The sequence below is a fragment of the Peromyscus californicus genome, unplaced genomic scaffold (genome assembly GCF_007827085.1).
Source record: "Peromyscus californicus insignis strain IS unplaced genomic scaffold, ASM782708v3 Scaffold_13__1_contigs__length_99412109, whole genome shotgun sequence".
NCBI lineage: Eukaryota > Metazoa > Chordata > Mammalia > Rodentia > Cricetidae > Peromyscus > Peromyscus californicus.
In genome coordinates this window covers 27,416,432-27,488,520 of record NW_026294424.1, presented here as the reverse complement: position 1 = coordinate 27,488,520, position 72,089 = coordinate 27,416,432, and positions in this window count along the sequence as shown.

Sequence of the window (72,089 nt, the reverse complement as noted above, 5' to 3'; positions counted from 1 at the left end):
TAGAAAGGAAGTAACAGATTAAATATTGAACTAAACAATTTGATCCTCTCTAGGAAGAATTCTCGGATATTCATAAAGGTAAGTCCTAGTGGAGGAAGCGGGTTTCATATGCTAGATTACAGAGGCTCATGGGGGAACATTCATAAAACAGGTATACAAACCACAATGGCAAAACTTCTCCACCCAGCACAGCAGATGGAGCACCCCCACCCCCCTAAAAAGTACCCTCAAAAAGAAAGCTGTAGAGATGTATATTTTTATCATTCTGTACTTAATTTAGGAAGTGGATTACAGAATACTGCAGGGTTTCTGTTATGGGGTAAATGCTTAGAGCAGAACTCACTCTCTGGGCATAGCCCAGGAGGTAGCCGCGATGGTGGTGGCAAATTCCTCCATCATGATTCTAAGTAGAATCTTACTGAGCATCCTTTGAACTTTAGGCAGTGACTATCATTAGTACACTCATTTCACAGACAAAAAGTTAGAAATCAAGGATCAAGGCCTCTCATGACACCCACGGGAAGTATCAAGTGGCCAGGCTTGAATTCACAGGGGTCCTCAGTTTAGACACTTATATATACCTCCAAATGAGAGAACATTATAGATAGAAATGAATTTTCTAGAAGTATACAACTTAGCCCTGTCCTCTGGGTCCAGCCCAGCCGTACACATCTTTTAGTGTGCAGTGAATTTTCTAAGGTTTTAAATCATCTTGTAACTAGCAGGATCCTATGACATTTTAAAATGTCCATTTACTCCATTTAAGTGTCTAAAACGCAACATACTAGAGGGTTGACCAGATCTTGCCTTTCGTCTTTTTGTGATTATATCACAATCCTCCAAAAGATGTCCCAGCTTTTCTATTTATGTAACGTCATTCCCCAGTGCTGGCACTGGATGTGGAGTCCGAAGGTGTGCAAGCGGTCATCACAGGTGCTTCTACAGGGAGAAGCCACCAAGGAACCACAAGAGTATTGGCCATGGGAAAATAGTTAATTAGGAGGAGGTAAGCTTGAAATAGCCATTGCCTCTGTTTTATATGTTATTTAGTTATAAATTTATAGAATTTAATTTTTAGTGTTTGTGGTTAGCAATTATCTTACACATAAAACATACATACATACATACATACATACATATATACATACATACATACACACATACATACGCACATACGTACATACCTCTCAGTGGGCCCCTATGGGTGAACAGGCAGTCCTAGAGCATCACAGATCCCACGGTAGATTCTCCATATGTGCAAATGTAAGCTTTTCAGCAAGCATGTGTATGTGTTGATATGACAACAATGGCTAAGTGCTTCGTAGAGGCACGTACTCAGAGACCTACGTCCAGGAGAGTTCACTGGGGTATCTAAGAACAGGTGTCTCGGACCCTACCCAAGTGGAAAATTCTCTTTTAACCTCCTCAAAATGCCAGTCATGTATACAAATGCTTGTTCTGTCCAATAAAAACCACTGTTGGGAATGGCTGGTAATAAAAAATGTCCACATCTATACGTAACTGACGGAATAGCTGGGCTTCCTTTGTTAGCTCTTGACAAACACAGTTCAATGTCAGAAGTGAGCTGGCGAGCTGTAGGTGGGCTGTCTCCTTCACATTCAGAAGCCTCCCCTAACCTTACTTAACAAAGCATGCCCCAGCATGCAAAGGCTGAGTGACCAATGTCCTCTCAGGTCAGGGCGCTCTCTCTCTCTCTCTCTCTCTCTCTCTCTCTCTCTCTCTCTCTCTCTCTCTCTCTCTCTCTCTCTCCCATGTTTGAAAGCTAAGATGATTCTACTCTTTTGACATGTGTAATACCTGCAGGATGATATGGTACCATCACTTCCTAATATAAAAGGAGAAAATGCAATCTCTTAAGAACTAAGCTGCATGGCAGGCTGCATTTCTACTACGACACTTTAGTGCACCCATGTTACTATTAAAATTTTTTAAACTACCACTTCAGACATCCTTCCAGCCAAACTACCACTCTTGAAAGGAATTTGCCCAATTATTATTGCTTTTCCTTCCCTTGGAGATGAGAAAACAACCAGTCCAAAAACAATTGCTCAGCTCCCCACTGTGGTGAGGAGAAGTGGGTTCAAAACCTTTTCATTAATATTCCAAATTTGAGAAATGTCCACAATGGACAGAAATGGGATGGGATGGGGGTGGGGCGGTGGAGGCAATAGTTTCAGGCTCTCTGTGTTCCCTGAGTAATTCAAAATGATTTTATAATGAATTTTTCCAGGCCATTAGTCCAAAATGTTGTCTGATACCTATGACTATTTTGAAAAGGAAAAAGAAATTAAGCAGGAAACAGCCGCTGAATGTAGAAAGATAGTTGTGCCTTTGTGTGGCGGCCTTTTCATTGCCGCCCGCATTGTACATAGATTCCTTTTAACATCAGAAGAACCACTGGTTCCTAGTTGAAGGTGCAATCTTCGGAGAAAGGATTTCCATACAAAAAAAGAAAATCAATCTCTCAACTCAAATAGGATCAACTGGCCACCAAAGTTCTTTAAGAATCGTCTCTACCTACTATTCAAAGAAATGTTGAATAAAACGTGCAAAAGAAAAAGAGTGTCTTCCCCCACAAAGGAAAGCATTTCACAGTGGCCAGAGGTGCACCCTCCTCTCCAGCCCAGCAGGACTGTTTGCTTATATTTCCCAAAGGGTTCTTTAGAAACCGGGCAGAACTGTCACAAGAGGCTAAGGTAAGGCTCCATGAAGACGGGAATGTTCCAACAATTCTTGAGAGAGAAACAAATATTTCCTTACTTATCCCCTTCCTGCAGCAAACACACAGAACCACCCAGCTCTCGGCTGCCATGCTTTCAAAAATTGGGTTTCCCCTCTTCCCACCTCACACACATCACCTTAGAGATAGACGGCGCCAATGTTATGTATGTGGGCCAACCAGTCCCTGCTCAGGCAAACCACTACTTACTTCTCTGTTAGCTGACTATCAATTCTCTCAAACCACCCAGTTTTTCTAAAAAGAGCTGTCCACTTTTCAGCATTTAGAAAACAGAGTATTTAGAAGTATTTGTAAGTTTTACAAAATAGTAATTCACTCGGGAGAACACCACCTGGATATTGTCGAAAACATGATTTGGTGTAAAATCTGCTTTAATTGACTCCAAAGATAAACCCATGCCAGTTTCTAAGACAAAAAGAAGGAGCGAGGGAGGGAGAAGAGGAATGTTCTGAACGTTACCAGTTCTGGTTTGGGAAAGTGAGTGAAAACTGGGTGTCAGCGTAGTCAGTGTCCACATTCTGTCCGTATTTGGTAGGCTCATCCTTTCTGCATATTTTCTAAGCATAGTTAAGAACCAGCAATGAAGGCAATGTTCAGTGATGGGTGTGCTATTTGACCCCCATTCTGTCTCCCACATCAAATTTCCCCTGGGTCAGTCTCCCAATGTGGCTGAAGTGTGTTTACATTGGGAGAAATGGAGACTAGGCCCAGGCTCAAAGACGGTCAAGCACCAGGTCACCTTTCAGTTCTCACCTAGATTACGATCAGGAGTAACCCCAAAACTGTGTTTATAAGAGCTACTTCTATCAAGAATTGACTTTTCTCCCCAGTAATCTTCCTGTTTGGGTTAGTGTAAGCATCTCTCACGTTCACGGGCTAAAAAAGTTGAATTTTCTCAGGAAACTCTCTCTGCTACCCTCTGCCCTGTGTCTTAAATCACCTGTTTGAGTCGCCTCTCTCAGCCCTCTCTCAGCATCCCCACGTCATCCATGGAGTCAGGATGAGTCAACTAAGACAACCTCCTGGATGGTACCACCATGTTTAAACTGAACCCTGAAGCCCTGCTGTCCTCAAATATTTCTTCTGGTAGAACCTATAAAGGTCCTGTCTCTAGATTAGGTCCCCCTCTTGATTTCCTGTCACCAACTTCTAGAGACCTGACTAGATTTTCCCTCAACAAGGCTGAACACACTTTTGCTTATGTAAGAACTGATCTTCCCAACCTCCTTTACAACTAAGTGTGCTCCTGAGATGAAGTTCTGGCCAGTGCGTGATGAACAAAAGGCGTATGTGTGGCCTCTGGGCTGCACTCTCAGAGGGAAGAATGAATTGGCATTCCTCTTTTGTCCTGCACGTTGTCTGGAATGAAACGTGATACTTCAACTGGGGCAGCCACATTAGACGCAGACGTGGAAGCACAGATGGAGGGCAGCGGAGGCCCTCTACCAGCCCCGCTAGCCGACACTTCCAGATGATTAAACAGGAAGAAGCGTGCATCCTATCTAACCCATATAGAGCTGTGCCTTTGTACCGGCAGGCAGTCCGACCCATATGCCAGCTACTCACCAGCATCTACGATCTCCTTAGTTGTGGGATATGACTCACTGGAACTCAACTTCTGAGTCTATTTTTCCATATAAAATATGGTAGAAAGTAGGAAAATTGTGGGTTTTTTTTTTATACTCAAATTCACATTCAAGTTTGACACACAATTTAATATGTAAAACTAATGTGGCAATAGCTTCATCAGTCCAAACCATTTCAGTAAGTCTTTAAAATAAAAACATTTCATTTTAAATACTTCCTCTTTCACAGAGTCCCTTAACCACTACACTCTGTCTTGGTCGGAGGCTGAAAGGACTGCAGCTAACTCCGGGGTACAAGCAAGGTCCTCAGCAGAGGGTTCTACAAACACAGGTTGGTTCAGAACACGTGCCCAGAGAACCCCAAATCCATTGAGGAAACAGCCATGAGGAGACACGAAGAAAGGCCATGAGATGTTCTTGATGTCACAACCTCGTATTTGCTAATGTGGATACGCTCTGTTCTATCCTCTCTGTTTGGGAAGCAGAGGCAAGAGGATCACCCCAAATTCAGACAGCCTTCTCTTCATAGGAAGGTTCGACCAACCAGGTTTACAAAGTGAGACCCCATTTCAACAATCAAGGGGAAAAAATTCAAACACATTAACTACATGGATAAAGAAACAGCCGGGCGGTGGTGGCGCACGCCTTTAATCCCAGCACTCGGGAGGCAGAGCCAGGCGGATCTCTGTGAGTTCGAGGCCAGCCTGGACTACCAAGTGAGTTCCAGGAAAGGCGCAAAGCTACACAGAGAAACCCTGTCTCGAAAAACCAAAAAAAAAAAAAAAAAAAAAAAAGAAACAATGGGTACCACTGGGGGATGAAGGGGAATAAATGGGAAGACAGAGTCAAAAGAAGAGAAGCAGAAGGTGTGCAATCGAACAAGTTTAGGGGGCTGCTGTACAGTCTCAAGACCAGAGCCAGAAAGTCATATTGGGGATTTTTATTAAATCGTCAGACTTTAGTCATTCTTGTCACACACACACAAAAAGTAACAACGAAACAAGCGTATTAATCTACCTCGCTCTAGCCGCCATTTCACTCTGTATGTGGATCCTATAACTATGTTGTAAGCCTTGAATACACACAATGAAAATTATATCCTGGTGTGAAAAGTGTGTGTGTGTGTGTGTGTGTGTGTGTGTGTGTGTGTGTGTGTGTGTGTCCATGTGTGTGGGTTGATGTCTGGAATCATCCTTGGTTGCTCTTTCCCGACTCACTGAGGCAGTTTTACAATCAAATACAGCGACCCTGATCTGTCCAGCCTTGCTAGCCTGATTGCGCTGGGATCCTGTCTCCACCTTCCAGGGCTAGACCCACAGGTGGGCTGCCATACTCACCCAATGTTTATGTGGGTTTCTGGGGTTTGAACTCTGGTCTTCACAGGTGTGTCACAAACATTTCAGCCATGAAACTGTCTCCTTAGCCCTCAGAGTCTCCTTTTGCCTTGAAAGAACATATGCATGGATGGCTATTGTGCCCATTCTATGGTCTGTGTTGCATGATAGGCTTACATCTTCTTCTTTGGGAAGTTAGAAACTGAAAAGTATTTGATTTTCATGATCTGAGACATTCTTTGTTTCTTCTTCTTCTTCTTCTTCTTCTTCTTCTTCTTCTTCTTCTTCTTCTTCTTCATTACCTTTTTATATTGTAACTTCATGTTTACAGCAAAGCCACTGAGAGTGAGGAGGGTCACTGCATGTCTGTCACCCAGCTTCTTCCAGCACTAGAATTTTATAGAACCATTGCAATTTGTCAAAATTAAGAACATAATAGTGAGGTATTACAGCCGGGCGGAAGTGGTGGGGAGGCAGAGCCAGGCGGATCTCTGTGAGTTTGAGGCCAGCCTGGTCTACAGAGTGAGATCCAGGACAGACACCAAAACTACATGGAGAAACCCTGTCTCAAAAAAACAAAAACATAATAGTGATGTATTACTCTTAAGGCTAGACTTGGTGATACTTTTTAATATCTAATGTGGTGCAGGCTGCAGTTGCTGTCAGCCTCAGTGGCTAACAGACTGTCAGTGCCTTGGTAAGTGCTTGAGTGGGAAAATGAATACAGCATAAAGCTGACAATGTGCTGTCGCCAAGTAGCCAGAATATTCAAAATTAAAGCTGCTTACTTAACCCGTAAGTCCCCAAAGACTCGAAGCCACGCCAGTGCATGGGTTAAAGTCCCCCAGAAGAGTGTTGGTGTCTTGACTTCCAGCACCTTAGCTTTGGTGCCCCGGGGAACTAATCAGCCCAGTACACAGTGGCTTCAGCCTTTCTTTCCCGTTTCTTGTTATACGGGTGAGAAAGCTGAGCCCACGTGATTGAGAATCCATTCAGACAGCGTTATAAAAATAATTGGACAACAGAGCCTGGTTTTAGCACGTTCTGTATTGGTGATACACAAGATGCAGCCAAAGGCCACAACAATTTCAAAAGCATAGTTCCGGGGAATAGGACTATTCCATCATAAAATTTCACTGGAGATAAGATTTAATTATCGTTTTCACCTCTCCAACACCTTCCACAGAGTAACACTTACAGGCTCTACAAGAAAGAATTTTAACTTTAGAGCAGTGGCGTGCATCAGTGTAAGCACCAGAGAGTCCAGCCAGCGGCCTGAGCTTCTGTGGCTTCCACATGAACTTGAGCAACGAGTGGCAGCTGCCAATCACAGACGAATATCCGGGGCCTTTTTCCTCTGGCCTCTGTGAAGTGCGGGTTTTCACCACTGATGGCATTTATTATAGCTCCCTTTGCAGACCTAGGCTGTCAGTGGCTTCCTGCTGTGATAATGCTGGGCTTTCTCAGTGGCACTGATTGTTTGCCTCACCCCTGTGATCAACCTGTGGTAACTGTCTCCTGTCTGTAGGCAAGATAACAGTGATCATGGTATCCGTTGTGCTGGCCAGATCCTGCCTGACTTGTGACAGGCAAGTTTTTTTTTTTATTTATTATTTTGTGGCACAGGAGATTGAACCTAGAGCCTCGCACGTGCTTGGCAGGTCCTCCACCTGAAACCCCCTTGCCTTGTTGTGCTTCAGCTGGCTCCCAGAGGAATTAGCCAGGCCTGAAGAGCTGCTGGTGGACCTCTCATCTTTGTCAGTCAACGCAAACAACAGTCATCCGGGCTTCTTCTCAGAATGAGACCAAATCTTCTCGAACGCATTTTTCCCTGTGTATTTTCGCTTTGTTCGATGTGTGTAACTTACCCAGCAGACTTGCATGTTTGCCTTCCTCTCCTGGAATGCCAGGAAACTGCGTAGCCCCAAATATCTATCAGGACGCAGGCATTCAGCTTTTGTACTCAGAGGGAGAGACTGGCATTTACTCGCAGGGCTTTCTGTTTCCGAAAGGAAGCAGGTATTACCTATTTGAGAAAGACGTAATAAAGAGACTTCTTCCCAAAGTGTGACTAAGATTCAAAGACACCAGGAAAGAATAGTGCCATCTGCCAGAGCCAGCAGAAATGAAGAGATTCCAAGCCCACACCTGAGAGACAATGGCAGGGAGCTGTTACTAGAGACCAGATGGTTGAGGGTACTTAAGGACCCCAAGGAGAGCATCCACCAAAACCAGCCAGCAGAGAACACCCTGACTCACTTTGACCCACCTTTGCTGACGCCTTCTGGAGTGATTCATCCTTACTGTCCAGTCAACTGGATTTAGAATCACCTTGAAAATATGCTTCTGGGGTGTGTCTAGGGAGGGTTTTCTAAACAGGTTGAGTGAGGTGGGAAGATCTACTCTGTAGGAAGCAGAGGATCACCGAGCGAGTGATGTCCTGAGTGAGTGTGTACTGTTGATAGGGGCATGGCCACGTTGAGGACCCAATGCTGTGGACCCATGGGAAACTGGTAAAGCTCTCTTCAAGAGTCTTAAGAGTCACTGGGTGGTGGTAGTGGTGCACACCTTTAGTCCCAGCACTTGAGAGGCAGAGGCAGGTGGATCTCTGTAAGTTTGAGGCCAGCCTGGGCTACAGAGCCAGTTCCAGGATAGCCAGGGCTACACAGAGAAACCTTATTTCAAAAACAACAAAAAAGTCTCAGTATTTATGGAGGATTGATCACTGTGTGCACAGACTAGCAACTGCAGCTTTCTCCCCAGACATACACAGCCTGAGACCACTGACCTGCAGAGGTGGCCTCCCCCTATGCTGTACCTAATAAACATGCTGACGTTCCCAGCTGGGGTTCCAGATTACACAGGGTCAGGAAACTCCCGCCTGATCCCAGATGTACTGTACTGCCCATGTGTCAGTATGTCCATCCTTTCTTTGCTTCCTTGCCCGAAGTCAGAGTCCAAGTCACAAGCAAGCGTCAAGGGCCACAGCACCATGCTAAATGTGGGCAGCACCATGCCATGGGCCGTGTCCTGGACTGTGTGCTACCGTTTCCAGCTCCCCCCACCATCCTCATCACCACCATGATGATGTAGTATCCCATCTAATTGTAAGCCAGAAAGACACCTTCTCCCTCGAGTTGCCTTTGTTGGTATTTTGTCACAGCGAAAAGAAAGGTATCCGACCAGCTCCCAGTGGCCAAGTCCACCTAGGAACAGCACAGGAGTTTACTGTTGCCCCAACATGGCAGCCTTCTGAAGGGTCAGAACAGGGTGGAGAAAGATTGGGGTTTGCAGGAGAATGGATGGTAGGCACCCTACTCACACCACTGCCGGCCCCATGGTGCAAAAGACCATTGGTACGGACCTGTGTAATACTAATGTTTACTTCTCCACTGCTGAATAGCACATACTGTTTAGGAATGCACGTTCCTAAAATTTTGCATTTTTAAGCTCTCCAATAGGAGTCAAGCTACCCTCTAACCCCATGCTGTCACTTCTGGGAGAAAGGACATTGTCTGCCTAGCACCTCAGACTCCAACAGGCAGAGGCTACTCTATGCTTCAGCAATAGGGTAGACTTAGAAAGGACTGAACCCAGGGTTCAGAAGTGGCTTCTCCTGGTTCAAATAATAGCTTTTTCTTCTCCCTGGAGGCTGTTCTTTATATTCCTCTCATCTATGATACCAGGGGAGAAAAAAAAAAACCCACCAACAACAACAACAAAAAAAAAAAAAAAAAAAAAAACCACCACCAACGAAAAAATACCCTCACAAAGACCACTCATCGGAGACAAAGAGGAGGAACTGGGCAGACCACGATGGCCACATCATTCAAGCACAAGACTCACAGTTGCCAATTACCAAGAATTTATGTCACTTGGAGACTCACGGGAATTTAAATTGTCTTTCCCTTATCACCTTGGGGTCTTCAGTTATGTATTTTTTAGAAATATTTAAGAGGGACAAAAGTGAGTCCTTGAACTGAATTTTTCATCTGGGGCTAAGGGCAAGATGGTCAAGGGAGAGAAGCCAGAGGGGGAGGCTCAGCCACATGTTGCTGAGGAGACAATCAAGAGTCTCACCTCTGGGGAAAATGAGACCTGGGAGGAGCGGTCTGATGTTGCTCTGAGCAGGCAAGTGTAGACTGAGATCTTAGATGATAAAAAGGAATCAGCCAAACAACAATGGGGGGGGGGGTGTGAATATTTAAAGATTAGTCCTGGAGAAAGAAGTGCCCAGTCCCCCGAAGGGACAGACTTGGCTGACCTCACAGCATGCCAGGGTCAGAAAGGCTTTGGCACTGGCCACAGACTACATCCTGCAGCAGTCTCCGCAAGGACTCAAGGAGTCCAGATTTTCCAACACCTCACCCCCAAAAGTTAATGACCACAGGTCTATGACCACTTCCCATTCCAATACAAATTTTAATTGACTCATGAGTTGACAAAAGCTATTTGATCAGAAAATATGAGAATCTTAAAAAAGGGAAATATTCCATCCTCTTCCAGAACTGTAGCCAAGATGGGAAAAGGCTACTTTGGAGTGAATTGTTTTGAAGTCTTTTTTTTTTTACAAGACGTTGGAAGCAATCACACAATTAGGTGACACAGCCCAACACACCACACACACACACACACACACACACACACACACACACACACACACACACCCCTAAACTAACTTTAGCCAAAGTGGATTTTCTGTCAGGTAAGCGTGGTGCCTTCAGGCAAGAGGATGAAAGCATGTTAAAGCAGCCATGGCTCTCGGCTGGAGGCATCATGTCCTGCAGATGTGATAAACAAGACTTTACAGGGCAAACAAGAAACAGTTTCAAGTAGAGATGGCCACAAGCAGCAGCGGAGGATTTAGAAGTGTGTCCACAAATCCTCTGACAGCGACAGCTTCAATGAGCGAGTCTAATCCCTGCCCCCTGAGTGTAAATGTGGAGTAACCTGTCAAAGAGAATATGGAAGAGGCAAAGTATCGGGCTCTTGGGATGAGGATGTAAAAGTGTTCCCCTTGCACTCCCTCCAGCTCACTCACTGTGGGGGCTGCAGCTGCCCTATCATGAGGACACTCAAATAATCATGTTGAGTGAATAGCCATGTGAGAGAGCCATTTCAAAAGCTGACCTTCTACCCCAAGTTCTCATATGACTGTGCCCCAGCTTAAGGATTATAATCCCAGGAGACACTTAGAGCCAGCCAGCTAACCCACCCCCAAATCCCTAAGTTATAGAAACATCGCTTTCCAAACTAATAATGTTGTTGTTAGCCATTAAGCCTGTAGATGATTTGTTATGTAGCAGTTCAAGCAGTGAGACCCAGCAGCATCTCCTTGGGACTCTAAATGAAGGCACCAAGCCTCAGACTCAGTCCTATCAGTGTATGATACCCAGAGTCCAACTCTAGGCCAGCACAACCCAGTGCACATCTATCACACATAAAAGCAATGGCAAAGGTATGTGGAGCTATCCATTGTGTCTTAAATAGAGAAATGTCATTTGTTTCTACTTGGAAGTATTAATAATCAGATTGTCTTATGTCTGTATGTTTTATATTTTTTACACAATGCTAAAACAATGACTATTAATAGATTTTGGACAGATGTATAACAAAACACTTTGATATCAGATCTGCCTCAAGACCAGAAGAGATAGATGTAAGAAATTCAACCCAGAGTGGAAAGACATCAATCATTGTGGCAGGTTGCAGTATCTTTACTTTAAGCTAATTAGTATGGTCGTTAGTAGAGTCTGCCATCTTGAATCACCTGCCTTACCAAGCCCTTGACAATACCCTCCCCAGGCTGATGCATCTCTGCAAATTAAGAAGGCAAGAGGGCGCAAACAGGCACCCTCTTATTTTGGAACCAAGGGATGTTATTCTCAAGCTGAAACTTCTTTACCCTCATCACATCTGCTTCCCAAAATATCAAAAATATCGAAAATCAGGAACTGTCAAAGGCAAATCAACTCAGATGGTGCCTATTCCGAGACTAGCATGTCAATAGTGTTTATATCCCTTGCTACACCACGTACACTAATTACCTCTGATTATATATTTAAGGAAACTTTCATGCACTGTAAACACTGCAAAAATATATGCCTTCAGGTTCCTATTTCCTCCATCTGGCAGAGACTGAGTCTCCAGTCAGCCAAAGTCCTTGACTAGGACACTTTACCTATGGCTTAGGAATAGGGAATAAACACCAACCATCACTCATGATCAGTGTCATATTTCTCTCTTATTGCCCACTTCACTGTCCTCTATAAAATCAAGGCCTAGAAGGTGTGCTCTCATAACAAATTGAAAGTCCAGATGGTACCTCACTACTAAACATGACCACCACACAAACCTCACTACCAAACATGGCCACCACACAAACCTCACTACCAAACATGGCCATCATACAAACTGACTATCCGCCACTGGTTCAAGGCAACTTCTAAAGGTAAAGGTTTTATATATGCACATATCCAAAAAATAAACAAATGAACAGTTTCTGACACTAGTGTGGACCTTTGGAGAGAACTGAATGGTCTGTTTCCCACTTCCTCTGGTAGCTTTCCAGAGAGACCTGGGGAATTCTCACAATTCAGGTCCTCATCTTTTTTCTCTGTGTCTCCGTCACCATCGTCTTAGAGTCAAGTGGTTAACTCCCCAGCGGTAAACTCAAACACTTTCAGTTTGGACTTCCCTGAACACATGAGTCTTCAAAACAGCCCAGCAAGCCCACGGCAGCATCCTCAGAGGGCCTCTCCCCAGGGAGGGCTCAGGACCAAGGCTGAGGCCTTTAGGGAGAGTCTGGAATCTCAGGATTGTCAGAAAAAAAGGCAAAATAACTTTGGAGACATGTTACAGTGTTTCAATTTTATGCAGATAGACATAGCTCTTAAACAGAACAGTTAGAGAAACTGATTGTCATTTTTCTAATAACTCAAGGATGCCTGGGATAGCCCAGCAGTGAATTCAGCACTTCAAGAGCACGATAAAAACAGACAACTGGCAAGATGTTTTAAACTTGCACTCAGAGAGAAGGAACTATCTAATCACATAACCATGTGCTCTTACATTTATTCATTTATTAAGAATCTTTTATGTACAAGGTACTGTGCTGGGTATTGAGTGAGTGTAGTTCAGCAATAATAATAATAACAATAATAATAATATAATCCTTGAGTTCATGAAATTTAAAGTGCATAGATAAAAGAGAGAGTAAAGACACAGAGAAAAATTAAAGCTAATAGGTAGAAATATTTGTACTAAAATCGTGTGATTAACCTAGTCAGAAAGGAAAAGAAAGCTTTAATGAGAGAAGGGTGTGACTGGGTTGGATTCCAAGTAAAGGATTCGTGCGTTCTCGGTAAGAGGACTGAGAAAGAAGCATGAGAAGACAGAGAAGGGGAAGGGAGGGGATGGGAGGGGACAGGAGGGGGAGGGGAGAGAGGGGGAGGGGAGGGGAGGGGGAGGGGAGGGCAGAGGAAGAGGGGAGGGGAGGGGGAGGGGAGGGGGAGGGGAGGGGAGAGTACGAGGGGAGGGGAGGGGAGAGGGAGGGGAGGGGAGGGGGAGGGGAGGGGAGGGGGAGAGGGAGGGGAGGGGAGGGGGAGGGGAGGGGAGGGGGAGGGGAGGGGAGGGGAGGGGAGGAGACGGGACGGGAGTGGAGGGGAGGGGAGGGGGGAGGGGAGGGGAGTGGAGGGGAGGGGAGGGGGAGGGGAGGGGAGTGGAGGGGAGGGGAGGGGAGGGGAGGGGAGGGGAGGGGAGGGGAGGGGAGGGGAGGGGAGGGGAGGGAAGGGAGGAACAACATGCTCACAAAACTGAAAGACTATTACAGTTGCATTGTAGAAATTAAGAGGAAGCCTTGTATCAAAGGAAGCATCCAAGGGGAATGTGGGCAGAACCTTCTAGATTTTGTATGTGAAATAATGGCTTCTTACCCTTAGGGAAACTGGGGATGTTTTTGGAAAGATGTGACATCATTCAATTTTTGCTCTAAGCTGTCCTTCTAGATATATCATTGAGTAAGGCCAAGGGTAAGGTAGGTGGAGCTTCCATAGTTGTTCATGTGTGAAAGAGATATTTGTCTTCAGTGATTCTATGTGTGTGTGTTGTGTGTGTGTGTGTATGTGCGCATGCGCATATACATGTTGTGATGGCTACTTTTATTTTTTAAGATTTTTTTATTTATAATGTATATGTATGTGTACCTGTATGAGTTTATGTGCATCACATACATGTAAGAGCTCACAGAGGTCAGAAGAGGGAATTGGATTACCTGGAACTAGAGTTACAAGGAGTTGTGAGCATCTGTGTGGGTAATAGAGACCAAATCCAGGTCCTGTACAAGAGTGATAACTAGTTCTCTTAACCACTGAGCTATCCCTCCAGCCTTGACAGTTTAATTGTCAGCTTGACACAATCTGAAGATCCTAGGAAGGGAGGGTCTCAGTGAGGGACTGTCTAGATTGGGTTGCTCTGTGGACATGTCTGTGAGCAAAAATCTCAGTGAGTAGGAGGACACTTCCATTGTTGGTGGCACCTTTCCCTGGGCAGGAGATTCTAGATCTTATAGGACTGGAGAACGTGAGCTGAGTGCTAATATGCATACATTAACAATTCATTGTTCTCTGGCCTTGGTTATGATGCAATGTGATCAAGATCAATAGGAAGTGAAACTACGTGTGTGTGTGTGTGTGTGTGTGTGTGTGTGTGTGTGTGTCTGCCTGTCTGTTAGTCTATATGTCTGTGTGCATCTGTGTGTGTCTGTGTGCATCTGTGTATACCTCTCTGTGTGTGTCTATGTGCATGCATCTGTGTGTATCTGTGTCTGTCTGTCTGTTAGTCTATAGGTCTGTGTGCATCTGTGTCTGTGTGTCTGTGTGTCTGTCTGTCTGTTAGTCTATAGGTCTGTGTGCCTCTGTGTGTGTCTGTGTGCATCTGTGTATACCTCTGTGTGCGCGTCTCTGTCTGTGTCTGTCTGTCGTCTGTCTGTTAGTCTGTATGTCTGTGTGCATCTCTGTGTATCTGTGTGTCTGTATGTGTCAGTATGTGTCTGTGTGTTGGGCTGGAAGTTAGAACTAACTTTCCCAGGTTCTATTTCCCACCTGTTTCCTGTATGGTTCTGCCAACAGAGGGCACTGAAAGACGGAGGCCTGAAAGAAAGAGAAAACAGTCCTACCATGACTCTGAAGATGTCCTCAGCTGCAGGTGACTGCTCCCATGGTGGCAAGGCCAGGATGGTCATGAACCACAGCAGCCTTGGCAGTTGCTTACTCCATTACTCCATTTAGATTGCTCATCAGTTCACTTCAGGTCACTAGGTGCCATTTAGCATGACTCCTTCAAGTACCTAATATATATCCTACTTTCATTACACACACACACACACACACACACACACACACACACACACACACACACCCTACTTCAAATAAATGAACATGGGTATCTTGTCTTCTCAGATATCCCTCAACATCCCCCAGAAACTTCTAAGTTCCCCCATGATGTCTGAATTTCTCATTTTTTTTTTTTGGCCTTGTGCCTACTAACTTTGTGTTGGGCAAATGAAATTGTCCATAGTTACCCTCTGATATGGAGAGCTGCTCCTGAAGAACGAGCCTCTCCCTCACCAGCTCACTTCTCCTGTCCTACAGAAGTCTAGAGAGACCTCCTCTAAATGTAATATGGATCTTCTCAACAGCATACCACCCTCCTGTCCTAGGTCATGATACTCACAGTGTGGCCCGGAGGATGCACAGGGCTCAGAGGAGTCTCCATTACATCCTAAAGGAAGTTCGGGAATGAAAGGGAAGAAGTGGAAGAATGGGATATGCTGTTGTCTCAAAAAAAAAAAACCTCTAAAACCTAGTTGGATAAATTATATAAAGAGATAGTTCATTGGGATTCGAAGTAGGAGAGAATTGTTTAATTTGAGGTAAGTAAAAAACGTACAGGAATACAAGTGTGGTTTTTGTTAGGGCACCAAAAGTGACTATAGCTGGAGTTTCAACAGTGAGTTCACAGGGAATAGCTAGAGAATAGAAGAAAAGCCTGTAAAAGAGTCGGTGGGACCCTCTCCCTCATACTGGTCGCCTTGCCCAGCCTTAATATGTGGGGAGGTGCTTAGTCTTACTGCAACTTGATATGCCATGTTTTGTTGATACTCATGGGAGACCTGCCCTTTCCTAAACAGGAGGAGGAGGAGTGGATTGGGGGTGGGAACAGAGGGGGGGATGGGAGAGGGGCTGGGAGGAGAGGAGGGAGGGGAAACTACAGCTAGAATGTAAAATAAATAAGTAAATAAATAAATGTATGAAGAAGAAGGAAGAGGATGAGGAGGAGGAGGAGGAGGAGAGGGAGGAGGAGGAAGAGAAGCCTGTCACCACAGTGCAGAGTGTTAGCATTTAGGCATCTGTACTGGCCTGCCCTTAGGGTCCTGACAGGATATATCCTCAGCTGCAGCCACTAAGAGCACCCTCTGTGTGCATTCACTATGTTTCCTTATAAAAGGTGGGCCTTGATTTGTCCTGACTGTGGGCCAGGCAGGAAAACTTTAGCAACAAACGTGTTGCCCAACGTATTGGCAAGAGTTTCCACCTAAAACCTGAGAAAAGATTCTAAAATGGAGCTAAAAACAGCTTCCTAATTATCTCTCTCAAATGAGCGGCAGCTGCCAGTTTGAGCTACTGGTGGGTTCCTAGCCTGCGTGCTCGACCTGCAGTATGGCAGGAATGAGGCCTCTGCAAGTAGCACATTAAGCTGCATGGTGGATTTAGCCTTTGCTAATACAAAACAAAGAAAGAGGTTTCTGGGCTACACGCTGCTTGGATAAAAGCATAGAGTCACGATAGCTCCCAGAGCTGGCGGAAAACTTAACACTGCCATGTTGGGAAGCTGAGGTGGGCGGAGCCAGCAGCCACAGCTGCTGCAGTTTAAAACAATAGATTCACAATAAGACAGATTCAGATGTAATAGTTTACAATGTGTGTAAAATATACACAGGCTTGAAAGAGACAAAAAAGGTGATATATAGAGTTATAGAAACAAATACATAGTTTTAAAAAATAAAGTCTTTAAAGAGACAGTAAAATTAATATAAAAAATAAGCCATGTAAAGATAAATATTACACAGAGAATCTGAATTATGTTGTCTTTGGGATTTTTAACTGCAGAAAAACATTTGATCATAAAAGACGTTGAGTTAAACCAAGATGTATATTTTAAAGATACCTTGACTTCAAAATTTAGATGTAAGGATGTGTTGCTTTGGAAAGGAGACTCTGCTTTTGTTTCCACAGAAAGCAAGAAGCTATGGATTTGTTCCAGATTAAGATACATCAGGTTTGACCAGCCAAGACCACCTGAAAGGTCTCTGATGACACCATGGCCCAGATGATCCAACATCCAGAATCGTTTCAAGACAACTGGCTCAGACGGTACAGCCTCATGGACTACTCCATGATCCTAAAGTTTTCTTTGTGTCCCCATGAGATACAGCACCCCCCTCCAGCAGGAAGTAGTAAGAGAAGCTACGCCCAAATTCCCAAATATACCAAGCTGTCTTTGGAGATGTGTAAAAGTTAAAACCTTCCTTTTTAAAAAAAGAAAAGGGGAAGTGCTGTGGGATGGTCTGTATGTCAAATGCTCTGACTGGTCAATAAATAAAACACTGATTGGCCAGTGGCCAGGCAGGAAGTATAGGCGGGACTAACAGAGAGGAGAATTGAGAGAACAGGAAGGTGGAAGGAGACACTGCCAGCTGCCACAATGACAAACAGCATGTGAAGATGCCGGTAAGCCACGAGCCATGTGGCAAGGTATAGATTAATGGAAATGGATTAATTTAAGCTGTAAGAACAGTTAGCAAGAAGTCTGCCACGGCCATACAGTTTGTAACCAATATAAGTCTGTGTGTTTACTTGGTCGGGTCTGAGTGGCTGTGGGACTGGCAGGTGAGAGAGATTTGTCCCGACTGTGGGCCAGGCAGGAGAACTCTAGCAACACTTGCTCACCTCCTATCTCTTTCTCTTTCTCTTCTTTCACTCTCATCCCCAGAGACCAGTCTGTGCCCCCTTCTCTGCCCTTTCTCTCTCCCCTTCCCCTCAATAAACCCTCCATGTGGGCCCTGTTGTATGATGTGACTTCTTCCCACCATTTTTAAAACATAACGCAGAGGGCCCATGATGTTTGGTATTATCAACTGGAAAGCCTTGAGGCACACCTGTGAGGGATTGTCTAGACTAACGTTGACTTCTTAGAATGCCTGTGAGGAACTGACTAACTAACCTAATGGATATGGGAAGAAGACCCCTTTTAAATGTAGTGGGGCCACTCCCTGGTCAGAGGATGCTGACTGGTATAAAATGGACAGGGCAAACCAAGAACTGGCTTGTAAGTGTTCATTCATTGCTTTCTGCTCTTAACTCTGATTGGAATGTGAGTAGCAGCTTCGAGTTCCGCAGCCTTGACTTTCCCATGATGATGGGCTGTGAACTGGAGCTGTGAGCCAAACAAACCCTTACTCCCTTAAGTTACTTTGATGAGGATATTTTATCACAGCGACAGGAAAAGAAACTAAGACAAAGCTCCCCAATGTTAAATCAACGGTCTGGGGTTTATCCTCCTGCTTAAATTACTGTGGCCATGTTATAGACTGTCTCAAAATGTACTACCATAAAACAAACTCTGCCTGTGTCCATGGATTCAGTGGGCGACATGTGAGACAGAGCCCAGCAGAAACAGTTTGTCTCTGCTCTGAAGTGTCTGGGGCTCACCTGGAAGACTTGGAAGCTCACAGATGATAGGAAGTCTCATTCATTCATGGTCTGGAGGCTGGCGCTCCTATTGGCTGGTGGCCTCTTCAAAGGGGCAAGCTCAGATTCCCTTCAGCAGAGTTCCTGCATTTCAGAAAATAAAGGAAAGGAAGGAAGGAAGGAAGGAAGGAAGGAAGGAAGGAAGGAAGGAAGGAAGGAAGGAAGGAAGGAAGGAGAAAAGAAAAAATGTAAATGTAAATGAAAGAGGGTAGGAAGGAAAGGGAGGAGGAGAAAACAGAGAGACAAAGAAGAGAGACAGGGACATAGGCAACGACATCTTTATTGGGTGCACTGAGTGAAACAGATGGAGAGATGGATCCAAATCTAGAAGTGCTATCAACCACACTTTTTTATAACTCAAAACCACTCAAATAGAAGAAATATGTGAGAAGTTACAGCTTAATAGTCACAGATATATAGATGGATCTCAAAACGCACAAACTACTTGAGTAAATAGAACCAGAGGAGAACTTGGCATCTTGGCTTCCAGTGTATGAGGTCTGTTACTGTGTATTGAACTGCAATGTCTTTCTGTACACAGAATCCTCTCCTGTAAACCCCAACACTGTAAGTCCTAAGTGTGTTCTGTGGAATATCCTTCTCTTAAGATTCTCTAACATAGAGGAACCTGTATCCTAAAGGATGTAGACTTACTTCATCCTTAATCTAAAACTTAGAAATTCTCGATACTCCTAGCTTTCTTTGGCTCCTAGCATAGCCAAACCTTTCAGAAATTCGGCATTTAGAAAACCCTGTTTGATATTGTTTATTCAGTCTTCAACTGTTCAGTCACTAGTTTTTATTTAATACTCTTACTCTTTTTACTAAATAACATCCTGTGAACTAGCCTTAAAGATCAATGCCTCAGCTTCCCTTGAACACAATGATAAAGGACCAATCAACCATTACTCATCAACACCTAATTCTGAAAACAAATTAAATATATGCTGCATTGATAATGTTTTTGGTCCAATAAAGGCAAATATAAAAAATAAAAAACAATGGAAAGGTTGCACTCTTTCAAAAGTATCTAAGAAAGATTCCAGTGAAAGACACGATCTCCTTCAGAACTTTGATTTGGCCAAGTGAGGCTGTTTATTGCATGTTGTCACACCTAGCAAGCCCTGGGCAAAGGCTGAAACTAGGAACCTTTTTTATTTTTACAATGAAAGATGAAGAGAAGCTTATCTTCCGAAGGATGCTGTTCACTGTGAGATGATCACGGCCTGTACACAAAGGGAATTGGGAAGAAGAAGTGGTTCACACTCAGGCGGCTCACACTCAGGCGGCTCACCCTCAGGCGGCTCACACTCAGGCAGCTCACACTCAGGTGGCTCACACTCACACTCAGGTGGCTCACACTCACACTCAGGTGGCTCACCCTCAGGTGGCTCACCCTCACACTCAGGCAGCTCACACTCAGATGGCTCACACTCAGGCGGCTCACCCTCAGGCAGCTCACACTCAGGTGGCTCACCCTCACACTCAGGCGGCTCACCCTCAGGTGGCTCACACTCACACTGAGGTGGCTCATACTCACACTCAGGTGGCTCACACTCAGGCGGCTCACACTCAGGTAGCTCACACTCACACTGAGGTGGCTCATACTCACACTCAGGTGGCTCACACTCAGATGGAATGATGCTATGCTATAGCGAATAGAGCTTCCCATAAACCAGTGTCTCCTGTTGACAGCAGCCTTCTCCTGGCTTCAGCTGACAGAATGACAGTATTCTGGGAAGAGAAGACAAGCCGTGTCCCTGGCCACTTAGCGTGATGGATCACAGACACAACGATGATTCCCACTGCAGCGGCTCACTCTCTTCTGCCCCGTCTCTTCTCCCTCTTTCTTGCTTCTCTCTCTTCTGCAAGATCATTGTTTCTGGAATGCCTTGCTAGAAAATGCCTCTACTTAAACAAGGAGCCCTTACCAGAACTCCTTAATATCACCCAGCCTGCCATGTATCAAGCTGGCATCTCCATTTGCTAGCAGAAACAGGCTCCGGGCTTATGCTCGGGCTCTGTTATTGGGTTAAAAAATAAATGAAATTTCTATTGAACATTACTTCTATGGCTGCTTTTCAGTCTCATGGATGATTCTGCCTTGTCTCAGGCTCTCACATACTTAGCTTTGTTCCTCTCACAGCCTGGGCTCTAGGCTTGATCTTCAGACTCCTTACTCACTGGCAGGCTCCTTTCTTTTGCCTCATCCTTTTTTCCCCCCGAATCCAATCTAAAATCAGTATCCCAAAATTAATACAAAAAGCTACTTCCTCTGTGCCTATCATAGCACAGCTATAGACTCTGGTCCCCATCACAGAACTAAAGAGTGACTTCCAATCCTTACTGCTATCCTTGGTCAGCCCCTTCCCCATGCAGTGACGAATCAGTTTCCCATCAAACGTTTATCAATCACCTACAGAACACCTCCCATGTACCTGCCATTCCAATAAAAATGGGGCTTCTCTTGAACATGGAATTCATCACCATCAAAAACGACATCCTGGATCTCTAATCCCCAATATCTGCAATTCTATGGCATTCTCTTCTTTGCCCTCTGAGTCACATTCATGAACAAGATAACCCCAATCCCATCTCTGAGAGTTCTACCCTCTACTTGGAATGTTCCTCTGATCTTTACTTGCTGGGTCTTTCTTGGCATTCAGATATATTTACTTAATGTCTCTTCAGTGAGGTTTCCCCAAAGCATTCCACACAAGCAATCAGCCAGACCTTCTGTCCATTCATCTCAAGTCTCTTATTTTACTTTTTGTACTAGGTGATCATTACTTCTGCCTGGTGCTCTGTCCCCAGAGTCCATCACTGTACAATACACACAGCAATGTTTACTAAATGTACCTCAGTTGAATTAATGAAAGATTTGGTGGGAGAGGGTGATCGGAAATGACTCCTGTAGGGGTAGAACAGACTGCTACGAAGTATTGGTCCCCCATTCAAGATTGTGTCCTTGAACTCTGAGATATATCTGTTCTCCCCTTTGCTCATTTGCTGAGTGCAGGTATAGAGTAGATTAACATTGATAACCATGGGTTGGGGGTTGCCAAAACTATATGAGAGAATGAACAGACCAAAGTGTGAAGGTGTTGACAAGAGATTGTGTTTAACATCGAGTCACAGAGTCCATGCTGGAAAAGAAAGTAGTCAGGACAATAGCATGGTAGAAATTGAAAAAATGATGGAAACGAGTGAATTTGGAGGAAGAGCTAAAAAGTAAGACCGTGGGGCACCAACAGAGAGGAGAAACGGGTTGACACATCGCTTTTAGATGAGATGTCCTCGGTGGGGAAAGGAAAAGAAAGAGGAAAGCAGCAGGCTGTACTCTAGACTCACTGCAGAGCAATGACTGGCCCCAGCTGTGTCCCAGCACATTGCCTGTGCATTCTTACGTCCAAGGAAACATCACCCTGGCTCTGATGTGTGTTACATAACCAAAGTCTCCCTTGTCTCACATGGGGGCACATCAGGAGATAGGAAGAGAAGGGGGTCCCATTCTAATAGCTAGCCATCACCGTGCAGGTTGAAAGCCTCTCAGAGCGCTTCCTCCTACATCCCTCTACCTTAACTACCGGAGTCAGAAAGCATTTGTTGAATCTCAGATGGCTCAGGGCATTTCTCCATCACTGCTGTTCTCATTCAAAGCAATGGCATCTGGGTCTGTTTTTCCACTAAACGTGAGCATTGAGAAGTTTGAAGGCAGTATCATGTTCACATCCTTTTCAGCATGGAGGAGACAGCCAACAGTTGAATGATTAAAGGAATAAATAAATTCATAAATTTTAGTACAGAACCAGAGACTAACACAAATGCTGTAATACAGTTTTCAGGTCATTAGATCACCTATAGGGACCAGGTGTAACACTGTCCGTTCCCATCCTGCCCACCCCTCGGAGTGTTAGACAGAAGGATTCTGGGCAAGTCCTTCTACCTCAGTTCCTACAACCAAACGTGGACACATGTACTTCAAGTCTAAGTACTTCAAGTCCCTTCGTGTCAACCATCTATAAAGACAAATGTTGATGGACTGCTATTTGCCTGGTTCTCAAGGTTTTAGGTGAGCAGACTCTAGGAACATGGCCAGCCCAGCTCTTGGTGACTGGAAGAGAACTAGGGAAAAGGTAACTGCTTTCCTCCAAGGGACGCCATCTTCCTTCCAAGTCTGAAGGGTGTCGTGGGAAGGACAGGGTCAGCAGGAAGCCCCTCACCTTCAAGAGTGCCAGGCTTGCCTCTCTGTCATCAGGAAATTCGGCCATTTTTCTGCTCCCAAAGGATGAGGATCCAAGGTCAGCTACCTTTTGCCAACTGCTGGTTCTTTCTAGCCCACAGGCTGGCCCCATAGTTCCTCCCATCATGAAGGCAAGTAAAAGCCTCAACAGAAAACAGAAAAATGTGCCCTACGCCTTCCCAACCTGGAAACAGGAGTGTTAGCAAAGTCCACTTTGAAATCCACTTTGAAACCCTCCCATATACTGCACTCTCACCCCGAAACAACTGGGTGCTCTGTTATATTCTATTATATGGAAGCGCATTTTCTAAGAGGTAAATAAGAATATCTTAAAATATGCTAAAGTTGACATTAGATACAAAAGTGGAGTCACCAAGAAACTGTTCTGGTAAGTTAGAGGTGATAGGGCTCATGGTCACAGGTCAGATGTAGCAGTCAGCAGTGGCTGCTGTGAACTTAGGAATGTTACAGAGGCTAGATCTGAATGCCACAATTGATTGTTGATGCCTAGAACAGGCGAGGGAATGGTCAGTGATGGCACACATGCCACACAAAGTCTTTGCCTCAGCATCCAAGATCTTCTGCAAAGCTCAGGTCTCTCGCCTCTTTGCATGGCAAGTAAAATCATTTCCACAAAGCCAGGATCAGCATCTGGCTCTACAGCAACTGAACAGTGTGTGCTTAGGGATACAATGGTAGAGCTGGGATACAATTAAAGAGGAAATCAGACCACATGCTTTCTAGAAACAGACCCCCAGATGCAAAGCAGAAAACATCCTTCCAGAGGCAAAAAAGGAGGGTTTCCTAGGAGGAGCATAGCTAGGATGTCGGAGAAAATGTTAGCAAACTTGTGTCTGCCAGTCCACAGTATTTTCTTTGCATTGCTCAAGGGTAAAGTGAAAGATAACAACTCTGTTTTGAATGTGTTTAGATGTGTTGTTACCCCAGGGAGCTACAGAAAGCCTGCATCCCCTGACTGAGAAGAAAAAGGAAGACCAAAAGGCACATTGTGCATTTGCTTACTGTCAGTTACTGTGAAGCATTTCTTAAACATCTGAGGCATGACTTGCTTGGGGAGTGGTGGGTGGATAGCGTTCTAAATAAGAGCAAGTTTCAGATTTTTTTTTTTCAGATAAAGGTTGTCTCGAACACCTCAAGGTCAGTGATGGACATGGGCTCTCAGAGGTTTGCCTCATTCTCTGAGTTGGCTAGAGAAGAAGGAATAGTGAGTACCCAATTGCACTCCCCTGTCCTGAGGTAGGCACCTCTGAGGGCACCCCCAACTAGCACTTTTGTGTGCGTCTGCACCCCTCTAGCATCTCTCTTGGGTGCAACAGTGCATCTCACTGGTAGATGTGATCCATTAGGGGAACATCTGAACGGTAGCGTCTGCTACGTCTGCTACGCTTCTGTGCTCACACCTCTCTCCCAATGTCACACTTGACAATGCAATTTCCCTTCACTCCATAGTTAACATTTATACAGATGTATTAACACCACTGTCTACTGACCCTAGGGAGACCCTGCTCTGATAATATCAGCAGTTTGCCTGTGGTTCTTTTCATAGAGAAGCACAGGCTGGGGGTGAGTCTCTCATTCATAGTCTATCTCCAACAGTTTGATCCAGGAGAACTTAAGCTATCTTGCAAGAGTTCTTTTTCATCTGTAAAGAAAATGCACTATTACCTCTCAATGCAGGGTTCTTTTGAGGCTTAAATGTTACACAAAATGAGAAAATTCTGTCACACTACCTGGTACATAGTAGGTGGTTGTTTAGACATTCTTCTGAACTGAAACATCCCCTCCCAGAGAGAGGAGGGAGGCTTACAACTCAAGAAGCTAAGGAAACTAACAAGGCTTAGGAGGCTCACTAAAGTTACAAGACTCACAAAGCCCCTCCCCAAGTTTATGTGAGTGGTAAACAGGACCATGCTTTTGGTGGAAATGGCTGGAAGGTAGGCAGAGACCTCCAGGGATGTAGCATTTCTGAGTTGCCACCCACGCTGCTGTGGGGATTTCACTGATGCAGCTATATGGGACATTCCAGCTCCTGAATTCGGCTAGACTTGGGCTCAAACATCTCTTTGTTTTACTTTTGCTGCATCTGAAGTAATTAGCTTTTTCTCGTCTCTCCAAAAAGAGCCACGTGACACAGACCTTCAGAAATGAGTAGTTTCTTCTTTTTCTGTCCTCTGCCTTTAACCCTGAATCCACACTGGGAATCACTTTAGTGCTGCCCACAGAACCCGAAGACCTCAGCTCCACTCTAGCATCTCCTCGGTCATCTCTCATCCATCAGGGATGTTGAAGTACTGGAAATACCCATACAAAAGGTAAAAGCCCTCAAAGTTCCTCCCCTGAATCCCAGCTTCCCCGCACGCTGCCCGGCTAAGCAGATTCTGCGTCCTCACTGTGTCCTCACTGTGACAGCCAACCATCTGCCCTTCTGCTTGGGTTGATTTCTCCTGAGTCACCTTGCCATCTCCATTCAGTCTCCCACCCAGGCAAATCCCAGGCTGGCCATTTCAGCCTTGTCCCTTAAGAGCACCCTTGACGTCCCCAACTCCTCATCAACTGACATGCCCTTCTCATTCTCCAGGCTCTGGAAACACCATCTACTTTAAGCTAACAAAAACTTTCGTGGCAGTTTCTTAGACCATGCTGATTGAGTTGGTTGCCTCTGTGTTGTCTGTCCTTGGCTGGCTCCTCACCATTGACCCTTCCCAGCTTGGATTTCCACCCCTACTGGCTAATTCCCAGTATTGCCTCCCCTGCTGCAGATGCCTGAGTTAATATGACGGTGGCATCCCAGCAACTCTGTAAGTGGGTCTGCTCATTTGAGAGTCTCTGGGGACTTCTAATAGCCACATCCTCCACTGCTTCCCAGCATGTGACCCAACTGCTCACCACGTCCTTCCCGAAGCCAGCTCCTTCCTTGATATCTCTACAGAACACTTCATTTTCTTGTCTCTCTTCCCGCTGGATCATCTTCCTCCTCCTCCAAACCCTAAAAGTATAAATTACCAGAATTCGGAACCACAGCCTTTGACCTTTTCCCTCTGTCCTCTCGTAAATACTGTATGCCTCTATTCTTCTTCTCCAAAGGAGTTCTTCTAAATCACAGAGACTCCAGTGGATTCCATGAGGGCATTCTGTGGCCACCTCAAACTCCAGACCTGCAAACGTTGTCTTTCTCCTTCCTCTCACTCCTCCCCTCTTTATGCTTATGTTACTATCATTCTTCCATCACTCTTGGCCTTTCCTCTACTCTTATCCTTGACAACTCAGTCATATTAAGTCAGAAGTACATCGACTCTTGAGTCAATCACCACCTCTCTTTCTTATTTGTGCCACCCTCATCCATGCCCTCAAAACCCTCACACAAAATATAACAGCCTCATAACATCGTTTTGGGTCTTTCTAAGTCCCAAGGTCCCCGTTGCCAAATTGCACGGCTAATCGTTTCCATCTAAATCACAGCTTAACTTGGAATTCCAAATCCTTCACCTGCCTACACCTAGCTTTCCGGTTCTACTCTCCTCAATGGAACCGCAAGCCAACCTACAGAGTCCGGCAGATCACTATCCCCAAAGCCGTACCTACATTTCCTGCCTTCCAGTGACAGTGTCTAGTGGGTCACTGTCTCCAAAGACAGGTTTGCATGTCCTGCCTTCATGCTTCTGTTTTCATGAACCAGATCACTTCATTTGTTCTTGTTAGATCATTTCCCCAACGTCTGACTGGAAAGGAAAATCACACGCACCGTTCAAGTCTCATTCCAATTTGTACACATCTGAAGCCTTCTTCGGCTCATCAGGCACAGCCTTGCCTCTTCCTCAGCAAGCAAAGCTTTGCTCTTTGCTTTGGGATTTTGTTTTGTTTGTCTTGTTTGTTTTGAAGCAAGGTCTTCCCCAGGAGCTCAGTCTAGCCTAGGACTCACCATGTAGCCGAGGCTAGCCTCAAGTTTAGGATCCTCTTGCCTTAGTGTTCCAAGTGATGGGGTCACAGGCATGTGCGACCACACCCAGCCACCTCGTTCCTCTCCAGATTGCTAAACTGAAAGCATTCTGCGTGGCTTCCGACTACCACCTTTACTTACAAAGGGTCCCCGCAGCTGAAGGCTCCTGTTCCTCTTGCTACCAAGCTTCACGTCTTCTAGAACTTTCCCTTGTACGCTCTAGCTGCTGCCCTAAGCAACCCTCCCCTCCTTCCTCTTTCCCCCTTGCCGTTGATCTGCTACTCCAGTGCCCCCCAAAGACTCCAGCTACCAGCTTCCCCTACCGTCACACAGACCCTTCTAGCCAGCATGATCCCAGCAGCCAGTAATTCCGTCCCTGACTACGCCATCCCTATTTTGTGAAAAGCCAAAGTCTGTAAATTGAAAAAGATGAACTTGCATGACCATTTTGTTCCCAGTTTTTAAAAATACAGTATGATAAAGTTGTCAACTGTACTGCGACTTTGATGAAACACACACTTAGAGCCTGTTTGGATGCGCCCATCCCCTCTTTTAAAACTCTTTAATAATCAGAGGCCATTCAATGAGGCAGTTAAATAATTACATGAGCATTTTGCAGGGTCAAACGTTGAACCCTGCAGAAACTCTTGGAGGCTTGCAGATATCGAAAGTTTGGATTATCCTGTTTGCTGTTGTAAGAAGCCAGACATTTGGTCCACAAAGGATAGCTTAGGCATATCAAGTGCAGCATGACAGACAGAAGTGTGCACAGTGTTGGGACTGGCAGGTGCACTGGCCCAACATTCGGATCTCATCCTGACCCCTTGATAATCCTACCTCACAGAAACTGCCCAAAGCCGAAGCTTGGGGTCTACATGTGGCAGCTCTGGGTTTGCACAGAATGGAAAAACAGCACTTAAAATGCTTCCCAGCTGTATTGTTACAACTGCATAAGGAACAGAAGAAACTTCTGTTCTCTCGCTTGGGATTGCCATGGTATTTTGTAAGCGATAAATCGACAACATGTTATGTGATTGTAATGTGTTGGAACCTTGTTTATATGGAAAATTCATTCAAATTCAAAATAACTCCAAATTGCATTCTAAAACGTGTTCCACTGTAATTTCCTGGAAGACAAGGCCCATTGCTGACTCTTCTTCGTATCATATTTTAATGTAAATGCTCAAAAGTTCGTATATAAGCATGATTGAATGAATTACTACAAAAGGAGACCTGAGTTAGCCAACAAGAAGTCTCTAAAAATGTAACCACCTGAACAAACCTCCCTAAGTTACTATTTCTAGTGGGTTCTCCCCAAATAAGGAACAAAAAGCCAATAGGTAGGAAAACAATGGCGTACATTTACATCCTTATCAGATTGTATTTCCTCACATGCAAATCAGCAGAATCAACTTGCGTGCAATTTGACACAAGTCTTCCTGCAACAGCAAAGGGAAATTATCCAGCCTCTTTGGCTCCAAAGCAAACTTAAACTGAAGCTGGAATGAAGAGGGAGGAAAAGGCAGAGAAGCATCCCCGGAATGGACGCCTGCAGAATGTACTCCCACAGAATACATGCGCCCTCTGCCTGGGCCTTTCATTTACCCTCTCACTAGCTCGTTAGAAGGCAGGAAAATGTTGAAGTTGCACCATAAATGGGGTTGTCTGTGCCTACTATTCAAGATGCCACTTAGCTTGGGGTTCTGTATTTCTACCCCATGGAAACTATGCGCACGCAAACACACACACACACACACACACACACACACACACACACACACAAACACACACTGTTTAAGCCAGAGCTGGCTCTTCTACTGAGAATCTCTTCCCTGGGACAGACATCAATAGAGCAAGGAAATTGTCTCTGCCCCTGGACCTGTTACCAGGGCTCCCTCTTTTCAATGCTTGCCACAGCCATGCTCTGAGAAACATTTCTCTCTGGTCCCCTCTTTGTCCCACTGCACCAGAAACAAGGACCAGCAAAAGAACAGTCATTATTTGTATCTGGCAATGGAGGCAGCAGTAAGAGCTAAGAGGGGGTGGGTATGCAAATGTCAGGGTGAGGATGTGAGATGTGAATGAGGCAGGGACAGGAAGCACCAAGCAGTGAATCAGTGGAGGGGAGGCTCAATTACAGAGACAAGTCATTGATGTCAAGAAAGCGGTGTGGGGGTGGAGCATGCATTACACCAACAAATAAAAAATAAATAAAACAAACCTCCAGTTCAAATAACTCTTCCACCTGTATGGCTTACAGACTGAGGGCCACAGAGATGATGGAATTAAATGTCCGCAGCTCAGATCCTGACTCTGCCACATGTCACTTAGGATTTACATAGATTAACTTCGTAACCAGACTGTGCCTCGGTTTCCTCATCAACAAAGCAGTGAGGACGACCACAATTCATCGAGCTATGGAATTCAAAGGAGCCCATGTTTAGAATGGGCAAGAAAAAGAACAGCACCTGGCATGCCAGACCCAAAAGCTGCTCTGTTTATGATAATGGTCTCGTAAGAGTCACTTACAAGGGGCTGGAGAGGTGGATCAGTGGTTAAGAGCACTGGCTGCTCTTACAGAGGACCCAGGTTCAATTCCCAGCACCCACATGGTGGCTCACAACCTCTGTGACTCCAGTTCCAGGGGATTCGATGCCCTCTGCTGATCTTTGCAAGCACCAGGCATGCATGGGGTGCACAGATATGCGGAAAGGTAATATCTGTGCATATCAAATAAAAAACTTTAAGAAAAATGTAAGTCACTTCAAGACCTTCTTTAGAAAAACAAAGCATCCATGCAGCCACTTCCCTGGCCTCTATTCTACTCACCCAAAGTGTGCCATCTGCCTTTTTGCCTTACACCTTCAGAAAGCAGCTGCCTGAGCACAGGGCGTGACTACACAGACACCAGCAGTGCAGACTGCACAATCCTGCTTCAACGGCTGTTGCTGCCCACACAGTAAACATGGGGTCTGTACCACACCGGGTCCTGCCGTGCGTGGGAAGTGCGTGCCTTGCTGTGCTTTAGGAGGAAGCAGAGCTCTCCTTCAGTAACTGAAGACGTAATGTTGCGAGTCGAGTACATTTCTGCTGTTCTCTTTCCCTTTCCAAATGGGATTCACAACAAATCATTAGGTGAATAAAGTAGGTTAAACTCTGCTGACCTACTCCAAACCCAACTCACGCACGGAGCTTGAAGGCTGGATGGGCTCAGTGGGAAGCCCTGCGGGGACCAGTTTCTAAGGGCCACTAAACCATCAGTAGGACCCCAAATCTCACTAGAATATCATGGAATACCTAAAATGGGCTTGCCAAAACTCCTGAGGCTGGCAGTGTAGCTCAGTGGTAGAGTACTTGCTTAAAAGGTACAAGGCCCTGCATTCCCCAGCATTATAAAAAAAGGTGGGGGACCTGAAGAGCATGGTGTGTGGCTGGCAAAGTCCAATGAACCGGCAATTCTCATGTGGAGCTCTGCTGTTTTCCTAAGGTGTCTGGTTCTTGGGGGAGGGGTGAATGGTGAAAACTATGCATAGAGCACTGAGCATCCAGTGGCCTGTGCTGGGAAGGACAAAGAACAGAATGCTCTGTCTGCCATGCCTTGTGTTCTTAGGAAATCAGCACTACGTGCTTAAGAGAGCTGGGCTTTTTCAGGAAGTTAGCCCTGGTCCCCTTAGGCTGTCCCTGATACTGAGTAAACTGATGTGCCCAACAGGGTCTTGAGTTGACATTCCAGATGACAGGAAGGAGACTACCATGAGCAGGCTTCTACCAAGCTCCAACCCCTCACTGCTTGCTTCCTGGCCTTACAGAATACAAAGGCTCCAGCATAAAGGATGGCATGGAACAGTGGTGTTTGACCAGAGGGCAAAAACTGTCTCCCAAATCATGTGACATTTCATTCCCATAACAATCCTTGACGAGACTGTCATCTCCACAGCATCCTTAGAAGATAATGAGAACACGTGTCAAGGAACAGTAACTAAGGTCTCACATCAGTCCTAGTACACACACACACACACACACATACACGCACAAATGTGCAGAGACACACACAACATACACATGCTTGTACAAAGACATGCACACACACATACACAGATGCATACACACACTCTCTTGTGTGTCCTGGGCTCTGCATCACACCACTGTTGTGATTTGAGTGTGAAATGTCCCACACAGTCTCCTGCGTTCCCACCTGATGATACTGTTTTGGGAGGCTGTGGAGTCTTTAGGAAGAGGAGCTGAGCTGAAGGCTATGGGTCACTGGGAAGGAATAGTCTTAGAGGTTAGCCCAGCTCCACTTCCAGCTGATCTTCGTTTTTGCCCATTGGTTCAGAGCAATGTGAGGAAGCCAGAGTACAAGTTCTCACAGCCACTCTTAGCCTCCCTGCCTTCCCCACTGTGACGGGCTGTGCCCCCAAATCATGAACAAAATCCTTCCTTCAGGTCCCTTTTGTCAGGTTTTGGTCCTAAGGACAAGAGGAGTAACCAATGCACCCCCATCTCTGCTGAGCTTGGAAACCACAGGCAGCTGCTGAGTGAGCTTTCTTCTTAGCATCATCAACCAGATTGCATGGACATGCATGTGTGCATGCCTTGCGCCAAATGTGCATGTGTGTGCATAATGTACGTACAAGCTGCAAGGAGTATACATGTGTGTGCCCAAACTGCCGTAATTAGGTTCCTGATAAAATGGGCATCACTTCCCATTCCAGGAACCGTTCAGCATAGTTCAAGAGTCCTACTCAAGAATGATTCAAAGGAGCCATCTCCCCAACAACAGAATCATCTTCACTTTGTAAATGGTTAGCTGCTTTGGCAGCTGGAGAACCAACCGGGAAGCAATTGTTCCTGGGAAAGATTCTTCGCCTGTCTGCTCGGTTAAGTGCATTTCTCAGACTGTTATTTTATCTCACTCCCCTCAGGACTCTGCCCTTAGCCGACTCCAAGTAGCAATATAATTCACCTTTTTGCTTCAATTTTAAAGTGCCAGCATATTTTCAGGACTATAGCCTTTGGAGGGGGTGAGTAGCTGGTGGGGGGCACGTAAGTATAAAAAATAAAAGAGAAACTAAAAAAAAAAGAGAGAGAGAGAGAAGAAGAAATCTAAAAGAATAAAATTAAAAAAGCATAGAGAACCAAGAAGAGAACAAAAAGAAGAGGAGGGAAGAAAAGGGGAAAAAGAAATTAAATGAGAGGAAAAGAAATTAAAAAATAAGAGAGCCATGTTGCACAAGAAATTGCTCAAATGTGCACATCCCTTGGACTGGGATGTGCAGTGGTAGGACCCCGCAAGCCAGCAGCTTGATGACCTCAGCCTACTTCCCGCCCCAGGTGTATAAGACCTTTAAGCTGCCGCCTGTGGCAGGACCAGTGTCCTCCAGAGGAGTGAGAAGCCGTCCCATAGACAGCGCTATACAGCGGGGTAAGTGATCTCGGCCTGTGTCCCAAGTGCCCCCCTGGGATGGGCTCCTCCTCGGGGGAAGCGTGCTCCGCTGTGATCATCGACCAGTTTTCAGACCAACAAAAGCAACAGAGACCCTTCAAAAGCCACAGGTCAACTCTGCCTGGAAATACCAGCTTCTTAAAAAACATAATAATAATGCATAAGTCAATAATCCCATGTCAGTCTTTTGCTAGTGCCCAGTGAAGTTTTTAAAACAATGGTACCAGGGCTGGAGAGATTGTGCAGTGGTTAAGAGCAGTTGCTACTCTTGCAGAGGACCTGGGTTCAACTCCCAGCACCCATATGGCAATTCGCAACTGTCAAACTCAGCTCCAGGAAATCTGATACCCTCTTCTGGGATCCACAAGCACCAAAAATACATGTGGTGCACATGCATACACACAGGCTAAATGTCCACACACATAAAATAAAAATAAATAAATCTTTTTTTTTTGGTTTTTCGAGACAGGGTTTCTCTGTGTAGCTTTGCGCCTTTCCTGGAACTCACTTGGTAGCCCAGGCTGGCCTTGAACTCACAGAGATCCGCCTGGCTCTGCCTCCCGAGTGCTGGGATTAAAGGAGTGCACCACCACTGCACGGCATAAATTTTTTAAAAAAAATAATTAAAAATAAAACAATGGTACCTAGATATATATCCACACAACCAGAAGTGTAAAAATCATACTATCTCAAATAAGACAATGTCACTTCTGCAAACACAATATAGTCAATTGTCTGCTGTTACTGGGTAGCAGAACTGCGTTTTCTCTCCTCGTTTACAGCTGACCAGGACCCTCTCAAATGTCCTGATCAGTAAATATTGAAAGATTTTTAAAGCTTCTACTTTAGCGTGCAAGCTCATGCTGATCTGTACGTGTCTACAAGGGCAGAGATGGGAAAAATACCACTTCAGAGTAACTCAGCCTCACAATTAATAATTGAGAATCTCTTTCTCTTTTTCCCTTGCCTTTTTTCTCTCTGAACAAGAATGCACTCTTCAGCTTGTTAAGCTCCGCTCACTCCCACTGATAACTCACCAGAGATCATAATTTATGGACAATTGGAGCTGCAGAAACATCTCTTAGAAGGGATAGAGCAGATCCATAGCAACAATTCTTCAGGGGAATATTAATCCCCGGCTTTATGTAGTGTTGAGTGTACAATAGTAATCAGACCTTGAGTAGAAGCTGCTAATCATTGAGGGAAAAGGCTGTATAAAGAATTCATAATGGAATTAGCCCGCAGCAAACAAAGAAAGACAAAATTAAATCAGCCATCAAATTGCACCAAGGAATTTTAATTTACAGGTTAATGTAGGATTATGTAACTAATCACAGCTAACATTTTCAATGAACAACCAATAAAATCCTGCCCTTTTTTTCTTTCTAATCTTACTAATGGTATTCCAATAACATACTTGTATGACTCTAAAAAAAATGGATCTCAAAAAATTCTGAGTCTTTCCAATTGTCAGAAACAGGGAAGAAACTGTTTTGAAATAATCCATCAAAAGTGTGAACCTAGGAAGAGCCGCTCCTCAGTTCATCCCAGACCCAATAATATCTGGATGGGTTTGCATAAAACAGATTTACATAACCATATAGCTTTAAAGTATATGTATGTCTCTCCTGCAGTGCAGGGAGCTAAAATGAGACAAAAGAGACTAAATTAAATATGTGAAACTAATTTGGAGCACAAAGTATATCAGCTAATTCTAAATAAAACCACTGCCATAGATTTATATGTCAATATTGCAGACATATCCAATGACATACACACCAAGGATTGCACTAACGGGTTTTCATGGTTTATAAATGTGAACATCATAAAAAGAAATAAGGTTTCTGGGCTAAAAAGTTGATTAGCATTCCCCAGGGGAGGGGGCTGGAGTCTTGTACACTCCCCAGTTATATTTTGATATCAACCAATGCATGGCAAAGACAGAAAAGAATACCTCTATACAATTTGAAAAATTATCTGAAACCCACGGCTTCATAAATATAAATATGTAAACAGACAGCATAACTCTTTGCACATTGGCAAGGAGGAACTCCAAATTTATACTGTACGCTTAAAAAGACATCAGTTTAATCAAAAAGATCTTTTTCCAACATCTGGCAGAAGGAAAATGATTATAAATGGAGTAAAAAGTATGTTTGTGAGCTTTATTTCACGGGGGAAGAATGCGGGAGAGAGGCGGTGGCATTCCTGCTGCATGTGTTTTTCTTGTAGAGAACAATGTGGGAAAGTCTCATTTTCCTTTAATCTAAATGTTCATTTTATGGAAGCAGCAACATTCGGCCCAGTTATTAGCAAAGGAGTTTTGTTGCTTTATAAAGTCTAATTTTAAGATGCTCACTTCCAAAAAAACATTATGGTGTCAATTGCAGTACCCTTCAGCAATCCTGTAATAACTTTATTCAACCATTTCTAATTATAATTATATTTTCAATTCCTTTTAGCTATAGAAACTCTTTATCAATCAGAGCACAAGACAGAAAATTACTTTATTACAGCTACAGCTCGTTAGTCTGAGTGCTCTTAATGAAGCAGGCTCATAATCAGATGAAAATCATGCTGGAGAAAACTTGCATCATTAGTCTGGGCCTTAATTACCAAGAAATATAGTCACTAACAATGATATTCCATTTCATGATATGGTGCATGCACCTTCTACACTAGTTGCAATTAATAATTCCACTGACTGCTACAGAATCTTTCCTATTTATTCATAACAATGGAGGGGGGAAATTCTAAATTTAATTGAGCGCTTCAGATTGTGCTCTCTCTCTCTCTCCCTCTCTCTTGCGTTCAGATTAAAATGTCACAAGGCTAATATTCTATCTTACAATAATTCATCATTTTAATTACATATTTTATGTATGTGAAATGTCTTTTTCAGCTTTATGGTATAGGTTGACATTTTGGGGGGACGCATCAGGAGAAATGGGTGGCCCCTCATGAAGGCGGTTCCTGCCACCCAGGACCACAATTGAAAAAAAAAAAGTGCTGTCATCAGCACACCCGTTTCATCTGCACTGGGAAAAGCTGGCTTCAGGAATAGGGTCCTTCACTGAAATGGCCTTGGTATCTTCTGATAGGCTGGGGACGGTGGTGGGGTGGCGACGCCTGGGGTGGGCAAGGCTGTGTCACTGGCCTCTTTGTTAAGCATGATTGATCACAGACAGAATCAGCAACTTCCCTTTGTGAAGGCCTGTTTTCTTCTGCCCCGTCTCAAGTCACCCTTTCCGTCCTCCTGCTTACCAAGATCCTTGCTTCTGACCTCCTGAGAAATGCCTGGGAAGGAGATCAGACCTCCAGGCTGCCCTCAGGATCGGCCCGGGGCACGTCTCTGCATCCCAGACCATGGCCGCCTGAATTCTGGTGTTCTCTACAGGCTGGCGTAAGCCTGAAACCCAGGGCCGTGGTGCCTCTGTTGCTGGGTTTCAAACACAAATTAGGTTCTTGGGTGCAGGCAAAGAGTGCTGGGAAGGGCAGAGGGCAGTGGACTTGGCAGAGATAAATGAGATCCCTACTTGACCTCCGACCCCAAAGATGCCTGGTGCTGAACTTCCTGTCTGACACTGCCTGTTCATGGGAATTGTTGCCAAACAGCTGATTCGATTCATCTGGGCTACACTTTGCCCAGTCATCTGCCTTCCAAGCACCAAAAGCTTTGACAAATGAAATGGACAGAAGAGAAGGACTTGGAAAAATCTACAACCCACCGTGGAAGAGTCGGCTAGGAACAGAGAATGTTCATTTTATATACCCTTAGCATCTGGTTCCTACACCATGAATGCAAAGATCCTCTACTAAAACAATCATTGGCTTCACGCTGACTCTTATTAAGCAAGCGGTGACAGACTTCAGAAGCCACCATAAAGAGGAACACTGTCCTCTCCACCTGAATCCAAACTCAAAACATACCAACAGCAGACTGTAATAAAATGAAATAAAATGAAAGCCCACCACCAAGAACTCCAGGTAGCGAGTACCACGAAGGTAGAAACCGGCTGTACCATTAGGGACCCGGTGGCAGCATGTGGTGTTCACAAAGACTTCACAGACAAAGGGGGCACCGGGCAGGGATCTGGGAGAGGAGAGCCCCAAGAAGAGATGGGGCAGAGCAGGAGAATGGGGACCACCTGGAAAAGAATGTGCAGTGGACAAAAGGAGACGGACCCGGGCCAAGGCAAAAAGAGGCGGACAAACAGCAGCAAACGAAAAGCAGCCCAGGAAGACGGCGGAGGAGAGAGCGAAAATCAGAACCACACAGAGCATTTCCATAGCAAAAATGCTTGGCATTCTGTGAAGCCCAGTGGCTTGCAAAACAGCTGGAGACGTACACTGGTCCCCAAGGACAACTGGATCCTGAGGTCCAGTCTGATGCCCTCAGAAGCAACAGTTGGCGCTGACAAGGTAAAGAGGAGCTGGAGGGGAGTGCGTGAGTTCCACAGCCTCCTATGCACACTAGGTTTTCTTCACCGTTCTTGTCATTGCCTTCCATTGCTCCTTAACACTTTCTCCGGACATCACTCCGCGCGCGCGCGCGCACACACACACACAGACGTGACGATGGGTGTTTTCATCTGGCTATGGCTGCCCACGGGCACAGCACCTGTAGCGCACTAGACCTTTGAGGCTACAGCCTGCACTCTGCTATCCTGTCTCCGTGTCCAGTTCCTCAGTGGGAATGAGGACAAGAGCCACATCAGCGGAGAATAGAACTGCTTCACCTGGCAGCGGGGTGGGAGGGGAGTTGTCAAAAGGCTAACAACCTCATTGACCTCATCACCCATCCTCAGTCCAGCAGCCGCAGCATGAGAGCATCCTGGGCCCACCATACCAGCTAGTGAGCTCAGGAAGTAGATTTCACTTCCTCTGTGCCTTGGGTCCCAGCTTGTCTGGAACAGGGACAGTAATGTCAGCTTTAGAAATCTGTGGCAAAGGGATTCTGTGATGAGGTAAAAGTGCTCACGAGAATTTCAGAGAGGAGTTTCCAAACCCCCACGTAAGGTGGTTTACACTAGAAACACACCCCCACCCCATAGGCTCTGGTATTTGAATACTTGGTTCCTAGTTGTGATCTGTTTGGGGAGGCTTAGGTGGTACAGCTTTGCTAGAGGAAGTAAGTCACAGGAGACGAGCATTTACATCATATAACCCCACGCTGCTTGTTTAATCTATCTTATTCCTGCTTGCAGAAGGACCTACAAGATATGAGGTCTCAGCTTCCTGCCTCCGTGTCTGCCTCTGCCTGATGTCATGCCCACTGCCAGGATGGACTGATATTCCTCTGGAATTCCAAGCCCAAATAAGCTCCTTCTTCCATTGTAGTTCCACTCTTAGTTGCCTTGATTACCATAACCTACCGCAGCAACAGAAAATTTAACTGATACACCATGGCACATTGCAACCACCTAGCCCAAGTTTTCCCATTCTGAATCAAGCAGATCAGGGTCTATCAGGTAGTGTTCTCAAAGCCCTATGCTAGATGGAGTAGGCTATCAGGGCTGAGACACAATGATGCTGAGTCTTGAGGTCTATGCCTGATTTTACAATGTGGATAGACCAGTGGAAAGGCTTGCATGTTGGCAAGTGTGAAGTCCTTATCCGGGCCTCAGGGAGAGCCACAGGAATCTTGTAGTTCAAGATGTGCATTTATGACCCACAAATGAATGAATGCCACAGCCCTGGCTGATGGAATGTGTCTGTTGGCTCTTCCAGCTGGCAATGTGCTCCATCTTCGACACACAGAGCAGACTACATGCACCAAATGTTCCCATACAACGGGCACCTGTGGCTTCTGCAAACACTTCTGCCTGGGACCAGGACATGCACATTTCACCCATGAGTAGCAGCAGGGCTGAGACTGCCTCCCTGTGGCTTAGTGATCGCAGCCAGCACACCCCTGCCCCCAGCAGTATGGGAGGGAGGTCTTCCACCCTGCTCTGAGGGTGAAGAGGTTGGGATGTCCAGACTCAGACTAAGTCCTCAGATATTTTGATGACTTTGACAGATGTTCAACACTTGCATTTGCCAGTTCTTAGGACACTAAAAATTTCAACTACTTAGATCCTTCAACCCTAAATAAATCTGCCAGGTGTTCCGAGGACAATCTTCTATTTATTTATTTGCTTTAAATATTTAAGAGACTTCCGCCACAAAAGACCTTGGAGACCCTGCATGAAATGATAGAAAACCACAATTAAAAAAAAGAGGAAGAGAGAAAGAAACAGCCCCAAGGAATATCTAAACCCATCAATCACACCACCATCTCTTTTTCCTCCGGCAGGAAGGGATATGCTTGGGGCCGTGGTGGTTGATGGAAGCGCGGAAGGGGACAGCCTCACTCAGAGCATAGGTGAGCACAGCCCCTGCCTGGCCGCACAGGGACAAAGAAAGAAGAGCGGGTTTCCCTGCTGGTCTGAGACATCAAGCTCCCACACTTTCTGATTCCGACCACATTCCTCACCCCCACAGAGGGGTCAAGGGGGAAATAAGCCAAGAGGAAAAACTGTCAACAGTGAGTGAGAGATAACACCCTGAGCTTTAGACACCTTAAAAACAAGAGCCAACACAGACATGGACTTGAAATCAAACATAGACACAGATACAGCCAGGGTCCACTCACATGAGGTTCCTAGAACAGTCAGCTCCGTGTGGACAGAGTGCAAGTGTGTTATCCGGGACTAGAGAGAGGAAGGGAGATTCTGTTGCTGCAGGGGAGTTACAGCGTTCTCCCTGGAGCCTACGGAAGGTTCCCGAGATGGGGTAGTGTTAACAGTTACACAATATAAATGTACCTCATGCCACGGAAGAGAAAAAAATGGTTACAATGGCAAATGTTATGTTGTGTATATTTTACCATAAAAAAAAGCCATGAAAGAACACTCATCTTGAGGCTAAAAGGAGATTGTTTAATATTTAATAATGTTTTACTTCAGTGATTTAAAAAAAAAAAACAAACATTAAAAATCCAAAACTCTACAGAGCTCTTTAGAGCTCTTCCTTAAAATACTGGATGCAATATAAAAAGGAAGACCCAAGACACAGACTTGGTTAGGAGCCCAGGGCTTAAGGACGTAGGCTCAGGAAGCCCGGGCCTAAGGCCTCTTCTGAGCAGACTGCGCTGGACGACCTCTGACCAGCCACTGCGCCTCTCAAAGCAGGAACGTTGCTCTTTATCTCTTTGTGGAACCTCTGACATGGAGAGTGCTATCTGCATTCCAGTCCTGAGGTCACCTCTTCCTCCCCATTTGTCAACGTCTGGGCACATTTTTAGTTGTCACACTGGAGCATAGGGGGCGCTGCAGGCACTGATGGGAGAGGTCAGAATGCTGCTACACAGGACTCTCCCACGACAATCAGCCCTCCCCAAATGTCCGCAACAACAAGAAACCTGTTTTATACCATTGGAAATCCCACAGAGGGGCTGCTGAGGCGGCTCAGTGGGTAGGGCCCTTGCTGTGCAGGCCTGGGGGAGCTGAGGTCAGATCCCTAGGACAAATGTAAAAGCCAGATGGAGCAGCTTGAGTCTGTAATCCCGTCTCCTCCTCCAGAGGACGGGAGGCAGAGACCGGTGGGGGTGGGGGTGGGGGCGGGGACGCATGGAAGCTCAGGCCAGCTAGCCTGGTGTTTGCTGCAGTGAGCAGGAGAGACTCTGTCTCAGATGAGGTGGAAATTGAGGGCCAACACCCAAGGTTGACCTGTGCCCTCTGCATCACACAAATTCCACAGAAATTAAAATACAGGGTATTTAAATTTTATTTTATACTGTTCAGAGGTTCTATAATTTCTCCAAAGCTATCCAGCAAGGAGATGGAAAAACCAGAAATAGATCTCAGACCTCTGAGTCCAAAGCCCCAGTGCCTCTCCTTGAATGAATGAATGAATGAATGAATGAATGAAATGAAGGCAGCTCGCTGCTCTGTGGTATAAAGCTACAAGAAGGACGGACACAGGAGCCTGGCCGGAGACCACCTCTGAGTAGCAGGCTGGGTATTCCCTGTTCACAGACCTCCCACCGACACTCTTGGGAACAGCTTCACACACAATGGAGTGGAGAATGTGAGGTGGATGGTGGGGACCTGCTCATCCATGACACTGTTCAGACTCGGGGGTCTTCCAGGGAGGGCATAGCTACCAGTCCCCAGAGTGGCTCACTGGAGAGCTGACCTTTGGAGCTGCAGGGTTGCACCGTAGAAATCTAGGCCAAGCCTGGCTGCCCTGGGCAAAGAGCCTCTACCAGGATTCTCTGGGTCCTGTGTTGTAGGAAACAGAGGTGACAGAAATGGGGAATTTTCCCCGAGGGAGTACCACTGTTTATTTGATAAGTGCCTTCAACCCCTTTGAAAAGTAAGCCTCTCACCCAGCAGAACCACATGACTTGAAAAATAGCAATTTCCCCTTTCAAAAACTGAAAGAAAAAATAAAAAACAACAGCTCCCCCCGACACCCACACACTCAGGCTTCCAGAGATCTCCAACAAGCGCTAGCCATTATGCTGAGGTAGATTAGGAAAAGTCTGTTTCTAGCCCCTGTTGCTGGGTTTCCAAACTACAGGCCCCTGTCTTGTGGTGCCTCCTGCCCCCCATCACACATCTCCACTAGCCCCCTCAGAAACAAGGGGCCACTCAGGAGACATAGCCCTCTTGCTGGATGGGCTCATTAGGCCTATGTCTATCAACTGTGTCTACTGAAAAGTCTGAGGGCTGTTGACTCCTCCCGGCCCCAGGCATTAATTAAACCTTTTTACCTGCTCTCAGGTTGTTCAGGAGCCAGGAAATAACTGGGAAGAAGTAGCCATACTGCTTGCCACACTAAACATACCTGTCTAGATGAGTTAGGAAGTACCTCAACCTGCAGGGGGCGCCACTGTCCTGGGCTCAGCCCACAGAAACTGGGGTGGTCAAAAATCAAGTTCGGCTGTGGGTCTAGGGTTACCCACAAGTCACCCTACAATTTAGTAGAAGGAACAAAATGTATTAAAGAATACATTTGATTTACTAGTTTTACAAGACTTTATTTAGATTTTTTTTTTTTTTTTTTTTTTTTTTTTGGTTTTTCGAGACAGGGTTTCTCTGTGTAGCTTTGCGCCTTTCCTGGAACTCACTCTGTAGCCCAGGCTGGCCTCGAACTCACAGAGATCCGCCTGGCTCTGCCTCCCGAGTGCTGGGATTAAAGGCGTGCGCCACCACCGCCCGGCTTTATTTAGATTTTTACCAATTTCCCACTAAATGTCACTTTTCTATTCCAAGATCCAATACAAAATAACACATCGCATTTAATCATTTCCTTATTCTCCTGTCAGAGTCCATTCCTTAGTCTTCTTCAGCTTTTGAAGAACTTAACACACTTCTGAGTACCCATGCAGTGTTTTGTAGGATGGCCCTCAATTTAGGCTTTTCTGATGTTCTTCTCAGGGGTACATGGAAGTTACTTACTATATAGCCTAGGCTGGACTTGAACTCACAGTCCCCCTGCTCTGGCCTCCTGAACGATGGGGAAGACAGTTATAGGTCTGAGAGAAGGCTGTGGCACAGATGAATGCCTGCACGGCCCACCTCAGAACACAGACAATACTGGTCTGCATGCCACCGTTGGAGACACTCACCTTGACCACCCTTGCAAGGGACTCCTCCCCTAACAAGTGACCAGTGTTCCCGTTTGTTCTCCGTTCTTACGAGGCAAATCACCAAGCCCAGCTCACACTGGGGATGGGAGGGAACTGTTATCATGTGCCACCTCAGGTCTGACTCCTCCTCAGTAAGAGCTGCAAATCTGGGATTGCACCCAGTCTCAGGTGCCCCGTTCCGGCTGTCATCCAGTCTAGGAGAGTGCTTGCTGCCACCTTCTCTCTGAAAGTAGCTCAGGGTAGCCTTTTCCTCGCCACAGCTTAGGTAGGATCAGAGGAACACGCTGTGGGAAAGGGCTTTCAACTGCCAGGCGGCACAGGACGATGATGACGTCACCGCTTCTGATGACAGAAGCCGATGACGTCACCGCAGCAGCCAGGCATGCAGCCCTGGTGCTCCTCCGTGCAGCCAGCACTTACCCACGCATGCTTTTGCAGCTGCCCTTCTCTTGTTCTCTCTTTACTGCACACTTTCTACATCATTTTGTTCGGGCCTCCGTTCAAGATCACGTCCAGGGGAAGGTCTTCCTTGGTCCTCTTGCATCCTTGCACAGACTTCACACTGTCACCTCATTGTGAGGTTTGTGGCTGTGAGTACTGCTTCACACATTTCATATCGACCACAGTCATTTGCTCCCTTACACTAGCTTTTGTGCTCCAGGAAGGACAGGGTCTTGCTATGTCTCAGGTCTCCCACTGAATTCCCAGTGCCTAGACAGAACTTAATGAACTGACCAAAAGAGACATTTATTTAACAGAGACAAACGTGCGGATATTTTTTTAAATGGGGTAGGGAACAATGTCTGTAGGACGCTCAGTGCTCCTGCAGATTCACAACCCCTCACAATAATTCTACATCACACACTGAACTTAGCCTATGAGTGAACAAAGTTTTCATCTTGCCAGTATTCGAAACAGTTTAGGCAGCAGGACTTTATCATGGGCATAGAGACATGGTTTTATCTTTCATGACCCCTGTGTACCTTGGGTAACAAACCGTCTGGAAAATGTTGAGTAGAGTTCTGAGACAATAGTCTGAATTCAATAGGAAGAAGTGCTATATGCTTTATTTTTAATGTTTAATGAGTAAACAAATGAAGAGCACTGGTACTTCAGCCATGTACACGTATGGCTGTATAATATCTATATTATATATTATGTATTACGCATTGTCACATATAGACACATATACATACTAGTCCTCATCCTTAGATCATACCATGGTGACCACATCTGATTTTCTGATTCACGCAAAATGAAGTTAAGCGAGGTCTTGAAAACATCCTTATCTACCTCACAGCTGCGGAATTTCGTGTAGCTAGAGTTAGACAATAAATATTGTAGGTTTCATGGGCCGTGCTCTGCATCTGTGCAACCTCTCCATCCGTTCACTAAGGGGAAAACAGCCATGTCAATCAATGGCTACTGGGGTGATTACAGCCCAATAAGATCCCGTTTGCAAACTAGGCTGCAGACTAGGTTAGTGGGCTCTGTTTCGCCAACCTCTGAGTTTCACCCCGCTCTACCCTTTCAATAGCCCTTAAAATACCGAAAAATTTTTAAAAGATCCCTAATAAAAGACGATTAGTCATTCTTCTCCCATTCATTGGACTGGACTGCCTGCACTACAATCCTAAGATTATTTCCATATAAGCATTTTTCTGGCACTTTAAGAGTTATCAAAAAAAAATGTCACCAGTCACCAAATGTTTCATTAATTACTGCAAACATCTTTAGAAAGAATGCCACAGTGGGTTTCTTTCACTGAGTGATTTATTTCAGATACAGTTTCTGTTTAATTAATAGGGGATTTTGATGTGACCCGCAGGGTGTGAGAACCAACAGAGTCTGCAGTTTGGTTAGAAGCAAGCCACAAGCCTGCCCATGCCTGTCGAAGAAAACTTTTCCCAAAAAAGAAAAAAGTAAGCTGGCATTTTTCAGTTATGAACATCTAGCCGATAGCTCATTAAGGGTACCAGTGGGATATCTTTAAAAGCAAATTTCAAGATCGTGGAGGGGGAGCTAAGATGCACAGAGTAAGGGGACAGGGGCAACAGAATTTGGCTTCCTTATGCCATGCTTAAAAGTAATGCCATCTCTCAGCTGCCTGTGTTTTGTATCTGCGCCGTAAGTCCTTAGAAAATCCTAAGCCAGCAAAAACATCAGAATCAACAGGACAATTTATTAGGCTATGCCTGGCACCAGCAGCCAAAGTCAGAAGACACGGTCCCTGCACTTGCGGAGCCAAGTCTGCCTTTAAGTGGCTGCATTTGAACTTCTGGAATCCTGAAAGCATTTAATCACTTATCTAAGCAATAAAGCTTATTTTCTGAGGGGTGCATTTGCAGAGAAGATGGTTGTTGTTTTCAATTATCAATAAGCAAAATGCCTCCTCCACATTTCCCCAAACACCAGGTTACATTAGTTTCAGTTTTAATATCCTGCCAAAAAGAGAAAAAAAAATCCCCAAATATGAAGCAAATACATCTGTCTAATATTGCTGTTCAAAATGCCACCGCATTAAATAAAATTCCATGCTGTAAAATTTTGCAAGGTGATAAAACAAAAATGATATAATAAATATAAAACATCTGCATTTTTAACAAGACATTTGGAAACCAATTTCATTTCTATTTAAACTTGTTTTGAAGTGTTTCTAGTTTTGAAAAACATCCTACTTACAGTATATTGGATCCCCCACCCGTCCACCCCAGGCCACAGATTAAAGAGCTGGTGCTCGAGGGGAGATTGGCTGGAAAGAAGAGCAAGCTGTTCTGAGTTCCGGAAGAGACCATATAGGAATTTTCAGCTGTCTTTCCATCAGAAAAACAGAGGTGCGTGCCCTCATCAGCCGTCCTGCAAAATGTATCATCCCACATGCACTAAATTGTGTTAAAACATTAGGTTTCAGGCAACAGTTTGACAGGGACCCCCAAAAGCAGAGAGTTTAGCAGCCACTCTGGTTCCCTGGGCCTAGGCAAGCAGGTCCTGGACAAAGGAAGGACTGTAAGGAATACCCACTGCCTCTACTGAGGTGGGCTTAGTGGGAAAGAGCGACGCTCAAGTATGATGAGACCTCTTCCAGTCTGGCTGGGAATGCTTGCATCTGAACAGCGAGGGATGAGGGACAAAACCATGCATCTGTTTGCTGCCACTACGAGCATCCTCCATTCTTCCTCGTGAGGGCAAAGAAAGCTAGGATGCCCGGGTCTCCAGACGGGCACTCTGCTGTGATCCACCTGCCCAAAATACCATTTACCTATCATTCATCTCATCTATCTTTTGATTAAAATTCCAGCTGTCAACCTACCAAATCAGAAGTGACTTCTTTGCTCGGCCCATCACCAACAGTAAAATGGATAAACTGCTTAGAATGGTCAAGGAAAGCTAGATGAATGGTGCGGGCCTGTAATCCTCCTGCCTCAGCATCCCCCAGCGTTCAGTGGAGTTGATGCAGGAGAATCAAAAGCCCAAGGTTGACCTGAGCTACAGAGTAAGTTCAAGGCCAGCCTGGGGAGCTTAAGGACACTCTGTCTCAAAATTAAAAAGGAAACAGAGTTAGGAATGGAGCTCAGTGGTGAGATGCTTGCCTAGTCACGAGCAAGATGTAACCTCAGTAACCACAGATTAAAAATAAAATATACTTCCCATTAGATAATCTGATTAACTCATTGTGTGCCCAGGCTATTTTGACTTATATTACAGACATTTATCACTTAAGTGGTGGGAGTTCATACCATCACTAAACGCTAAGATATTACATTAAAATATATTCAGGGAAAGTTTTTGTCTTCATTTCCACTTTAGATTTTGGGTTTGGTTTTTCGAGACTATATAACTCCAGCTGCACCCAAACTTACAGAGCCTCTTGCCTCTGCCTCCCATGTGCTGGAATTACGGTATACAGCTCTACAAATGACCAGGGAACAGAAGAAAAGAAAAAAAAAAAAACATACTTATCCTACAGAGATCCTGATAACAGACTTACAAGTGACTAGTACAGGCCTAGAATCCCCAAGGTCTGTAACTCAAAACCTATTTGCAGAAACTGCTTCAATCAGGGCTCCACGCTGTTGCTCCATGCTTTGAATTCAATATGAATGAGCCCCAAATGCAACACGCTAATTCACCTTTTCTTTTCCAAACTGCCTCTTCTGTCCACAGCAGGACTGAGGGGAGGTTCTCTGGAGAGGTCATCACAGACATCCCTCTGTCTTCATGCAGCTCTGCCCTTAAATCACCCCCAAAACACAGCTGCCTAGCGCTTTCTTCACAAAGGAGACGGCCTGACCTCCTGAAAGCATTTGAGTGTTCAGATGGTTTTATATCATTTTTTAAGTGCTCAAAGATATTGATGCATTCTTATGAAATATTGAACAGAAAGCCTTGCGGGCAAGTCAGAAAGCAGCCAACATCATTCGATATGGTGCCCTGTTCTGGCCGTAGATATAACTGGTTGAGAAGTAAGAAAGCCGGCCAATGACTAGTTGTTTATTTATTTACAGCTGCAGGCATTTCCATTGTGCCCATTCACCCCCTTCCTCTTGGATCACTGGAGTCTTTTCCTAGTTTGGCCAGTTATTTGCCAGGCCCCTCTCCTCCCCTGAACAAGTAAGGCTTATGAATTACACACAGTGCCCGGGAGGAGGCAGTGTGGAGCTCAGCTTGGGATATCAAGTATGGTGTCTAAAGGAGAGCACATGTTCCAGACCAAAGGTTTGCCTCATTTCCATTACATTCACTGCCCTTCACCAAACCAGTTGGGCCATGTCGCCACTTCTTACCCAAAGTGTCCTCTGGTTGAGCGAGTTGCACCAGAAGGCTCCTATTTGCTCAGACTAAACAGCAAAGCCATACTGCAAGTCTTGGTTCCCCTCACATCCCACATCTGATCTGTCAGCAAGAACTGTGCGTTTACTCCAATAGACACCTCGTGTCTGACCATAACTTCCCTCCTCTTCCTAGGCTGCCCATGTCACCATCTTTTTAATCTCCTAGTAGACTCCATGTGGCTACCTGAGGGACATTTTCTGAAGTGCAAAGCACAGCCCATCACTCTTCTATTTACACCCTATGCATGTGCCAATACTACAACAATTAATAACTAGTAATAATAACTGTATATAAGGTGCAAGTCTTAGCAACCTGTATACATTAAGTAATTTAATCAAAACCGCTATCTTCCTGTTCCTCTGTATCAAGATCAATGCCACACAGCAGTGCAGGGGGCAGGATGAAGTGTTAGACATTTCCTCCCCTTAGCTCTCCACCCCACTTCACTCTCTCATGTCTCCTCCCACTATTCACCATGAAGCCAAGGTCTTTCCCTGTCCACTTCTTTCTTGAATGCAAATTTGTTCAGTCTTTCTTAAAGGTTATCATCTTAATGAAGCCACCTTGACCATAGTGAAAGTGAGATGGATGTGTACGATCTTCCCTCCACACAGTCATTGCCAGCTCAGGAGTCATCACCTTTGAAGATCCTTTGGGCTTAAACACACAGGGAGGAGCCTGGAGAAGTACCTCAGCGGTTCAGAGTGCCTACTGTTCGTCCAGAGGACCCATGTTTAGTTCACAGCACCCTCATGAGGCAGCTCACAATCACCTATAACTCCAGATTCAGGGATCCAATGTCCTCTTCTGGCTCTCAAGGACATCCAAACACAAACATACACATAAATAAGGTATTTTTAAAAAATACAGATAGGACATTGACTGTAAGTGCTATGGTTTATCATTTATATCAGATAGTTCATAAATGCCCTTGTTTCTCAGTTTGTTTCTCACTAGAAAAAGATGCCTAGAAAAACAGTGGGAAGTCTAAAGGATATTTGTGGAAATTGCTTCCCAGAGCCTTGGATATTCTGAGAACCTTCTCACCCTCTTAGCGAGGGGTCAGGGGGAGAAGCTGCTTTCTGAACACCTCTGCAGGCTGAAAATTAATGACACTGTAAACATTCTCTCACAAAAGGGCTCATTATAACTTTTAAAATTATCTCTGTATTTCTTCAAATACTCCTATCATTCTTTATTTAGGTGATTCAATTTAGAGGGAACATAATGATAATATGCTAGTTCATGCCAAGGAAAGCTTTTTACTGGCTTCTCTTGTGTTTCTAGCTTGCTTTCTCCAGCTGGGATATCAGACATAACCATCTAAGACTGTGATTTACCATCTCAACCGAGGTTGAGCTACAGTTCTCAGTGTGGAAGCCGATGTGAAAACAATCATGACTTAAAACTCAGAGCGGACAACTGTAAAAAGTTAGGGACAAGATCAGTATTTCTCAAAAGGGTGGAGTACAAGCAAACCTCAGAAAATGCTGGAGTTATCTCAGTTGAGAATGCATTGTGCCAACTACCCTACTGAAATGCAATAGAATGGGGGAATGGAGGCTGCCACCCTGCCACAGTGGCCTGAGGCCCGGTCCACCCATCAGACATCCAGACAGTCTGAATTACATTAGTAGATTAAAGGAAGGTTGTCACATCCCGTGGCTATGCATCTAAACAGAAGCGACATTTGGGTCCTTAATCATTGATTGAATGCTTATTATACACTAATCTACCCACAATCACAACCTGTGGCAGGCACACACTGATCAAAGAGCCACCAATTGCTGGGTAATCGTTGTGTGCCAGGCAAGTGCAGGGCAATTTGCATACTTTGTTTTATTACATATTTGTCAGAGGTGGGCCTTCTCTATTGGAGGATGGAGGATCAAGAATTGGAGGTTAGCCTGGGCTACAATACATAGCAAGGCCTTGTCTCAAAAAAAAAGGAAGGAAGGAAAGGAGGAGGAAGGGAGGAAGGGAGGGAGGGAGGAAGGAAAGAAGGAAGGAAGGAAGGAAGAAAGGAAGGAAGGAAGGAAGGAAGGAAATTTCTAGAAATAAATGGAAAGAAACCAAGGAAATCTAGGCTAAATATGACTCAAAAACAACAAGTCAGATGGTCAGCAGAGACGGGGTGTCTGCCCACTTGAAAATGTTGCCTAAGGAAGAGAAAGAACTGCACCCAGCTCCTTCACGCCATCCTCCAAGCCCAAAAACAAACTAAAAAGAACTGCACACACCAGAATCACGAGATTCCACTTTACCCAGAAACAAACTAACTAAACAAACTAAAGGCTTGTGGCCTCTCTAGGACACACTGCACACCCCCACCAGACTTCAGTCATTATGGCTCAAAGTCAAAGAGGCTAATGGTGACAGCCTAGGTCTGGGTAAGGAATAATTTGCCCTTTTGAGACTGTCCCTGAGCCAATCTTTCTAGTCTGCACTCTTGGAATTAATAGACATGGGAAGATTTGCTTGCCAGCTGTGAACGTGAGTCTGGCTTCTCTACAGACATTAGATGTCCAATTGCCCCATCCTCTGAGGGGGGAAGCAGAAGAGAGATAAAGGAGGGGAGGAGGGAAGAGAGGAGATGAGGAGCAGAGGAAGAGAAAGGGGGTAGTGAAGGAGAGTAGATGAGAAGAGCTGAATGAAAAAAGCAAGGAAGGGGAAAGGAGTGAGGACTTTTAGAACTTAGAGCCAAGAAAGTCCCAAGAGTTCACTGGGGCCCACGGATCATTCTCTCTCTTTCCGCCAGACCTATTACCCTCATGAGTTTAACCTATCAAATTGATACACCTCAACCATGGAAGACCAGACAGGAAGATGTGATGTTTAGTCCCGTGAAGCACGACCAGACGACATTAGCTTGCTTTTGTGAAGAAATGTACAACAGTCACCCAGCAAACCCTGCAGAAGTGGGGTGTGGACTGAAAGCTGCCTCCATGTGCTGACTGGGGGAAGGCTCCACACTGCCAGCCCAACCTAGACAAGTTCAGAACAGCGCAGGTTAGAGTATGGGTAGCCTCCACCACCCTGCTCAACCGAGCTGATGCCATGGAGCAGGAGCTAGGCTGGGAAAGGGTATGACCAGGGCATGAAACACTCCTGTGTGCTACAACAGCCATCTAGAAGGATACCTTTCGTATCTGCCTCTTTATTGCTCCCCAAAAGTAAGGAGCCATGGTCTCTAAGCATTCCACCTAAGTCTGGTAGAGAAAGAGCGACAAGCAATGTTATAAAAGCGCCTCTAATCTTGCATCCTTCTCCCAGACCTGCTTTGTCCTCTACCTAACCCAGCCTACAAATGGATAAGGAATGTGAGCTTGATTTTATTCTCCTTTAATTTAAGACAAGAAAACCAAAGCTGAATGTAATTGTTGAAACTAGCCTGCTCTGAGGTTAGCACGTGAACTTGAGAGTCTGATAACTGGTTTTCATTGCTGGTCAGCTTGAGGTTAGGCAAGTTCTCTGTGTCTGGTCTCCTCATATGTAAGAAAGGGAATCTGACTGCTAGGGATATCGGAGAAATCAAATGAGTTAATCTGTTCTCAACAAATGTTGGTGACAGTCATTGTTGTCAGTGACAATCATAGCTTCTCATTTTCCTGCTCCCCCTCTAAAGAGGTGGGAAACTCTGCTCTTGGCCTCCTGTAGTTTCCGGTCTGATGTGAAGATAGATATCAAAACAACAGTAACATGACACTACCCCAAACCAAGGATGGATTACATGCAAGAAATCCCATACCATCTGCGGTGTGGAGGAGTAGGGTCCTGGGCCTGGGAGGTGGTGGCATTTGACAGAGAAAAATGGGAGGAAACCAAGGAGTTACCTTCTTTTAAACACTCTTGGGAGGTGGGTCTCCTGTCTTCTGCAGAGAGAGAAGACTGAAAAGCTCCTCTCTCCACTACCTCACTCGGGGGACAAATATGGTAAAGCCACACTGACCACAGCCCTGCTGCAAACAAGGGTAAGTTCCCCCACAAGACTGTCCCCCCAGCCACCCCACCTCCCTCGCTGCTAGTCAACACTGTGAACAGATCTAGTGTGTTATGATGAGAGAGGGGCAGGTCCATGCAAGCTATACATGCCATGAGGATCTGCACCCTGGGCTGAACCGTGAATTGGAAATAATTTAGGTGATACATATAAATTTAATTTCTTTGTTCAAAAAAACCCACATCTGAAATGATCCCCTGCAAATGTAAGGCTCTGGCCGAGATCTACAAAATGAGTCTCCTTCTAACTCATCCACACTGTGTGGAAATAATCTTCAAGGAAAGGAATAAACCTATTTTAAAAACAGCTGAGTCCTTTAGATCATATACCCTAACCAATTTATGGAGATAAATGGAATTCAGTATTAAAGAAATATTTTTCCACTCCTCCAGAAAATGTAAATGCCAGCTACAAAATAAGCAGAGGATAAGAAAGAACAGAAAGGGACAAAGAAATCAGGAACAGAGCAGCATGGAAACCCAGAAAACTAACTGATGGACAAGTGAGAAATCATAGTCGTGCCCCTCACCCCCAGCTCCCCACCGACACAAAGGAATGTGTGTGGAACACCAGAGAGGGGGCCAGGAAAACGGGATTCATTGCCTTTCCACCATCAGGAACCAGACAAGAGAAACATAGTCTCTCTTCATTGACGGCACCCTCTCCCCCTCCCCCCCACCTCTCCCCCTCCTTGCTGACTCTTTCCCAAACCATAGTTACTCTTACATTAAATCTTATGCTAATTACCAGGAGTCATGAGAAAATAACAATGAAGAAAGAATGAGAAAGAGATAACAAAGTAACACTGTGAGTGATGGCTTCTGTCCTATTAATATAAATGAATACAAAATACTTTTTAAAAAATGCATTAGGCAGATATTGGCTTATGATGGGGTCAATATCACGATTTATTTAACTCTGGGGACAATAAATCTTGATATTGACTAAAAACATAAGTCAATATGTGTACTGTTGTGTGCATTCTATTACAAAAATGAGGTTTTTAACTTCAATGGCCACTTTCACAAAGAGGAAAACTAGAGGCCCTCAGATTCAACCTACCCAACAGTGGCTGGGGACGGGCTTGCTCTTGGACTCGTGTTAGGTGGTCAGCCGGTCAGTTAATACAATAGATTGAATTATTGGTCCTGATGTTTCACCCTTCGGTATCCACAATCTTTGCTGTTCCTCCTGTACAAGGTCGCTTCTTAGGAGGTGGTCTGCAACACCTCAGCCAGTGGAATGAGGGCTGAAGTTTGTCAATTGCCAGGCATCTGGTCTCAGAGATGCGTATCATACTCTACTGTTTGCTTGGGCCTCTGCCTGCATAATTAGATGAGCTTCTCTTCAAGTTAATGCCGCACTTCAAAATGAATCCACTTGGAGCAGACCCAGGGCCCAGTGGGACCCTCAACTGAAAGCAAAGCTGTACAAATCCAACCTCAGTTAGTGCCTCCAGGCAATTTGTACATGCATGGAAAAGCTGCCCAAGAAGATCACTACAATTCAACAGTTGTTACGCAGCATTAGGTGACAGATACACAGTAAACATTCACTGGTTATCATTACTCCCAGGCCACTATAAATCACTCCTCCTTTAAAGAAAGCTGGGGACACATACCCTGACTTCAAGAAAGCCACCAGAGACTGAGTGCCATTAGCATATGTGCCTTGTAACCCAGACATCTCCCCCACCCCCTCAGACTGAGACTCTAACCTCCTCAGCTCTGTACACATCCAGACGAAGGCTCATATCTTACCAGTTTCCAAGAAAGACATATTGATTCTAAACCTTGGTAGACTGTAAAGGTCAGGGAGACTTCCTGGGCTGCACACAGCATGTATTAACCCCCATATCAGGCACTTTGCTTTTCCTATGGCCCACCTCAGCTGTACCAAAACAGGATTCTCTTTCTCTTCTTCCAGCCCAGCGGTCCAATCTCCAGCTGCTCACCCCCTCCCCTCCCTCCCTCCCTCCTAGATTAGTGTCAAGATCTTCAATTCCTTTCCCACGGACCACACTGAAAACCTCAATTGTGTCCCCACCTCGTCTCTCACACTTGCATTGCCTAACTCTACCTTGCTTTGTTATTGGCTGGTGCTGAACCCTTCAGCAAACGGAGCTGCCCTCATTGGAAGCCGTTGTTTGAGGAGGCTCTTCCGTGTTTGGGGCCCCACTACAGTGACCAAAGGCTTTTTCTCTGCATCACACACATGAAACCCTCCAGAGTGGATTGCTCTTATTGAAAGCACGTGGGGGCCTGTCTTCTCTGGTCATGTCACAGCCATTGTCATCTTGAAATCAGAACAACTAGGATTACCCAAACCAGACCCTCACCCAAACCAGACCCTCACACGACTGAGTGCACTACATTGTCCTGGAAAGGTGAGAAGGTTCACAAGGTCCTCCCTGAGGATAGACCCATGGCTAGTAGCTGCTGGAGGTGGGAATGGAGCAGCTCATAAGTTGTCCATGCTCTTGCAAGTAGCAAGCTAGACTGCTGTGGAATCATTTCTTTGGTCTGTTGTTACCATCTTAGTTTGTGATGAACAGAAATAGACCCCCCCAGGACCCAGCATGCCAACAGCATTCATTTTGCTTTTTTTAAGTAGGTCTTACCTGAACAGCCACTATTCTAAAGACTGGGAGTTCAGCAGTGAACAAGAGTGGAGCACTTGGACTGTACAAATCAAATACCAAGAAGGGAGATTTAGAGGTACGAGTGAGCCTAAGGTCCTTTTGTCTGAAGAATTAAAGGTAATTTTATTTTATTTTGGTTTTTCAAGACAGGGTTTCTCTGTATAGCTTTGGAGCCTGTCTTAGAACTCACTCTGTAGACCAGGCTGGTCACAGAGATCTGTCTGCCTCTGCCTCCCAATTAAAGGCATGGGATAATCTGCTGGGATTAAAGGTGTGCGCCACCACCATCTGATAGTAATTTTATTTTTTAAATGAGATGATTTTCTTCTCCAAATTTTCAGATTTTTATATTCCTTATGTCCAGCATATTCTATATGCAGTAAGTTTAAGTCATCCATGTTTTACATTCCAAACAGTCTATATAAAGAAGTAAACCATTTACATTTTATTATTCTCTTTCTTCACATTTCTGGAATATGGTGGGAATAGGAGATAATTTAGTTTTGTTTTGTTTTTAAAGGACTTTGTCTTCAAAATTATTCTGATGCCAAAGCGCTTGGAAGCACATGATAAAACTGTAACTGAGGATGTGGGCAGAGGGGAAGAGAGTCGCTCTGAGAAATCAGAAGATGCTTATAGGCCCAACAGATGTAGCCCTGGATGCCCCAGGTCTCTGATTGGTGGAATAACACACGAGGAGGTGCAGAGACTGCTCACAGGCAGAACTGGAGAAGTCCTTCTATTGAGGTCTGTAGATTTCTATTGAGCAGACAGGTCCTCAAGCATGCAAATTCCCTTTTAAGAAAAGACTTTGCTTACTTCTCTGCTGGGTAGATTTGGGTAAGTGGGTTGGGTTGAGGGTGGAAGGGTACATTAGAGGAGGGTGGCAGACACTGCTACCGCACCATCAACATCCACTTCCTGATGTTTAGAAGAAAAAATAAAGCTCTGTGGTTTTTGCTGGGTCCATGGCTAGCCAGCCAAACTTCATACTTCCTAGATATTCCTGAAGCTGAGAGTGGCCATGTGATTATGTTTTATGGAAGGTGAGTAAGCAAGTATCACACAAGTCAGTTCCAGAGTGGATAATGGGCACACATGCTCCTTGCTCTTGCTTCATTACCTCATTATCTCCTTTTATGAGGTATGGTCCCAAATGAACATTGATGAGTCCAAACATGGAGTCAAGGTGTTGGGGGTGCAGTGGTACACTGTTGAGCCCCTACACCCTGGCGGTTGTATTAGAGAGAAACAGATTTCCATCATGGTTAGTCTGCCAGACTAAGGAATCTCTTTGACACAGCAATTTAGTCCAAACCTTAAGCAACATGAGAAAGAGAGTAGTATTACCATTTAACCCAGGAAAACTAACCGTCCATATGAGCATGTACTCGGAAGCAGCATGCTGGTGGGAATGGGATTTGCTGTGTGATGTCTTTCTGTATGCTGTGAATATGTGTTGCTCTGATTGGTTGATAAATAAAGCTCCTCTGGCCTATGGCAAGGCAGCTTAGAGGCAGGTGGAGAGAAGAAAGGAGAGGAGAGAGACACCAGACACCGACAAAGGAACAACATGCCAGCAGACCAGTAAAACCACAGAACACATGGCAAACATAGCTTAATAGAAATGGGTTAATTTAAGTTATAAGAGCTAGCTAGCAAGAAGCCTGCCACAGGTCATGCAATTGGTAATTAATAGTAAGCCTCTGAATGATTATTTTATAAGCAGCCACAGGATTGAGGGTGGCCAGGCGGGACCTGAGAAAACTTCTGCTATAGGGATTTGTCGATGTCTAGACTCTGCACTAAGAATCTAGGTCTCGCCGGGCAGTGGTGGCGCATGCCTTTAATCCCAGCACTCAGGAGGCAGAGTCAGGCGGATCTCTGTGAGTTCAAGGCCAGCCTGGGCTACCAAGTGAGTTCCAGGAAAGGCGTAAAGCTACACAGAGAAACCCTGTCTCGAAAAACCAAAAAAAAAAAAAAAAAAAAAAAAAAAGAATCTAGGTCTCTTCTCCCTATTCACGGTTTCTACACATGAGTTTATGCAGCCACTGACAGAAGCACTTGCGAGACCAGGCATTTATTTGGTGATATTATGGAGAAGGTCTAAGATCCCAGAGGCTCGGGCATAGGTTCTTAGATATTGATAAAAAGCAAGTCTGACTGCTGCTTTCAGTCCCAAATTTCTAAAATCTGATGCTTCTTGAACCTCTTAGCTGCCTTGCTGCCCTATCATGTTTCCTACAGAAAAGAAAAGTTATTTTCTGGGCTATAGTTTCTCAAGAGCCATTTCCCAAGAGATAAGGAGAGCAGTGAGAGGAACTCTGAGGAACGCAGATTCCATCCACTTGGACACGGCACATCTCTGGTACAGAACTAGGAAACAGAATTTTCAGTCCTTGTCACTGAGATGGGCCAGAGGTTTTAGTTACATTCCTGCATACAGTTTTGGTGGAAGAAACATTTAAGTTGGCTCAGTTGCTTGTAAGGTTTGGGGAATGAGACAGATATTAGGAGATATTATCTGAACTCTGGGGACAAGAAATGGAGTGGAATGGTGGATAGACCCAGTGGGAGCCAGACTCAGTGAGGGGTCTAGGTTTGCTGTGGTCCGTGGGACCACATCAGCAGGACATCTGCACCCCCATTCTGCTCTTCAACATCAATCTGATTCAACTGCTCTCATGGAAACTATCAACTGATGGTCTCTCAATATGCAAATGCTCAGTTCTTCTCAACAAAGACTAGTAACACAGACAGTTCCCAGGGAAAGGAGACTATAGAAACCAAGAATCCCCAAACAAGACCTGTGTCTGTGATCCAGCTGTCCAACTCCTGGTATACACCCAAGGGAATCTTAGTCAGCACACCACAGAGACACCTGTACATTTGTTTACTATTCACAAAAGACACGATACAGAATCAGCCTAGATCCAGTCAACAGATAAAGGAAACACCCTATACATACACAATGGAATATTATTCAGCCAAAAAAAAAGAAAGTAATTATGTTATATACAGGAAAAATGGATGAGACTGGAGATCATTGTGTGGAATAGAATAAGCTGGACTCCAAAGAACAAATAGCACATTTTCTCTGATATGTGAAATCAAAATTACAAATATGTCGTATGGAAGTAGAATGGAACTATTTGATAAGTAGAAGGAGGTAAGGAAGAAGGGGAGTCAATAGAGTAGTAGGTCCGAGCAATGTACAATGTACGAAAGTACATGTATGAAAAGGTCACAATGAAACCCAGTGTTTGGTACACTGGCTTTAAATTATTTTGGGTGGATGGGATTCAGCACAGATGTCCAGAGGTTTTCAGGTGGAGACAACTGCATCTTGAACACTTTTCTGGTTCTGTAATAAATACCTTTAGCCAAGGTCATCTAAGCAAAGAGATCTTAATTTATCTGTTTATTTATTCATTCAAACATTCAATAAACATTTATGAGCACTTTGTGCTCTGGACTAGGAAAACAAACTTGAATTTTAAAAAAGACCTTTTTTTCCCTTCAGAATCAGGCAAACACATTAATAGTTACTTCCCAGAGCTTCAATATTTGAAAAAAATCAGAGGAGGAAGGTCACACACACCTCAAAAGGTGAATTTAAAAATAACTAGCTAAAAAGTGGTTTCGAACGGTTCTAATGCAAGCTGATGTTTAAACTGAACATGAACTCATTTGCATAAGTAAATGTATTTGCACAAAACACATAGAAATCTCTTAAGGAGGTTGTTAGCAGACCAGACCTCAGCTTTCAGCCAGCCGTCCCTCACTTGAGAGGGATCTGCCTCGCCGTCTACAAGAACCTCCAAGGCCAGTTATTAACCCTTGTCCATGTGATGTTGTTTAATCAACAATATATGACTCAAACACACCACCAGTGAAGTGTGTAGCGAGAGCATGTTCCTGGTTCATCACAGAGCAGTCCAGATGTGTTCTTTTCGACAGCTGACAGTGGAACAAATCCACTGCCTCATCGTGACATTAAAAGGGTGTTTCTCGTGGCTTGCTTTCTTTTTCTTTCATTTGACTTCATGGGTTCACTGAGGATGCAAAAGAGATTCAGCTTTTCTTTTTAGCCAAAAACCATTTCCAATGCCTTGATATGTATATAATCTGTCTGGTCACATGATGTTTTTTATTTTCATTTTTTGTGTTGGATTTCTTTTTTCATGCCAACATCTTAGTTACAGGATAACTTCACTATATCTAAACACAAAACTGCTCAGCAACACTGTTGCGTTATGATTTGAGCAATGATGTCCCAGTAACAAACTCTATATATCACTGTAGAGCAGGATGGTATTTCCACATTGCAGTGGACAATTAGCACCTGTGAAATTCAAGCAAGAGAAGCCTACACACTCACAGAAATTGTAATATCCTTATATTTAAAAACAACCTACAAACTGGTTGATGCAAACCTACATCATAAAAACAGAAAATGTGCATATGGATATGATTTTTCCAGAACAGAAGGGGTTATAGCTAGGGTCATAGCAAAGGTGGGATTTGGACACCATGGTGGAGGGCTAGCATAGAGTAAGGCTTCTTAAACTTTTGCTACCAGTGACCCCCTTTTCCCTCAAGGAATTTTTATGCAACTCTAGGTATAGAAGCATATTAGTTAAGTATATAAGTCAAACATTTATTAATAATAAGTCATAAAATAATTTATCTTCAAACAATTATTTGGTGTACACATTTTTATCATTTATTAGATATTAAAGACAATTAAAATACTAATGAAATAGATTACTTATTTTTACATAAAGAATTAAAATCTCAGCTGGATATTTGATGCTGCAGGATATAGAACACATCCTCGACATTTTTCAGAGTTGGTCAATATGTAGCTGTTCTAATGCTGAGAGTGCCCTTTCACATAGGCAGTACAAAATAGCAAAAGTATGTCTAAGGCTGTTTCTGAAATTCTGTCCCAAATCCAAGCCAAAACTTAATGTTCTTTTTATTTTTAATTAAACTCAAGTCAGCAAATCAAATAGCATATTTAAAAATCAAATATTCTAGCCCAGTGCAATCCAAAGACATACTAAATTGATACTTACATGCTGAGAAGGAAAATATTAAAAGTTTTGTTTTACATAATTAAACCATTATGTTTCTATAAGAGCATAAAACTTTGTATGGACAATAAAAACACTGGAATGTATGCAAAATAGACAATACTCTCAAATCTGAGCTGTGGTATTCAGGCAACATTCACTGGTGTTGGGTACCATGACACAATGCATAATGCAAAATGGCCATATTGCATGTTCAGAACCGAGACTGTAGTGAAGTCATATGTTGCAACATGGATGAGAACTGTCAGAAACACTCTGGATTCATTACACACTTGATTTTGAATTAATGTTTGGTCATTGAGCATTTAGAAACGTCTACTGTTGCCAAATTCGCTGTGATCCTCACATACACAACACCATATGGAGTCTTGATCCGGTATCAGAAACTGTGATGTAGAGGGAGAAACTTCATAGCAAAAGTCACTCTAATTACACGAATCTCCGTGGAAATGAAAGAAAAACTGTGCCTTCTTAAAGCTGAGGCAGGAGGATCTAGAGTTACCCGGCTGCCCTAAAATTCAAGAAGTTCCTTCAACCAGAGATGCTGTCCGCGCGGTCAGGCCCAGCTGGGCTGTCTCTGTATCTACTTCATGACAGGCAGTGGATGCTGCCAAGGCACTTGACACAAGACAGTTATTTCCATACACTTCCCTTCTACCTGTTAGCTCCTGCAAACACCCAAATGTACTATATAACGAGTGGTCAGGAGCAGTGGTACACACTCATTATCCCAGCAGTTGCTGGAGAGGCAGAGATAAGTGGTTGAGGCTAGCCTGATCAACATAGCAAGTTCTAGGCCAGCCTGGTCTACATAGTGAGTTCCAGTCTGATCAAGGCTACATAATAACATCCAGTCCCCCTTTAAAAAAAAAAAAAAGAAAGAAAGAAAAGAAAAATCCATAATCCACTTAGCTAAGCAGCTTATCACCTTCCAGTACGACAGACTAGGGTATGGCCCCCTTAAAAAGAGCACCTATCCATCCCCAGTTCAATTTAGACACATATTAAGAAAAGCTTATAAGCCCAAATATTGTTGGTTTCTCTCAAAAATCATACAAGTGATAGCTCAGTTAGGAAGGACTCCCCCCAATAACTGATAAAACAACAAAACAAAAACGCAATGTCCGTGAAAAGCCCACATTCCTTCCTTATGCTTCTTTCTCGTTTGGAGGCCAACCTCACGGACTTTAAATCAGGTTTCTAAAACAAAGGTCTCTCCGAGCAGAAGGTTTCACTTCTTCGGGCACCTGGGAAAGATGCAGAGAAGAACGCGGTGGTGCAGCCGCGCCCTCACCCCTTCCTCTTTCCCAAGACAGTGTAGTGACCTGGATGGAAGAGCAGTGAAGAAAGGCCCCTCAGCACTTCTCCCTTCTCCCTGTCTTTCCCACCCTCGTACCTTTAAGGACCTCCCTTAGCACGAATATGGAAGCCGTCACTTGGTGAGGCATTTGCATGCGGATTGGCAGTCAGTGTAGCAGCCCTCAGATTAGAGCCATCCCACTGCACACTAAAAGGCACAAAGAGCTGGAAGTACATTTCCATCTGCCCTTCCTTTCCAGTCAGTGCGTTCCCAGACACGGCTATTGATGAGCACTTGGAACAATACCAAAATGCAGTGTAAGATCAATCCTGCTGTTTACTTCGCCGAGCTAAAGGAACAAAGAACAGAAGAAAGGCCTTAAACCCAAGCCATCGCAGAGGAGCGGAATGAAGGATGAAAAATGGTCTGATGGGCAGTGGCACAGAGTAAATGTGTTTGGAGAAGCGGCAGTCCCGGCTGAGATAAAACCAGCCGTGATTTGTATTTTGTACTGTATCTAGCACTTCTAGCAGAGAGTATTGGAGGCAAACTCAAAACATTGCTGCAAAGGACTGTACTCCTTGCCAAGGAGAGAATAAAAACTCCCTAATTGCTGAGGAGTGTTAAGTATCTGATTGTGCATGCCTCTCTCCTCCCATAGCGAGGCAACTCAACCAGCCCCTCCTTTTAACTGGGCAGGCCCCTGCTCCCCAACAGTTGGCTGGGGCCTGATATCAACAAAGCAACAGGATGCTGGGTCTTACTTGGATAAGGACCAGGAACTGTAATTTGCGGGATTGCTTTGCTTTAAGCCTTTTTAAAGTTATTTCCAATGGGGAGCCCAGCAACCTCTTTGCTGCCAAAATAAAAGAGAGGGTATGTTGGGGTAGAAACAGAGAGGATGAGAGAATGGAGGCAGAGGTAATGCATACATGCAAATATTTCTAGAAACAGAAGGGAGAGGAATGTGGCCATTACAGCAGGGGAGGAATTTTCTTTCTTCATGAAAAGCAGGCACAACACACCGCTTCCCCATTTGGTAAAACCGTGTGGCACGGGTCATCAGCAATGATGGGGTAATCCAGGTGAAGGAACGAAGAAAGAAAATTCAGAAAACACACTGGCCAGCATGGGCACATCTCCTCAATTCAACCACCGTGAGACAGTTTGCATGACTCAAAGACCAGCTACTTTAGCTGTTAGCAAGGCAGAGCACCAGACCCCGAACCCACACTTATAGCGACAGAACTCAGGGGGGACCCAGGGAACATTTGTGCTTAGTGAGTGTAGAGCCTTTGATTCTCCCTTAGAAAATGGCCCTGACCATCCTCTCCGAGTTATATAAGCCTCGTAGCCATACCCTCCTCCAGAACCTAGCATGTCCCTTCAGGCACTTTGGTCCCCTTTAGGCAAGCTAACAAAGATGACATACGTACTTACTGCTGTTTTCTGTGCTCTTGTGAGCTCTGCCTCACCATTTAAACACTCATTGCTTTGAAAATGGGAGCCTCCATTCAGTCTTTGCAACGGGTCCATGACCTGACCCATTCCCGTGCTCAGTCATTGTTGGAAAGCTGGTCCAGGTGCTGAGCCTCCTGCCCTGGTGAGAGGCGTTAAAGTAGAGGGTGAAGTGTTCACTGTAAAGGAATAGCAACACTTTGTTACTCAGTTACTCAGACAAGAGGATAGAACAACCTCAATCTCTTCCTGAGCTTCCAAAATCCCTCAATAGGCTGTTCCTCAGTGATCAAGACAAGTGGGTGGATGACGTATTCAAGGTTGTATGGAGTTAGTGCCAAAGCAAGACCAAGACGGGCTCCAGACCCCCAGCTCTTCCTACTGCCTCACCCTCGGGCTTGTCCCCTTCTGACACCAGCCAAGAGAAAATATAATGTGGACATAATGTAAACACAAATGCAACCCATATATCCAGTCAGGGTCTCTGTGATCCTGTGATCCACTCAGGATCTCTGTCACAGAATGACTCAGTTTCCCACATTTGCAAAGCAGGTGTGAGAAGTTAACTACGCCCTCAGAGGAAAAGAAAATCCATGATACAGTAGGGACAAGAGTTGTACCCACACACTACAGATATGCTCCATGAGGTAACTTGATATTTACATAGGCAGCTAAAAGAAATATACCAGCCAAAGACACTGTCTATATACAGTCAAAAATGTGGAATTTTTAACTGAATACATACATTCCACCGATTATCAAAATATTTTGTAAATAGTGAGTCCTTTAGTTTCTCATTTTTTTCTCAGATGTTTGCAAAACACGTGGACACATAAGCCCCAAACTTTTGGAGGAGGTTTTTTTCCAAAGAACAACTTTTAACAGTAACAATAAAAGGCACATGAAGACAAAGACATTTCTTGTGCATATTGTCTGAGCGTAGAAGACCCACTAGACACCACAGAGAACATTAAAGGAGACTCAATTTCACTCGAAAGGGCTCATAATATAAATTAGAAAGACACATGCTAAATTAAATAGACGCAATTTAAATTAGATGAACAACATCATCAGATTTCTCTGGTTCCTTCCCAGCAGGGACTAGAGGAGGAAGTTGCTCACAGGCCTCAGTGCACAGAAGGGCCTGGAATTCCTGGGTCAATAGGTCACTTAGTAGATTTATTGTGTACATACTATGTCCAAACACTGACCCTGGAATTTCCCTGGGTGACCTTAGGATTTCATGAGAACATAGGCACTGGATGGAGAGGATCTGTTTCATGAAAATGATAATTCTGTGGCATCTCAGTTTGATTAGAAATTCCCAGTTATTAGTGGAAACACATGAACTGTGAACCAATAGCTGAGGAGCCCCCATGGAAACAGACTAGGCCTCTGGATAAGTGAGACAGTTGTTTAGCTTGAACTGTTTAGGGGACCCCCAGGCAGTGGGATCAGGACCTGTCCTTAGGGCATGAACCAGCTTTTTGGAACCTAGGGCCTATGCTGAGACACTTTGCTCAGCCATGGTGCGGGGAGGAAGGGCTTGGACCTGCCTCAACTGAATGTACCAGGCTCTGTTGACTCCCCAGGGGAGATCTTGCCTTGGAGGAGGTAGGAATGGGGGGTGGATTGGGGGAAGGCTGGGGGGTGGGAGGAGGGAGGACAAGGGAATCCATGGTTGATATGTAAAACGAATAGAAAATTTCTTAATAAAAAGAAAAAAAACAGGTCACAAACATCAACACAGAGCCCATGGACCATGAACCCAGACATGGTCCTCAGTGGGAACATAGGCCTGGATATCATCATGGCCTCAAGTGGCAGCACAGGTCACTCAGACCAGTATGGCCCCCTGCAGCAGCATGTCCCACTGACATCAACATGCCATCAGGCTGCAACACAGACCATGGACATCTGAATGACTTTGGGTGGTAATATGGGCCACAGACATCAACACGGCCTCTGGTGGTAACATCTGAATGGCCCGAGGCATTTACATGGGCCACAGACATCAACAATGGCCCCCAGCCAGATCAGGACCACAGACCCAGACTTGGCCTTCAGGGGCAGCATGGACAGGAGACATCAGCATGATCTGAGGTGGTAACATGTGCCACAGATATCAACACAATCCTCAGCTGCATCAGGATCACAGACCCAGCTCTGGCCCTCAGCAGTAACATGGGTCTCAGATATCAACATGGCCCCAGGTGGCTACAATGGCCAAGCAAACCAGCCTCTTCTTCAGCAGCAGCACAGCTCCTGGGCAACAACATGGCATAAACCACAGACACGCGCATTGCCTTAGGTGGTAACACAGGCAAAAGAAAAAAAAAAGAAATTCCCAGCTATTATCCAGCTAGCTCCTAATTTACTACCTTGTTTGTTAAACTCTGTTTTCTACACACACACACACACAAAAAAAAAATGGGCCTTGATATTTTTCCCCAAGCCAGAAGGGAGTGACTGCCCAACCTCCAGCCACCTTCTAACATTCCTTCAGGATGGCAATGAGATGTTCAGTACCCTGAAGTTGCAGGGTGCTCTAATACATTTCTTCCTGAGATCCCAAAACCCCTCAGTAGGCTGTTCTTCAGAGACCAGGGCAAGTGGGTGGATGACGTATTCAAGGTTATATTGAGTCAGTGCCAAAGCAAGACCAAGAGCGGCTCCAGACCCCCAGCTCTTGCATGTCGAGAGGGTGCTAGGTTCTGTGTGTGTTCATATGTTGCGGGCACACCTGTATAGTGCTATGCCTGCCTGTGTGAAGGACCAGAGGTTAAAATTCAACGTCTTCCTTAGCCACTCTTCACTTTGTTTACTGAGGCAAGGTCTCTTGCTCACCGATGTGGGTAGTCTAGCCTGTCAGTTTGCCCTGGGGACCCTGCCTCTACCTCCTAAAGCCTAGGGTTACAGTCGGCCACCATGCCAGCCTGGCCTTTGTGTGGATGCTGGGGACCTCAAGTCCAGTCCTCAAGCTCATGTGCCAGTGAGTCATTCCCCCAGCCCCAGTGCCAGGTTCTTTATATCAGCTCTTATTCTTGTAATAATTTTGCAAGTTAAATCACACAAAAGTCCAGCAATCAAAAAGAATAGCCACTGAAGGTTACACGTCCATTAAGTAGAGAAAGGAGGACCTGAACTCAGATTAGACCTCCCCATTCTCTTCTCTATCATGTGATTCTCGTGTTAAATTATATGGATGTGCAAGTAACAATGGGGATAGAAATGTATCAAGCCTATGTGACTCAGTCTCAGCCTTGACACTGAAATCTGACCTTGAAGCCACAAATAACAGTATTTCTAAGAACCTTGAGGTGAGGTCATCAACTCAGACATCCAACAATGGCATGTTGGGGTAATCATGGGGCTGTTTCTCTCAGGCTGACTCTTAAGGTGGCCTCACAACAGTGAGGTTCCAACTCGGTCCAAGGCTGAGTGTCCCATAAGCAATTAGCTGTGACTGCTGTGGCCAGGGGCACGGAGAAAGGACATGTTTTCTATATATGTGCCATTGCTGAGTCTGACTCAAACCCTCATGGACTCAGGTATAAGTCCTGGACCCTGGACAAAAATGGATCCATTCTGAGACACACTTGGTTAAATGTATTCAAAATCAATGGGATCTGTGTGCCCGGCTGAGTTCATACCAAGCATCCTTGGCCCTGGTCATAGGTCTTTGTGAGGGTCTTGGGGCAATGGACTAAGCTAGAACATCTTTGAGTTGGATTCTGCCCCAAACAAAACCTTGATCAACCCATTCTTGAAACCCTGATGAGGCAGGTTTTATCAGTTACTGCAGTAATGTGACAGAGGTTTACTTCTTACTAAATTATTTGTATCCAGACTATATTAAAATTGCAACCCGATGTACTGTTACTCATTTTTTCCTCATCATTTTCACATATTCCAAGGCTTTAACTTAAAGAATAGTTTCTTCTGTAAGCACAAAAACCCAAACAAGAAGACTCAACAGGCGTCTTCTATCCTAATTCTGTGGACTGATGGGCAGACCCGAATGACACCCGTTTACACCAGCACCTTGTTCAGGGAGGACCCTGAACATGGAACAAGCCAGGTGACCTGGGCCATTTCTGCCTGTCGTAGAGCAAATAGCCCGTAAGCCAGTGGACAGTGTTTGGAGACTAGAGGGCCGCATCGAAGGCAACAGCAGCCCGCGGTTGGCATGTCTTCCTCTCCATCGTCTCTAATCCCGGAAATCTGTCGGATTACTTGCAGGGCAGAGACCACCTCACAATCTCCTGAAACTCCTACCTCACCCACCTAAACCCTGGTATTAGTATTTTCCGCAACAGTCAGTTACAGGGGTCGGGAGAACATAGCTGTCTTCCGATTGTGGTACAGCCACGGAGGGACCTAATCTTCAGATGGGAGGACTTCCTCTGCAGACAAAGGACGACTTCTCCCTGTGCAGTGGGAGACATTAGCCCTTCTAATATCCTCTGTTGTGGAAGGTGAGCTTCCCAGGCTTTGGAGACAGGGATAATTACATGGGGATTTGCAGAGAGGAGGGAGTGGGGGGGTGGTGAGGGACAAAGCAGGAAATCTTGATCCAGTCCAGGAAGCATCCTCTTGCTCAAACTGAGCATGGCTTCAGCACTGACCTCCCCTCTCTCCAAAGGCAACTCTTAGCTGTGAGAGGAGGCCTGTAAAAATGATTCCCATAGCCTGAAACGCTAAAATCTCCGAGAGCTTTTAGCACTTCTTGGCCTGGCACACGAGCACAATTGCTAGGCAGATGCTCTCCACAGCCTCTGCCGCCTCCCTTCCACGTTGTGACTCAGACTGAGAGAGAGCAAGAGGACAGTCATTTCACAGCTAAAGCTGGCTGCAAAAAATAAAAAATAAAATAAAATAAAATAAAATAAAAGCAGAAGGCCCACTGTTTGGAGAACCCAGGCAACCAGCAGTCCATCTGCTGCGACAGCCAGGCCGCTCAGAAGCCTCGTTTCAAGGGCAGGATGTCGGAAAGGGGAGAGGTGTAAAAGGCGCAAAGAACAGACGCTGCCATCCAAGGTGGGGTGTCTCTGTGGGCAGGCATGTTTCCAGTTCACTGAAACCAGGGCACCGGCATCCTAAAGAGCGTGTACAAAGCCATCTGCTCCAGTGAGCAAAGGGACACCCTGCCCTTGTCTAAGTGCATGGGGAAAGCATGTCAACCTCTCCACCACCTGGAACTTCTGCAGTGCCTGGTGGACGGACGGCAGCTTCCTTAACCATAGAAGGAGTGACGGGTGGGGGTGGGGCCACCTCCCAATTCACGGAACACTAGATGCGTTTCAGAGCGTATCTCCTTCGGCCATTATTTGGGTTGGTCTGCCAGCTGGTCGACAGTGAGTTGGTTAACTTAACCCTTTATAACTTCCTTTATAACTCTCGTAACCACATGTTAAGACCAAGAAAAGGCCAGGGTACAAGATTCCTCAACAAATGATACATTGGAATTCATTTATTCAAAAGTAGAGAACGCTCGTGTTTATGGTTATGTTACTGAGAATAAAAACAAACAAACAAAAGCCACAACCCCTGCGCTGTGCGGCTCAACAGAAGGATGAGAACTACATCCTGTGTGCAGACTAGTCCAAGACGCCGGTTGACCGAACTCACAAATCGACCCCAGAAGGACATCTTGAATGTGTGTTCCTCTGATGCCTACTTTTAAATACATTTTATTCTTACCCTTGCTTTTAATATCACTTACATGAAAACACACTGTTGAACGATGTAAAGGACTCAGACCATCAGCGTATCGCTGACCATACTGAGTGGGGTGCACATTCTGAAGGGGAGTCTCAGCTCCACTCATGATTACTTTCCAGTACGCAGATGGAGGATATCAGGACCCGAAGCACTAAAACACAGGCAGCTCCAACATTCAGGCTAAACTTTACGAAAATGGGGCCTGGGAGGTGGCTCCAGAGGTTAAGGGCACTTTTCACGCAAGCCTGAGGAGTGAGTTCAATCCCAGGAACTCAAAATAAAAGGTGAGAACCAGCCAAAAGTTGCCCTCTGACCTTCATACACACACTGTGGTGTGCCCCTGCACTAACGTCCCCCAGCACACACACACAAGCTGGGTACCACCATCAGTCAGCATGGATGTTGCCCCCCCAAACCCCAGTAAGTATGATAAGCAGAGCTAGAATCAAGGTTGTCATCAATAATAATTCCATTAGCCAGCCCCTCGTAGGCTGGGATTGAGCTGGAAACACACGTGATCATCATATATGAAGCTCATGATTCATGGGAGAAAGAAGGTGCTTAGCTTATCAACTCACTGGCCATCACTTCTATCCCCAAATCTCCACCTCCATCCTGGTGATAATTCAACACCTCAGGGTTTTCCCTTCACTTTGAAGTAAGCAGAAAGGTGGACTTAGCTCCCATCGCCGGTATCAAGGCTTTTTCCTTTGGCCAATAATATTCCAGGAATCCGTGGCTTTATCACTGCATTGTTATCCCGTGACCACTTGTGCAGTCCCCACAGCATGGTGATGGTGAGCCTGCCGAGCTCTATCAGATGCGCGCTATGCAGCCTTGACAGGTCTTAGCCAGAGTGATGGGATAGCAGTTCCCTCCAGTGTGTACTAAAATGGCCTGGTAGCCCTGAAAGGTAACACGGAATCTGATCTGTCACCTCTGGCTGAACTTTAGTAAACTAGGGGCAATGTCCAGAACCCGACTCAGCGTTTCTCCCATCCAAGAGAAGGAAGAACCATGTGAGGCCTGTGTGTCATATCAGCTCAAGCCAACCACTCATGCCAGGGCCAAGGACATCAAGACTCCTGTCCACCACCATACCTAATCCCTCCTCCAACACTGTCCCCTGGATCTTCCTCACTCAGGCGGTAACAGCATCTTGAAAGGGCCATATGCTCCCTCAGAAAAGTCATTGCCTGTGACAAGTGTCTATGTAATGTCCCTGCACAACCCACACAGTTTTGTAAAACTGCAGGTAGCTCCCCTCAACTCTGTGTGTGTGGAAAAGCTCCTGGACACAACACTCAAAACAAAACACCCATTCCTTTTCAGTTTTGAAGACATCTGACATCACATTCAGGAGGAACTAGGGGATACATTATCTTATAATTAAGCAGAGGACTAGTAGCATCTATTTGTGACCTCCGAAATAGTAAATTATGTTAAATATTTTGAATGTAGACAAATCCATGCACAAAGGCACTTTAAATTCAAATTACCTTTAAACGAGCAGCTTCGTGTGTGAACTGAAATCCAGCACACCAAGCTGTACATCCCACCCAGCCATTTCCTCACATGCGTGTGCTCAGACAGAGGAGGACTCGGACAATTACCTCCTGTGTATTCCTGCCTAACCAGGACTCCTGTGAACACTGTCTAGGGACAGATTCATGCCCCAGTTAGGGCTCCTGTCTGGGAAATAGTGGCCACTTCTGGAGATGAAATTTAATTCCCATGGCCACATTGCTAGACACACCAATTTTTCCATTCAGTTATTCATTCGAAAAACAGTTTGGAGGGATGGGTGACCAGGCTACAGAGGTGAATGAGAAGAGCTGTAAATCTGGGATTAACTCGCAGCAAATCAAAACAATGACATGAGAAGAATCACAGATGTCACTCTCACAGGTAGACTGGCTTTGGGCCTCTGAAGGCCTCTCTGAAGAAGCAGCATCCTTGCTGAGACTGAGCAAGTATGACCAGCCTCACATTGCAGACTTCAGGGGTTGCCCTCCATTTCCCCCCAGCTGTTGGGCCCTGGCCCCCGCTCCTCGGGTAGCTGCCGCCTTGCTTACTGACCTTCACCAGATGTCCTCCCTGTGTTGACTTCCTGCCGGCTTCCTTCCTCGAAAACAGGTTCCTTGTTTAGTGTACCCTGCATCGTGGGGTAAACAGCTAGGGTGTGAGGTAGTGAAACTTGCGTAGCAAACGTTGGCCCTCCCCGGTTCTTCCACTGTACTGTTAGTCTGTATTTAAAGCCCCTGCTTCCCTTCAATGCACCGCATTCTACTGAGACGAATGACCGGCTGTCTTGTCTCTGTTTTAATAATCCTCAGCCCCTCGCTCGAACATGGTGAACGGGTTGTAGCGCGGGCGCTACACCCAGCAAGAGCAAAACCAGCCTAAGCTTGAGGTTTCAAGGACCTATGGCAGACTCACAGAGAAACGCAGTTTGATTTTTTCCTAGTGCACTTCAGGGAGAGTAGGGTGGGGTCCCACTGTGTCCTTTACCCTGGGTGTCCCCAGCCTGGCCTGAGGCCTCTATGGAAGACAGCGTCAGAGTGCAGATGAGGAAGGGGGCAAATGCAGGGACAGCCTGGAACTGGCCCTAACGTAGGAAATCAGCAAACTGACTCTTCAGCACGCAGGTGCAGACGGCTTGCTGCACACATCAGCAGTGAGCACTGTGCCTCACTGTCTTCTTGTGGCACCGGCCCTGAAAATCCAAGGTTTGGATCATAGATTCTGGGTGGCCACAGGGCTGCCTCCAAGAGCTGCCCCACATATAGGAGCCCTTCTGAGATGCAGCCTCCTGCTGACTAGTGAGTCTCCCAGCGGGGCAGAACTAAGCAGACACATCTGCTCCGAAGTGCCTCTTAATTGTAATCCTTTGGCTATTTACTTAAGAACCATTTAACTAACTGATACATTATCAAATAACTTTTTAGCCCCATCTTGGCTAATAACCTCTTAGCCCGGCCCATTTGCTCAACAAAGACACGCAGGGACTCTCTGTGGCGGGGCCATTGATGGGAAACAGTATGAGACACAAGTGTGGGCCATGTTCAAATGTTATTTTCAAACACAGAGATTGCTTTTAATATTATATTTAGGGGGTGGGTGACAGCTGACTCAGTAGTGCGCTTATCGTGCAAGTGTGAAGACCCACCACGTTCAGTCTCTGGAACCCACAGTCAAAAATCAAACAAAAGAAGAAACATGGTAGTTCGCTTCTGATCCCAGCCCAAGGAATGCAAGATAAGCAGCTGCCTGGAGTTTAGTAGCCAACTAGCCTAGCCTACCGACTACCCAGTGTGCTCCAGGCCAGCAAGTGGGGGGGGGGGAAGACATGACCAAAAGCAACTTAGGGAGAAAGGGTTTATTTGGTTGATAGGGTACAGTCCAGCATTGAGGGAAGCCAAGGCAAGAACTCAAGGCGGGAGCTTGAAGCGTAGCCGTGGAGGAGTATAGCTTGCTTCCTATGGTTTACTCCACTAACTACCTTTCTTAGACAGCCTAGGCCTACCTCTGCTTTGGAGTGGCACTGCCCATGGTGGCCTGGGCCCTCCTACATCAGCTAGCAATCAAGAACATGCCCACAGACCCGGCCACAGGCCAGTCTGGTGGAGGAACTGGGAGCTGAGGTCCCCCCTTCCCAGTTCTCAAGTTGACAACTAAAGTTCACTCTGATAATGGAGCCTGGGGAACAGTCCTCTGGGCTCCACCCACACATACCTGTGCACACACGTGCATGCATGCACATACATGTGAACATGCAGACACAAAATATATTTAACACAATGTATCTATAGCATTGTCCATTTCAATGTGCAACCAATATTTTGATAGTTGTTTTAATGTTTAAAAAAAAATGGATGAGCCATTTTACATCCTATTTGTTATGCTATTTTGAGACTCCAGGTATATTCTGTCCTTAACACACGTCTCTGCTCAAACTGGCCACAGTTCAAGCACTTGCCAGTTACATGTGGTTATTGACTTCCATGTTCAAACCTATAACTCTACAGAAGTACACAGATCTTTATGTATTTGGACATTAATGTGTTATTAATATAATTATAACACACACACACATACACACACACACACACACACACACACACACACACACACACACACACACACACCCCACAAGATGACTACAAGTGTTTTAAACAAGACAATGATGGCAAAGCTGGTCCACTCCTGGCTTCTGGCTTCTGGGTGTGACTGATACTCCATCTCTCCCACCTGAACTGTTCGTGAAGCACAACTTTGATCATCTACTCATTCATTTCTCAAGTACTGACTGAGTCCCCCCTGTCACCAGGTACCAGGTGGCAGGGATGCAGACATGAACAAACCCTATCATGCCCACAAGACTCTGGCTGTCTGGGTGGAAATCTTCCATTCTCAGAAGCTGTCCCTTCCCTGCTGAGAATTCAGGCGATGTGGGCTCTGGTTTGGGTCCCTCTGATGATAAGCTGAGAAAGTGCCACTGTTAGGCCTTTGTTTCCTGTTGAGGAAACATATGAGCTGATATGAATAACTAAGGCATGGATTCCACACAACAATCTGCAGCTCTAGCTGCAGCCCCATTGCTCACTCTGTGGCTTCTCTTAATGTCTGAGAACGTGGGTGAGCAAGCTGAAGAGAGCCATCCTTCCGAAAGAAAGTGCAACTTTGTCCACTTCTGAATATCCCCCTTCTGGGCCTCAGAAATGCTATAGCTTAGTTTTGCTTTGTTTTGTTTTAATTACATTAAAAATTAGCTAAAGAATCCCCATAGTCTACCAAGAAGAATAATTGGCTCTTTTGGTGCATCCAACTGTGTGCTGAGACCCCTGGTTGGCACACCAGGGGCTCACACACATTTTGCTCCCAGGTAGATGATGTCTCGGAAACTCGAAGAACGCATAGAGCCCCTCATTAGCCCCGTTTTGAGACAGCCCCAGAGGTGGGCCGTTAGCCACAGGCAGAGCCAGCTGTCAATTGTGTCGAGCCAGTAACATATTAGTTAGCAGGGGAGTGATCCAAGGACCGTGCCACAGATCCAAATGCCTGAAAGATATTCAGAGAAGCCATAATTATGTCCCGCAGCTGCCAAGTGTCCTCCATGGACCCAAGAGGTGGGAAGTAGCATCCAAGCTGTTAATGACAAACAACGGGTCTTGGTTGTAACTCACTAACACAGTCCTAAAAACACGAGTCGTGATTCATCTTCAAGTGTGCACAACTCTGCCCTGGAGACTCGGAC